Raw genomic sequence first — 72,089 nt, forward strand, 5'->3', positions numbered from 1 at the left:
TGATTAAAACCTGAAATGACAAAATAAAAATGAATAGACAAACTAAAAGGGCAAAATGAATAAAACTAAAATAAAATAACAACTAAAAATGCAAAACACTCAACAATGAACTAAATGCAAGCGGTCTAAAATAAAAATCATGAAGTAGAAGCCACATACAAATTATTCACAATTTGGTGTCTACAGTTTGCCCCTTTTTGTCTGAGTTTTGAAAAAACTTGAGACAAAGAAGTGGACACCAAATACTTACCTGTGTTATTGGGCTGCAAAAGATTCCAATGAACAAGAATTCTAATACGGGACTGACCCGAACATGAAAAATAAGACGGGACTGACCCGAACAGGAGTTTAAACGGGACTGACCCGAACAGGAATTTAAACGGGGCTGACCCGAACAGAAATTTAAACGGGACTGACCCGAACAGAATTTAAAAGGGACTGACCCGAACAGAAATTTAAACGGGACTGACCCGAACAGAATTTTAAACGGGACTGACCCGAACAGGAATTTAAACGGGACTGACCCGAACAAGAGTTTAAACGGGACTGACCCGAACAGAAATTTAAACGGGACTGACCCGAACAGAATTTTAAACGGGACTGACCCGAACAGGAATTTAAACGGGACTGACCCGAACAAGAGTTTAAACGGGATTGGCCCGAACAGAATTTAAACGGGACTGACCCGAACAAGAGCTTAAACGGGACTGACCCGAACAGGAATTTAAACGGGACTGACCCGAACAGGAATTTAAACGGGACTGACCCGAACAAGAGTTTAAACGGGACTGACCCGAACAGGAATTTAAACGGGACTGACCCGAACAGGAATTTAAACGGGACTGACCCGATCAGGAATTTAAACGGGACTGACCCGAACAGAATTTAAACAGGACTGACCCGAACAAGAGTTTAAACGGGACTGACCCGAACAGAATTTAAACAGGACTGACCCGAACAAGAGTTTAAACGGGACTGACCCGAACAGGAATTTAAACGGGACTGACCCGAACAGAATTTAAACGGGACTGACCCGAACAAAAATTTAAACGGGACTGACCCGAACAGAATTTTAACGGGACTGACCCGAACAGGAATTTAAACGGGATTCACTGGGGAAGTTTGAGACAATGAATTGAATTTTACCTGAGAGTAGTTCAAATTTTTGTACCTAGAGAGAGATTGGATCTCTGTAGTTGAAGCGATGGCTGATGTTGGTCCTTAAAACCCAACTTTGCAAATAACATTGCTTTAGGTTTGAAAAAGAGAATGATCGCTGTCATTTGTGAACGCATTGTTCCTGCAAGAAAAGAATAAATAATAATGGATTTGCCACCATTATTTGATCCGGTTTGCCTTGAGAATCGTGTAAACATGAGTCTTGTACTATTTTTGCCTCTGTTCCGCGGCATCCGTCTTGGTCGAACTTGTGACTTTGCAAATTCTAAGACTGATAAAATACGGATTGACCACGTCACCCAATCCAGGTGGTAGCTTTGTTGCATGTTACTCCCTGTATCTGATGATTGAATCCCCTATTTTTGCTCAAACCTTTGGGTTTATCACTCATTTGAATTCAATGGTAAAAGAATGATGCGTGAAAATTTGTCATATAACGATCAATGTATATGCAAGATTATTTCCTATGTCGGGCAAAGATGAGCATGCGAAAGAATGTAGACAATCATAAGCAGTCATACACAAATAATTGAAAACAACCAAAAGATTCATAAAGATACATTTTGCAAAAGAATATTTGTAAAGAACAATACAAATTTAGCCAACGAATATCATATTCGAGACTTCGGATATTTTCTCCTCGGAATCCGATATTGGCAGAAGTATCACAAATATGAGGAAGCCCCTAAATGAACCAGGTCACCAGCTGTTCCTTCTCGCGCTCGTCCGTTGCGAAAAACCCTCCTTGGCGCCCTTTCGGGTTTTCACCAAGGTTGCCCCTACCCTTTTTGTTTTTGCTTTTCCTTTTCCTTTTTGTCTTTTCTTTTTGTTTTTGTTTTTCTTTTTGGCTTTTTTTTTTTTTTTTTTGACAAGGCGCCCTTTCGGGTTTTCACCTAAAGAATAAAGACACATCTCGACCATGATCGACTCAGAAATATGAGTTAAAGGTTTCAGGCATCAGTAAAATGCACTTCCCTTGTAGATTAGGCGAAGGCATTGCGGACATCACTTGCCAGTTGATTATCAAATTTTGCTAATAGAAATGCAACACATGACAGAAGCCAGGACTTTGGGCTTTGTAATGAGGTCAGGTGGGGTATTTTTCCAGAAAGGTTAAGGCTTGAAAGCAAATTCGATGCCAGGGGTAAAATAAACTGAGATTGCTCTATTCTGAAATCATTTCCGATTTTGAACGAAACCGGGGAAAATTTTGCCCCAGTTTGATCGGATTTTCACTCTTTGCATTTTCTTCATTGCATTTCCCTCACTTTTGCATTTTTCTTTGAAAACTAAATTTGCCCCAGTGTAAGGGTTCTTTCTTCTCTTTTTTTTTCCGAAATAAATTTGCCCCAGTGTGGGGTTTGCAATTCTCAAGGGTTATCAAACGAAAATTTTGTCAATTCTGATGGCTCAAAGGGGACAAGTAGGGATAAAATATTTTAAGTGTAAAAGAAGATGGCCTGACTTGCATTTCGCCATTTGCATGAATTTCTGAAGAAAATTTGCATTATCAAATGAAAAACTTTTTGCACATATCTGAGTTGATGGGTTGAGGGAATGCTCGTCCGTCCATTTCTGCTAAAATAAGGGCTCCGCCAGGTAATACCTTTTGGACAATGAACGGCCCTTGCCAATTCGGAGCAAATTTGCCTTTAGCTTCATCTTGCATCGACAAAATTCGCTTTAGCACTTTGTCACCTTCTTCAAATGCACGCCGATGGACCTTTTTGTTGTAAGCTCGGGCCACCCGTTTCTGATAGCACTGACCATGACAGATAGCGTTGAATCGCCTTTCATCGATCAACGTCAATTGCTCATGGCGCTGCTTTATCCAGTCAGCCTCCTCCAATTTAGCCTCCATAAGGATTCGCAACGAAGGAATTTCAACTTCGGCTGGTAATACAGCTTCCATTCCATACATCAGTAAATATGGCGTTGCCCCAGTCGATGTCCGGATAGAAGTCCGATACGCCATTAGTGCATAAGGCAACTTGTCATGCCAATCGCGATGCCTTTCAGTCATTTTGCGGATAATCTTCTTCAAATTCTTATTCGCGGCTTCTACAGCTCCGTTCATCTGAGGCCTATAAATGGCGGAGTTGCGGTGTCTGATCTTGAACTGCTCGCATAGTCCATCCACCATGTCATTGTTCAGATTCTTGGCATTGTCAGTGATAAGCGTTTCAGGCACTCCAAAGCGACAGATGATGTGATCTCTCAAGAAATTGGCAACTACTTTCTTCGTCACATGTTTAAACGACTCTGCTTCAACCCACTTGGTAAAGTACTCAATTGCCACCAATATAAATCGATGTCCATTTGAAGCAGGAGGATCGATTGTACCAATCACGTCCATACCCCACATTGAACAGGGCCACGGGGCGGTCATGCTATGCAACTCAGTGGGTGGAGCGCGTATAATGTCACCGTGCATTTGGCATTTTATACATCTCCGGACAAAGTCTATGCAATCATGCTCCATAGTAAGCCAGAAGTATCCGGTTCTCATGATTTTCTTCGCTAGCAAATGGCCATTCATGTGAGGTCCACAAACGCCACTATGCACTTCTTTCATCATATATTGAGCTTCATCTTCATCAACACACCTTAAAAGGTTCAAATCCGAGATTCTTTTGTACAACACTTCTCCATTTAAGAAAAATTTTGAACCCATTCTACGTAGAAAACTCTTGTCTTTTGTACCAGCATGCTGAGGGTAGGACCCAGTTTTGAGAAACTCTTTAAGATCATTAAACCAAGGAGTAGTATTCGAGGACTCGTCTGCAGCCCAGCAGTGGGCTGGCTTGTTTTGAAGTTGAATTTGGATTGGTTCGATCTTCAATTCATCTGGATATTGGATCATGGAAGCCAAGGTGGCCAAAGCATCAGCAAATGCGTTTCGGGCTCTCGGGAGATGCCTAAACTCCAAATTTTGAAACTGCTTGGCCAAAGTGAGCAGACTACAATGGTAGGGTAGAATTTTCGAATCTTTGGTTATCCATTGCTTCAAAGTTTGGTGTACGAGCAAATCTGAATCACTAAAAGCTATCAACTCCTTGATTTCCATCTCCAAAGCCATTTTGAGACCAAAAATGCAGGCTTCATATTCAGCCATGTTATTCGTGCAAGCGAATTGCAATTTGGCAGCGGCAGGGTAGTGCTTCCCTTCGGGTGACACCAAAACAACTCCAATTCCAGCTCCGAGAGAATTCGAAGCTCCATCGAAGAAAAGCCTCCATTCAGGACTTTGTTCACTTATATCATCTGCAGCGCCTACAAATAGGACCCTCTCGTCAGGGAAATAAGTACGAAGTGGTTGATAATCATCATCCCTTGGATTTTCCGCCAAATGATCAGCTATAGCTTGCCCCTTGACCGCCTTTTGTGAGGTAAAAACAATATCGAATTCTGAGAGAATTATCTGCCATTTCGCCAAACGCCCAGTCAGCATCGGCTTCTCCAAAAGATACTTCAAAGGATCAGACCGGGAAATAAGATACGTGGTATGACTCAACAGATAGTGTCTCAACTTCTGGGCTGCCCAGGCCAATGCACAGCAGCTTTTCTCAATGAATGAATAATTAGCCTCGTACTGCGTGAACTTTTTGCTTAGATAGTAAATGGCTTGTTCTTTCCTTCCAGAGTCATCGTGCTGACCTAGAACACACCCTACTGCTCCTTCAAGCACGGATAAATACATAATCAAAGGTCGGCCCGGTTTGGGCGGCACTAAGACTGGTGGATGCAACAAATAATCTTTAATCTTGTCAAAAGCCTGTTGGCACTCCTCATTCCAATACAACGGCACATTCTTTCTCAATAATTTGAACAACGGCTCGCATGTGGCAGTTAGTTGGCCAATGAACCTCCCGATAAAATTGATCTTTTCTAAGAAACCCCTCACGTCCTTCTGAGTTTTTGGCACCGGCATATCTCGAATTGCTTTGATTTTTGCTGGATCTATCTCTATGCCTCTCTTACTGACTATAAATCCCAACAGCTTACCCGCAGGTGCTCCGAAGGCGCATTTTGCAGGATTTAACTTCAAATTGTACCTCCGTAGTCTCTCGAACAATTTCTTCAGATCAACCAAGTGGTCTTCTGCCCTTTTAGACTTGATTATAATATCATCCACGTAGACCTCCATCTCCCGGTGGATCATATCATGAAATAGGGTTGTCATGGTCCTCTGATATGTTGCCCCTGCATTCTTTAAACCGAAAGGCATCACTCGGTAGCAAAATGTGCCCCAAGGGGTAATGAAAGCAGTCTTCTCCCTATCCTCCTCTGCCATCAAAATTTGGTGGTAGCCAGCAAAACAATCGCAAAAGGTTTCAATCTCATGTCCGGCAGTATTGTCTAAGAGAATGTGAATATTTGGTAGAGGGAAATCATCCTTAGGACTGGCTTTATTAAGGTCTCTATAGTCAACACAAACTCTCACCTCTCCACTCTTTTTTGGAACAGGGACTGGATTTGAAAGCCAAATTGGGTAATGGGAAACAATGATGATATTGGTTTTGAGTTGTTTTTCAATTTGCTCTTTTATTTTGAGGCTCATATCTGGTTTGAATTTTCGGGGTTTTTGTTTTACGGGTGGAAAAGAAGGGTCTGTGGGCAATCTATGCACTACCACATCAGTTGAAATGCCAGTCATATCATCATAGGACCACGCAAATACATCCTGGAACATGGTCAAGAATTCAAGCATCTCCTTTTTCTGCCCTTCATTCAAATGAATACTTATCTGCACCTCCTTAACTTCATCCTCAGTGCCAATGTTAACCTTTTCTGTTTCTTCCAGGTTCGGTTTTGGTTTTTCCTCATATTGTTCAAGGTCCTTTGCAAAAGAATCGAATACCTCCTCATTATCACTCTCACTTTGGATTTCGGATTCACAGACCTCCAAGTTGTGAGTGATATAGAGATTGCCATTATCGAATTCCAGAATAGTAATATCCAAAGGGTCAAACAGTTTTATTTTTGGCCATCTGAAAGAATTAACGAATGTGGGATAATAAGCAAATAAGCATACAACAAACAAATGAACAAACCATATGAATATAGACAACACAACATGACAAGAACAACTTGTGCATTTTCATAAAGACCTTTGATTGAAAGCAAGTGAAAATGAAAATTTAACAATATTTACATGCGCAAAAGGAAAATTGTTTTCATTGGCTATTTACAGATGCAAAAGTATTTTTCATGAATTCATATGAATGATAAACCCCTTTCAGTTTACCGAAACTCCTTCCGAATAGGCAGAAATTCAGCTGTCCAATTGGAAATCGACCCTTCAGGGATGTCAGGAAATTCGGCCTCGTTCGGGAAATTGTCTTCAAATATTGCCCCAATGAACAGTTGGGACAAACTATCCTCGATTTCTTCAGTTGAATTACCCTCTGATGTGATTATTTCAGCTGGCCGGGGAAAAGTATACCGTAGCGGTGGAATATCGAAAACCCTTTGCCGGCCCTCTTTTTCTGCTCTTTTACGCTCCTTCATCTCCTTGAAATCCTTGGCGGTTGGTCTGAAACCCAAACCGAAGGTATCCCTCTTTTCTACTATCTTCACTGGCTTCAGGATCCCTTGCAGTTCACGCCCCAACCCCTTGTCGAATTTGTATCCTCCACGAATCATTTCTCTGGCCATCATTACACTGGCCTTTGAGAGAGTTTGTTCCTCCGTGGTTATCCAACTTACGGAGACTATATCGGATGTGCTGTGAGGGGACATGGTAACACTTTGACTACCCTCCTCTTTAACTCCAGAATCGGTGATCACCAGGCAGTCCTCTTCAGCAAAGATAGTGATTAGTTTGTCATTTACCACGAACTTGAGTAATTGATGCAACGAAGACGGCACGGCCCCAGACTTGTGAATCCATGGCCTTCCAAGTAAAATATTATAAATGCTCGGGAAGTTCATGACTTGGCAAGTTATTTGAAATTGGGCGGGCCCCATCTCGATTACTAAATCTGCCTCTCCTATTGGCTCCCTCTGCGCTCCATCAAACCCTCTAACGATAGTCCCTGAAGGCCTCAGCTTGATGTCTTGCAACCCTAGTTTCTCTAAGGTACTCCAAGGACAGATATTCAGTGCGGATCCATTATCGATTAACACCTTAGGCAGCATTTTTCCATTGCACCTCACTGTTATGTACAACGCCCTATTATGTCCGATGCCCTCCGTCGGCAATTCATCGTCAGAAAAAACAATTTGCTTGTTGAATAATACGCTCCCCACCACGTTTGAAAAATTATCAACAGAAATGTCCCTCGGAATTTGAGCTCTTGTTAATACGTCGATCAATGCATCCCTATGCACGTCCGAAGAGAAAAGTAGGTCCAACATGGTTATCTGGGCAGGTGATTTGCTTAGCTTTTCCACTATGTTGTATTCACTTCTCTGGAGTCGTTTAAGGAAATCCACGGCTTCTTTCTCGGTGATTGTTGGTTTGATGGGTGGCTCAGAACTATTGGCTTGAATTGGAGTAGTAGTCTCAAATGGATTTACAGTCTTCCCCGATCTGGTAACTACTGACACTTCCTTCTTTGCGGTTGAATTCTCCCCGATCTGTATGCTAGGCTCATCGTAATTCCACGGCACTTGTTGCAGACTTAATACGGGCTCCTGCTTCGGGAATTCGATGACTACCGGTTTCAAAGCTTCATTCTCTGCTGGCGTGAGGTCCAAGACAAAAGGCTTGTTATCTTTTTCGAATGGCAACTCTATGACAAACGGTTGGTCCGTGACCCCAAACACTTCAGCTTCTATTGCCAATTTCTTGATTTGTTCCTCGTACTCCGCATCGTCCATAATAACCCCAACATGCTCTGGCAAGGGGTTTTGATTTACGTTTGGCCCTTGCGGCTCCCTCTTTCTGATCACGATTTCTCCAGACTCAACCATATCCTGAACTTTATGCTTTAGCGCCTTGCAATCCAAAGTTGCATGCCCAGGGGCCCCCGAATGATATGCACAAACAGCTTGCGGGTTATACCAGGCGGGCATGCCATACGGATAGGTAGGAGGGGGTACTGTGCCAATTTTTCCGGAGGCCCTTAACTGGTCATATAATTGGTCTAAAGGCCTGCCTAAATTGGTAAAAGTACGGCTAGGGGGTCTGTTGTAGGGTTCAGTGGGTTGAGAATAGTTGTAAGCAGGTCTATTTGGAGGAGGAAATCTTGGGTTAAATGGAGGTCGAGGTCGGTTTTGGGGTGGATTTGGTTGAGAAATTTGAAAAGGGGCTGAAGGTGGGTTAGTATAGTTTGGGCGAGGTCGAGGGTGGTGGATGTTGGTAGTATATACAGGGTGTGGGTTTGAGTAGTAATGGTAAGGTTGCTGGTAGGTTGGGTTGTGCTGGTATCGGGGTCGGAGTGAAGGATTGTGGTTCCAAACAAAGGTTGTATCTCCTTCTTTCTTTTTGAATTGTGGTTTCTTTTCACTGCTTCCTCGCCCTTGCAAAGCTTCCACTTGCGATTTCAGGGCGGACACATTAACAATTTTCCCGGCTCGTACAAAGTCGTCGAATTCTTCAAGTTTATTTACAATTGCCGCGAATGAACATCCAGTCATACGGAAAATTTCTTCAAAATATGGAGGATCATGGGCCTTGATGAAAGTACGGATGATTTCTTCCTCGGTCATCGGAGGCTCCACCTTGGCAGCTATTTTCCTCCACCTCTTGGCGTAAGTCTTGTGATCTTCGGAGGGTTTTCTTTTGGTTCCTTCCAAGGTGGTTCTAGTCGGTGCCAACTCACAATTATACTCATATTGCCTTACGAAAGCCTTGGACAAGTCAATCCAGGTTCTTACGTCTTCAGGTTTCAGATTTGAATACCAGTCAAGTGCGTCCCCTTCCAGACTTTCGGGGAACAACCTTAGAGGCAAGTTTTCATCGTCCACAGGCTTTCCCAATTTGTTTGCAAATAGTCGGAGGTGCGTCTTGGGATTACCCGTCCCATCGTATTTGTTAAACTTAGGAGTTTTGAACCCCTCAGGCAGTTGCACATTCGGAAAGAGACACAGCTCATCGTAATCCAAAACTCCTTGCTTGTTCAGCACCTGACTCTTCCTCATGAATTCATCGAAACGGTCCAGGCGCTTTAATAACTTCACATCAATGGGAGCAGAGGATCCTCCCACCTCTGGTTTGGTTTGAATAAAATGGTCCGGCAGATAAGGCTCAGTGGTGGGGTAATAAAAAGCTTGTGTCTCAGGTGGTATATTTGCAGTGACTTGAGGTTGTGGGCCTTGCATATGAGTAGGGAAAAATGAAGGATTAGGAGGGTAAGTGTATGGCAGATGAACGGTGGGGTAGGTGAAAGTCCCTTCGGGTGGACCTTGCATGGGAACAGTAGTTTGAACTGTAGGAATAACAAAGGGTTCAGATTGCAGTTGTATTACGTGCGGAAGCTCCGGCTGTACCCCGCTACTGACAAGCTCGTCTATTATCTTCTTTTGGGCAACCATCTCAGAGGCCATCTCCCCAAACTTAGCAAGTAACTCGGCCAACTGAACTCCAGGACTCGGGACTTCTGGTTGAGAAGCAGCAGCGGTCTTGTCGGACGATTCAGGTTGATTACTCATGTTTACACGATTCCTTTGGGCTCTACTTCCGGATCGCGTAATAATGGGGCTTTTCCGAAAAGCTATTTTGAAAAATTTTACCTGAGAACGCAAAAGACTGCTTTAGATAAACCAATCGTTATTGAATTTCTGCAATTTATTCAAAAGAGAAAAAGAAAAAGAAAAAGACATGAGTTAGTAACTATTTGAACAATTCGGATGCATGTCCTATTTGGGGGGCCCTTTTGTGCCAAGGGTAGGCCTAGCATGATGCAAGCCTTCGGGGTAAAATCCCATTTTCAAACCTGTAAGTGAATATAAAAGCAGGAATTCTCATTAAAATATGGATAAGCTCAGTCCTTCTTTACAACTTCATTGATGGTTCGACTGACCATTCTTACAAAATCTTCATGCCTGGCTAGTCTAGTGTGTTGGGATTCCCTAGAACTCCCGATACTAAGCTTTCGAATTTCATCTTGGATTTTATCAAATGCACTCAATGCCTTTTCCAACTTCTCGGTCTTCCTTGCCTCTTTCCTCAATTGCGCACGGGCTGCTTCCAATGTTTGGTCAGCCACCATGATCTGCAGCTGATGGTCTTCCAATTCTCTCCTCAATTTCTCATTCTGCTCTTCTAAAGTAATAGCGACTGACGGTACCCTTTCTCTTCCTTGTTCTATTATTGATTTGATCCAGTCGTTGTACTCCAAGACGACCCTAGGCTCTTCTTTATTCACTTGGTCCAAATGCAGGTTGTCCAAACTACACAGATTCCCCCAAGCTTCCAACACCATACTTCGGCATTCAGCAACTGTATTAAGCTCGATACTTCCCATTTCTTGTATGATTGGCACTCTCTGCGGGTACCCGAACTGTCTCATAACTCGTTGTGGAATGTACATAATCAACCCACTGGTACTTGCTAACGGAATGAAGTCAAATTGCGTAGTCTTGAAAGCCGGATCCCTTACTTTCGTCCAATCGAGAACCCACTGTATCTTATCCGAAGTCAGAGCATTGAATTCCTGAATAAACAAGCTTGGAGACGCTATTCGATAGTATCTGCTAACCCTTTCTCGGTGCGACTCGACCCAGTTTGCTGTTGGAAGACAGGACCCCAATGGATTTAGCGCTCTTTTTGACAGATGTTCCATGGCCCACATTTGGAGCACCAGGTTGGATGCATAGAAAAACCCCCTCTTCTTTTGGCATTCAGTAACGGCAGTGAAGATATCAGCAATGATGATAGGCACCAAAGTAGGGGTCTTCTCCTTAATTCCTAGAAACACGCTTTGCATCATGTTGATTGTTGAAAAGGTAACCTTCCCATGCTTTTGCGGGAATAAAAGTAGACTAGTCAAGGCTAGTCCAAAGACTTGGACTCGCTTTCCTTCCCACTCCTCTTTGCTAATAAAGAAGTCGTCATGGTGTTGATCATAAGAGTCCCTTCTCCCAAATCGTTCGTACAATAACTCCAGTGGACATGATTTTGCGTCCGGGTGCTGGTTCATACTAGCTCGTCCCAAACCCAGAAACTTGCAAAACTGCTCTCTAGTGCCACTAGTTGGGTACACCATAGGGCTTCCCTTCCCAGGCATCTGCAACAATCCTTCTATCTCTTCTAGAGTGAGTGTTAACTCGCATTCCCCAAATCGAAAAACAGAGCCTTTAGGATCCCAATACTCAAGTAGTGCTTCAATGATTGCCATGTTTGGGGCTATGTTCAAAAGACTCGGTAGATGCCCTATGTACGGGAACAATCGGTTCACCTCATGCGCCATGTTGTTCTTCCAATCTATCAGCTCACGAGGTATATGGTTTAACATTCGGCGTGGAGCCATCTGAGGAAGAATTCACTTTTTAGTACCTTACCTTGGAATTTTACCCCGAAGGTTAAGCAAAATTGTAAACATGCAAGTCTCGTTGGATTAAATATCCGAGACACAAGGTGGCTTATTCCTAAACCCGGAATTCCCTATGTGGCATTCCCTTTCTATGGTTTATGCATGATGCCATTTATTGAAGCGATATAAATATGTGACAAATATTGCCTAAAGGATATAAATAATGCATCGGGGGGAAAAAGGTCTAAAATGAAATGTATTTATTGGAAATCAAGTGCAATAACTGAAATTTAAACATGTGAGCTATCTAGTGGGTGAGTCACTATAAGAGTGCCAAAAAGGCCTCTTATTGCTAAGGCACATGAATGCAATCCAAGAAAACAAAAGAATGGTTAGTGCAATTGATAGTACACATAACACATTGGGAGCAATTAAGAAGAAAAAAAAAAACAATAAAGCAAGTAAAAGGGGTGGAACCCCTTCCCTCGTGCCTATTGTGCTTAAAATAGGGTGAGGCTGACTCTAGCCTAGGAAAATTCTAACATGGATGCATGAGACTGGGGTTCACTAATGCCTAGACTCGATAAGCTTCGGTTCCCAAGCCTTCAGACCTAAAGGCGAAGGGTCATCACTCCCAGGGCCTTTGGTCGGTGGCTCGAGTGATCACTTAGGTAGCGCTATGGGCGCAGAGCACACCATCCGCCTACCCAAGGCAATCGGTCCTAGTCCTACAAGGCGGTGTGGGATGGCGCCCACGAAAATAAAAATAAAATGGGATAAAGCAAGTAAACATGCACGTATGAAGTGTTCCCCTATTTGAGGGAAGGGGTGAGAACCACGCGAGGCTCTAAAGGTGACACACACCCCTCCAAATGCAATGCAAGCGCGAGATAACAAGTAAACATTCATTCAAACATACATTCATGAGTCGAGGAATTGGTTTGATTACGTACATAAGACAAAAGGTCCTAAAAATGAAAAATGCAGTCCTAATATCCAAATCCAATGCATAAAAAGGGTAGAAAAAGGAAACGAATGGCTAAGTCAAATGCTTGGACCCACTTAGGAAGTCCCCAGTGGAGTCGCCAACTGTCGCGCCCCATTTTTTGATAAATAAATAAAATGGTTTGAGAAAGATGTTTTTGATTCAATTTTGATTGGATAATGATTTTTGTGAGTTGAAAAAGATATGGGTCTAATATGGGACTTGAAAAAGCGACGATTTGACCCAAAAAATAGTTTTTAAAAGGGTTTTTGAATGAGAAATTGGAGTCGCCACTTGGTAATGATTAAGGTGTACCAAGTCACCTAAAAAATAAATTTTTAAAGACAAAGTAGTAAAACCCTTTTAAAAACGACTCCTAGTCTACGTAAGCCAAAGAAAAAGGTTCGGGAGTCACGTTTGACAAAGGGGAAGGCAAGGATAGAATCCAAGGCACCCCTTTGACCTAGCCAAGCCTAGTTGCGCGATTTAACCTTACCTTTCCTAATTTTCTACCCAAGGTATGTATTGCATTTTGGATTATGCCTATATGAATGCAAAAACGAAAAAAATGCAATCCTAAATTCTACGATGTCTCTCGTGAGGTTTTTGGTCCCAAACCACATGAATTGTGGCGGCCAATAAAGGGAAACCTCATAGAGGTCGATTGATGCAAATGGTGACTCAAGTGCAAGTGTGCCAGTGTATAAAAAGTTTCATGTATGAAATGGTGTAAAAACAAAGTGTTTGTGTGCGCATGTGTAAAGAAAGTTCACGTGTGAATTTGGAAAAAATCAAAGTTTTAGTGTGTGCAAATGAATGAAGATAGGATTATAAATATATATGTGAAATTTGAATTCTACTTGTGGAGTAAGATGAGTAAAACATAGTGAAAAATATGGATTGAGAAATGTGGAAAAAAAGGTGATTAAAAGAGCATGGAAGTGAGAAAAAATGAAAGTATGTCCCTAAGGGAATGCAACAAATTGGGTATGGGGATGACGCCTAATTTTCGACTTTTATTTTCCCTCGGATTAGAAGGTAAAACTAGCGTGCTAAGGCTATCGAGTAGCCACACTCGCTCGTTTCCCTTATCAAGAGGGGATTTTCACGCAAATGAGCCCTAACTAGCATGAGATGCAAGTCCTAAAGTGAAGGGGAAGGGGTTTGAGGAACATACCAAATGATAAACTAAGGAAAAATGCGTGATATGTGGTGATCATGCACTTAATGAAAAAGGGAAAAAAGAACCTATTGGGTCTAGCATTGGACTAGCCCATTCTATGAATTCCGACTAGCGTTGGACTAGTGGAAACGATAAAAGAAGCCACAACTAGCGTTGGACTAGTGTGGTGACGTACATTCATCCATTCTATTCATCTATACTACAAAAAGCGAGTAGACATGCAAATCACCTAAATCATGTAGCACTTATCACGCTCGACTAGATGCAAGATCCTAATAAAGCATTTAACATATAACACATAGGCATGCAACCATTACATTTGCTAACTAAAACAAAAGGGAAAGGGAAAATGGACCAAATTACTTGCTACGCCCTATCTATTACAAGCCAAGAGGTGTACACATACCCCATTAATAAAAATCAAAAGTAAATGAAATAAATGAAAGGAAATGTAAAGAAAGCAAAGTAGGCATGCAATTCACTTAGCACATTGGATCACATAGGAGAGACAAAAAATAAAAGAAATTATACCTCCCCCTTTTGTGGTGCTAATAAAGTGGACAAGGCCTAAAATGGGCTAAAGTCACCAAGGAACTGGACAATTTGGCTAAAACCATCCAAAGCAACGGATTAATGCACCAATGTAATGATAAAATGTAAATAAAGCAAATTGAATCCATCAAAACATTGAATCATTCTTCAATTGCAACGTAAAAGATCAAAAGAATGCATAATTTCCAAGCAAAAGTGAGGCTTAATTGAAAGGAAAAAAGGAAGTTTGAGGGGTCAATTTGTGGTTGATTTTTCAATTACTTGGGCCACAGTGGAACAAATGGAGACTTGGGGGGTGAGGATGCAATTTTCTGGAATTATTTTCATGCAAAATGCATGCAAACGTACGAAAGCATTCTCTGCATCAAACAAACCAAGTGATTATCATGCCAATTCATTCAACAGCTTCCATGATTTCTCAACAAAATTCGGCAAGCAAGATCCATACAAAGCTTTCAACCAACTTCAATTAACAAACATGGCTAAACACCTCTGAAAAATATAATTCATGGCAGCACTTCATGCTAATGACAACTAGAAACAGTGGCTGCGACAACAAATCGGAACCTGCTGCATTTTCACTGTTCTCAGGTTTCGGACCTGAGTATGCAGCTTGACTCGAAGGTTTTTAGACCAAAATCATAGTTTGAAGCTGAACAACAAGACAAATCACTCCAACATCCCAAACAAGCAGCAAAAGACAATCTTTTTATGAAGTTTTCATGCAAATGTTTCAATCAAAGTTTCTGTAACTGAAGATATGCGCCTACCACGGAATTTCTGAAATCAGGATTCAATTAGCTTCTTATGGGTTAGAAACTGCAGAAATATTCTATTATTCACCCCAAGAAACTCCAGAAACGTTCTAACACACAGCAAACAGACCCAAAAGAACAAAAAAAAACCAAACTAGAACCTCCGCTAACCCAAAAACCAGCTTCGTTAACATCGCTGCAATAGATTGGCCTTGTTGCAGCTGATACTACATCGCAAATTGCTACTTTAAGATGCAGGCAGGCATAGACATGGCATTATCATCACACAGCAAGCAAAAGCAAAAGAAGTCCCAAAGGAGCAAACAATCCACACCAGAAATTTAGTTACCAAGGAAAATGCAGTTTTTGTCTAATCGTTGTAACAAACCAGAAGCTTCAAGCTTGTTGCTTGTTTCATCAGATTTTCGTGCACAAATCCCAGCCAAAACAGAGCTTGAAACCAAACAACCAGCTTACCAAATACCCTTCTCACTCTTCAACAAAAAGTCTTTGGGTTTAGGCACCAAGAAAAATCAGAATAAAACAAACAAAGCTGGAAATTTCCTGCGGCTTCACAAATCAACCAAAACAGATTCATACGAAGTAATTTAAACCACCCCCTTTTATTCATCAACCATACTCAAAACAACTACTGCTAGCTCTACCCCAGAACCGAACTACCTACTTCCAACAGATCCAACGATGCAACTAGATAGGAAGGAAAAAAAAAACGCAGCACAGCTACAAAGAAAGAAACTTGCGACAATTTTCTAGCCATGGTTCTCTACCCTTGCTGTGTTCATCAGATGTATCTCCCATCTGAACACAGCCCGACACCCCAATCCATCAACATCCGAACATAAAAACCAACAAAAGAAAGAAGATCAACCAACAACGAAGCATTAACACAAACAAGCTCGAATCTTTTTCCATTTCCAGAAATTTTATGCATCAGATTCGGATGACATGCATTTTCTTAACTGAGTTATGTCAAGATTCAAGTTCAAAACATACAAAATCTAAACAAACCAACCCATGAAATCGATATATACTGATGTAAAAAGCCAAGAACGAATCCACGATAAACCAAGCAATCAACAAGCAGCCCACGGAAAGAAAAAAAAAAAACGCAGTAGCAATGATTTCCAAAATTTTTTGATCCAAATGCCACACTTATTTGACTAGAAAGGGCTGAGAACATCACCTTACTCACGGACAAAACGTGAGACCACCCAGGAAGATAACTCAAATGGAGCCGCCGGATTGCTGAAATTGCGTCAATAGCTTTGAGTTTGCGGTGAGGATAGTGATGATCAGATTTCAACTTCCTTTTCTTCTCGTTGTTTTCCCTTTGGCCAGACAAAATCCTTACTTCAAATCCTCCTCATCTGTCGTTTTTCTCGTCTTCACTGCCACCCGAGACTCACTCTCTAATTCCTCTTCCCTCAGTTTCAGTTTTTCTTTCTTTTGCCGTCAATTTCACCCTCTCCCTTGTTTTGTTTTCTCAGCTGACAGATGATTCCCCAGCTTTTTTGTTTTCCCTCGTCGAAATCCTCTCTTGCTCCCCCGACTCCCTCTTGCGGCTGATGTCTTCTTTTTCTATTTATCCTACCTCCCAAACTCCTAAACCCTTGCTTGTAAGGTGAGGATGAGGGGCAAGGACAGGCCCTCTTATCCAGCCCTCCAAAGGGCAAGCCTGGCCATCCTTTGCACGCTGCAAAAAATTGCAGCGTGCATGCTGCGACAATTTTTTTTTTTTTTTTTTTTTTTTTTTTTACAAAAACAACTAATTAACAAATGCAGAAAAACATAAATGTTATTTAAATGCAGAAAAACAAAAGTGCAGAAATGCTAATTAAGATAAAACGAAATGTTATTTTTCTTTCTTTCTTTTTCTTTTTTTTTCCTTTTTAAAGTAGCCTAACAAAACGATAATAAAATTAAGTAAAAACAATCTAACAATCTAATAAAATAAACTAGAAAATAAACAGCAAAAATGGCAATTTTGATTTTTCTTTTTATTCATTTTTTTATTTTTTCATTTTTCCAATCCAACTAAAGCCTATTTTTGAATTTTTCCTCTTTTTCCTTTTTTTTTTTCTCTTTTCTCATTTTTATGATTTTTCATTTTCATTTTCTTTCAAGAAAACATTGAATAAAAACAAAATGACTAAAATGATTTTTCTTTTCTTTCTAAAACTCTATAAACTTAAAAACTAAAAAACTAAAAACTAAAATCTAAAACTTAAAAGTGATTAAAACCTGAAATGACAAAATAAAAATGAATAGACAAACTAAAAGGGCAAAATGAATAAAACTAAAATAAAATAACAACTAAAAATGCAAAACACGCAACAATGAACTAAATGCAAGCGGTCTAAAATAAAAATCATGAAGTAGAAGCCACATACAAATTATTCACAATTTGGTGTCTACAACTGCCCTGCCAACTCTGCCTCCGGTAATTCAAGCCGAAGCCCCACAACCCAGTCCTTCAAACCCATCTCCCTTTTCTCAAAATCTGATCTTGAATGCCCCACAGCCCCAAGCTCAGCCCTCTACTGACCTCCCAGAGGGGTCCCAGTGGCGGTACAGTGAATTCTTGAATGCTGTCAAGAAGGGTAAAGTGGAGAGGGTAAGGTTCGGCAAAGACGGTAGTGCCCTTCAGCTCACTGCCGTGGATGGCCGCAGAGCTACTGTAATTGTGCCTAATGACCCCGACTTGATTGACATTTTGGCAATGAACGGAGTTGACATTTCAGTTACTGAGGGTGATTCTGGCAATGGTCTGTTTAATTTTATTGGGAATTTGCTTTTCCCATTTCTCGCTTTTGCTGGCTTGTTCTTCCTTTTCCGGCTGGCTCAGGGAGGACCCGGTGGGCCTGGTGGTCTCGGCGGGCCTATGGATTTCGGCAAGTCCAAGTCAAAGTTTCAGGAGGTTCCTGAGACGGGTGTTGACGATTTCCACTCCCATTTCCCCAACCACCGCCTCCTCCATTTCCACCACCGCCTCCTCCCCCACCCCAAAACAATAGATGGGATTATCTGAGGATGGGTGGAGAGATTGTGAAATATGGATATGATATTGTGCTTAGCCTGCACGCTTAGATTCTGGAAACGCGTTTTTCTGCCAATTGGGAATTCAGGGATCTAACCAGGATTGGGATAGCCCCAGATGCCGTGACTGCTAGCTTATTAGCGGAGCAAAAAGAAAGAACCAAGAGGGTTGCTGCTGCAAGGTCAATCAATGACTTTTTTTGGCATTGAATGATCTCCAACAATACTGGTATGGCACCAGAATTTGCAATTCAGATCTTGTTTCTGCAAAATCACAGCAAAATTAGATGGGGAACAATTCTACAGCCAATGCCTTCGGATGCAACTTCAAAAACTGCAAATTTTAACTGATGCAAACAATACATTTCACTGTGAAAAGCTAGACAAAGCAGAGCAGAGTGCCACTTCAGTGGCTTCATAATCTTGCTTACGAAGCATCGTAACGAGCCGAGAAATGATCCTCTTTCTGCTAACTTCTGTCTTAGTTTGGTTGCAAGTTTACCAAGTTCTCTGGCAGCTTAAATCTGAGCCTCCCGTTCATTAGATAGAAGGGCTTCCACCATCACGTCTTCCATGGTTGGAAGCCCTCTATCCCCCTCAGTCATTTCTCAACTCTCTTTATGTGAATTTAAAAAAAAAAAAAGAAATTTAGTATTTGATTGCTTCAAGGTGGTGTAAGGTTTGGCTTTTGGAAAAAAAATTTTGGGGTTGCGAAAAGGCAGAGGGAAGAAGGAGAAGAATGTTGGTTTTCATCCGTTGCAATAATTTTTGTTCCGTTAAAAAAAGGCTCCATTCGGTTTAACCCATTTTTTGTTGGGTTTTCAGTTGGGTCTAACGCCAATTTCTCTATTTCCCGTCATTTGTCCTTAATTGGCCAAAATTACATAACTTTGAGGATGAAATGTGTTTTGGTGAAACTTTGAGGATGAAATTGGTCAACAGTCCAAACTTTGAGGATGAAAAGTGCATTTTTCCCTAAATATAAATGGCCACCAACTTCTATAAGTATAGAACTAGGTAACGCATTATATAGACATAAAACTTTCTGAATCTAGTTTGCAATGCAATAAACATTACTCAAATATGGATTTTCTACGTCAAGATACAACCAAAAATTTGAAGTGTCATGGTACTGTGAATCGGATTTGGCCTAGCAATTGCGAGAGATCTAGCAACGGATGTAGGAGCAAATCCAAGATAGAATCAATTTTCAAGTTTGGGTCTCAAGTTCCAATTCCACCTTAAATGATCTCCAACCCTCCATAAGCATCAGAAACCATTATTTTCATCTCCTCCAATAATAGTATTACATAAACAAACTCGCAACCAAGGTATTAAATCGAAATCAAATGATTGCTATCAAGATTATCTATCTTCATTTCGAGACAAACACTAAACCCAAACACAAGTAGAGACAAAAACCAACTCTAAGCACCACAATCAAGAAATCTAAACTAAGGATTTGAGCTAAATATTACTTTGTCACTGTAATAAAAAAGAACCAAACTTAAGGTCAAAATTACAAGAAATTGCCTTGGGCAGTCGACAAAGTAGAATCTCCTAACTGACCATTTGCTGTTTGATCTTGATTTCCCAAATCCTCCTAGAATACGAGAAAAAAAATAGGAGAGATAAGAGAGAGTTTTTGGTGGAGAAAGGAGGAAATGAGAAGAAGAAGAAGTGACTTGGTAAAGATGAATAATAAATTGATTGCTAAAATTTACCTACTTAAACACTAGCCACTTAACTTTTTGAATATTCTATTTTTTCCCATAAAGTTTTATTTCTTCACAAAAGCCCCTCTTCAAGATACTTCTGTATCATTTTCTCCCCCTCTAATGTCTGGCAAACCAACTGGTTTGGATAGATTTACTAAATGATTGAACTATAAAATGAGTAATCTATTACATCATCTTCTTATACCTTTGGATCAAATTATGATATACTAGCATTCACTCAATAAAGTGAGGAACAATTGTTCACTTATTATACCAAAATAAAAATATTGCATTCATTTTGGCAACAAAAGACTGGCAATTATTCACTTGTATACATTCTATGGAGTGATTATATACCTTTGGACAATATAACAACTCCTTCATGACTAGAGAAATACCTTTGGGCACATTATAAGTATATAATTAGGATTTCACAAAATGTAAGTAATTAGTTAATAAACTACATAATAATTAGGTTCAAATTATCTCAATACACATTTGATATGTGCTCAACAAAATCCTAGTCTTTCATTAATGGATTATAATTCAAAATATTTGGAAACATCATTCATCTAAAAGTGCACCCCATACGAGATTGACTAAAAATAAATATATTGCAAAAAACAATACCATATGGTTACAATCCAGGTTTTCCTCTTTATAGAAAATCGAGATATTCATATACTAACTTAATAAACTTGGATAGCCATTAAAAATATATCAAGAAATTGTGCAAAGATCAAGTGCTAAGAAGAAGGACCATTCTATACGTTCAAGTTCAATGGTCCAATTAGAATATTTGTGAAGCCACTTGGGAACTTGAAGAAGAAGGGGAGAGTGCAAACTAAGTATTTGCAATTGTTTGATCAACAACATACATTAAATTTTGAGGCTGAAACTTTTTCTTACAGGGGGAGAATATGATATGCAAGTATGCTGAAGAGGGGAATTGAAAATTAAAACAATCATGTTTTTGAAAATAAAAACTAGAATCAAGAAGTAGTGGGTATGGTGAGATAAATAGAAGTAGGATATCTAAAGTTGTAGTAAAAGTAGAAGTAAACAGGAGAGACAATGTAGAGTTGGAATATGGGAAAGACTCTTCATTAAAGATACATGTCTACTAGTACAGACTTGGTGAATAACAAGATCCAAGCATTTATAGTCTTTATATTAAGATCATTATCAAGAAAATACACTTTTAGTAATAAGGAGCAAGTTTATGTGTAGATTTATGGGAGAGATGTGGATAGAAATCGCACTCAAAAGAACTCAAAAAGACATAGTCTAGTTTCTTGTGAAAAACACATTCAAATAGGGTTAAACTAGCAAGAACTAGAGTAGCTAAATGGTTTATTAAAAATATAGTAGTGAAGAGAGTTTCAGCCTAAAGAGAAGGTGGAAAATGAGCTTGAATAAGGAAACTATGAATAGTTTTAGTAAGACGACAATGTTTACATTTAGCAATTGTATTTTGTTAAGGTATTTTGTGTTAGGGCGGTAATTTATATTAACCTTTGGTGAAAGCCATCATCTATTAAACCTAAAATCTATATGGCGATTATTAAGAAATAAATTAATAGAAAAAATTGTGGAAGCGTACCTGAAGTCATGTTGACAAACTGGCACTTGAATCCTTAAAGATTTTGGAGTGGCCTTCCAGGTCAACACGTATTTACCGATCCTTGAGAGAGCCCTTTAGTTTCTCTCTGGTATCTTTCCTGACGATGGGATATCAGGAAAGAGCTATATTTTGTGGTACTAGAAAATACGACAAAAATAGAATGATACCTATGACCTAGGAACCAACCATAACCCTATTTATATGTAACATTTTTGTTACCTTTTGGAACCCTATTTCAACCCATCATAGAAATAGGAGCCCTTAAGTTTCTACACATTAAAGGCTCACATCCTATTAGATACATTAAGTCCAAACTATATTTGATCATTTTAGTTGGACTTAATTTTATTTCATAGTTTGCAACCCATAATTATTCACATATAAGTCCAATGTTGGATTAAGGATCCAACAATCTTCCACTTGGACTATATATGTAACCTTATAATTATGTTTCGCAATTAACCATATGAGCTCAATTTTACTGTCATTACTAAAATGTATCTGTAGTCAATTCGGTCCATCAATCACACCAATATAGGATCAAAGCGACTTTTGTCACAATTTCGTAACTCGACCCATCAATGGTCACATATATCGATGCAATTTAATGACATGAATCATGATATGAATGTGTAGCATGAAAATTTCATGTAATGTGATCAAAACATGCTTATTTCCAATTGGTCCACCTTATATTTTTTATGAGATCAAACCATACCAAAGTCAGAGTGTAAATAAATCCAAACTTTATTTATACATAAAATATCCTTAAATCATTAATAACCGAAAAGTATCGTAAGAGCATTTAAAATATCAAACTCCCACTAAAACTGTACATCATTTATCAACATGACACTCATACGAGCAGTATGCTCATGAAACATTTTGGATGGCAATCCCTTAGTAAGCGGATCTGTAACCATGGAATTTGTCCCGATATGCTCTATCGATAACTGTCCACTCTGTATTCTTTCTTTAACAGCCAGAAACTTGATATCTATATGTTTAGATTTCGTCGAGTTCCTGTTATTATTGAAATATAGAATTGCTGACTATTGTCACAAAATAATTTGAGTGATCTTTCAATACTATTCACTACACGTAATCCTATGATAAAATTTTGCAACCAAATTTTTTGATTGGATACCTCATAACAAGTTATAAACTCTGCAATCATAGTAGAAGATGCTATGAGGGACTGTTTAGCACTCTTCCAAGATATGACACCTCCAACCAACAAGTAAATATAGTCTGACGTTGACTTCATAGTATCTTGGCATCTATCATAATCGGAATTAGTATACCCAATGATCTCTAACTCATCTGACTTTCGATACGTGAGTATGTAATCTTTTGTTTTCTGTAAATACCGTAAGATCCGTTTGGTTACTTTCTAATGACTAATCCAGGATTGCTTAAATATCTATCCAATATTCCAGTAATATACGGAATATCCGGACGTGTAAATACTTGAGCATACATTAGATTCCCTACTGCTGACGCATGAGAAATCTTTTGTATCTCTTTTTGCTCAAAAGCATTCTTAAGACACTGTACAAGACTAAATTTGTTTCTTTTAGCCACGAGGGTGTCACATGGTTTACAATTTTGCATGCTATACCTTTTGACAACTTTTTCAATATAAACCTTTTGTGATAGTTTTAAAATACCCCGAAATTGATTTCGGTGTATTTATATGCCTAATACAAAAGATGCATCACCAAGATTTTTCATCTCAAAATTCTTAGTTAGAAATTTATTGATTTCATGCAATAGACCAATATCGTTGCTGGCAAGCAAAATATCATCAACATATAATACCAGAAAAATATACTTGCTCCCACAGAACTTATGGTATATGCAATCATCTACTAAATTCATCTCAAAATCAAATGAGATGATCACTTGATGAAATTTGAAATACCATTGTCGAGACGTTTGTTTGAGCCCATAGATGGATTTTTTAAGTTTGTAAACTATATTTTTTGGATCTCCTGATATAAAGTTTTCTGATTGCACCATATAAATTGTCTCATCAATGTTACCATTGAGAAATGCTGTCTTCACATCTATTTGATGTAACTCAAGATCGAAATGCACCACTAATACCATGATAATTCTAAAAGAGTCATTTGAAGAGACCGGAGAGAAGGTTTCTTTATAGTCGATAGCTTCTTTTTGTGTAAATCCCTTAGCGACAAGACGAGTTTTGTATCTTTCCACATTGCCTTTCGAATCTCTCTTGATTTTAAATATCCATTTACAATCAATGGATTTTGCACCTTCTGGCAATGGGACAAGATTCCAAACACCATTGTCTTTCATGGATTTAATCTCCTCATTTATGACATCGATCCACTTTTGAGAATTTGAACTTTCCATGGCTTGATGGAAGTTGATTGGATCATCTTCTATCAATCCAGTGTCATCCTCTTGTTCTTGGAAAAAAACAATATAATCATCTGGCACTGCACTTCTTCTTTCTCTAGTGGATCTTCTTAATGGTACTGGTTCTTGGAGAGGAAGAGTTTGTTCTTCTATAACAGTTTGTTCTTTGACATTGTCTTGATTTATCATGTCATGATCTTGTTCAGGAATAGGATCCTGAATAAGATCAACGACACCTGTGGGAATATCAATATATTTCTCTTTAAAGACAATGTCCCTTACTATATTTTCTCCCCCAAACTCGACATCCTCAAAGAACCGGGCATTTTTTGTCTCAAAAATTGATTTAGTTGTGAGATCATAAAACTTGTAACCTCTGGATCTTTCAGAGTATCCAATAAAATAACAACTAACTGTTTTTGAGTCCAGTTTCTTTTCATTTGGCCTATAAGATTTTGCCTTAACTGGACATTCCCAAATATGTAAATGCTTTAAATTGGACTTTTTCTCTGTCCAAACCTCATAAGGGGTTTTGATAGTTGCTTTAGTTGGAACTTTATTAAGGATATATGTTGTAGTCTTAAGTGCTTCTCCCTAGAGTGACTCTGGTAAGGTAGAATGACATATCATACTCCTTACTAGGGCTGCAAACGAGCCGAGCCGAGTCGAGTTTTGAGCTAATCGAGCTGAGCCTTAGCTAAATTTTATCAAGCTCGAGCTCGAGCTCGAGCTCGACGAGCTGGCAATTTTCGAGCTCGAGCTCGAGCTCGAGCTCGAAAAAAATAAAAAAAAATTATTTTATTTTTTAAAAAAATAAATAAAATAATATTTTTTCTGAATAAATAATAAAATATTAAGGATATATCCGTAATTTCACTATGAAAATAAAAAATAAAATATATATATATATAATATACGTAATTTTATTATTAAATAAAAATAAAAATAAAAAAAATATATATATATATTCAAGCTTGCGAGCCGGCTCGCGAGCTAACGAGATTAATATTTTGAACTCGAGTTCGAGCTCGAGTTTGACTCGAGCTGGCTCGAGCTCGACTCGAGCTCGATTAATGTCGAGCTCGACTCGAGCTTGACTCGAGCCGCTCGCGAGCGGCTCGCGAGCGGCTCGATTCGTTTGCAGCCCTACTCCTTACCATGTCTTTAAGCGTTCTATTTCATCTTTCAGCTACACCATTCATAGTGGGTGAATCCGACATAGTGTACTGTGGGACAATACCACATTCCTTTAGGTATTTAGTAAATGGTTCTTGACGTTGTTCACTTGAACCATCATATCTACCATAGTACTCACCACCATGATTAAATCTGACGCTTTTAATTCTTTTATTCAGTTGATTCTCAACTTCAGCCTTAAAATTTTTTAACATGTCCAGTGACTGTGACTTTTCAGAAATGAGATATATGTAGTCATATTTTGAAAAATCGTCTATGAACGTTATAAAATATTGTTGACCATTTCAAGCAGATGTGAAAAATGGTCCACAAATATCTGTATGTATAAGTTCTAAGACGTCTAAGGACCTATTGGCTTCAAATCTCTTTTTATTGATTTGTTTCCCCTTTATACAGTTAATACAATCATTAAAATATGTAAAATTCAAGGGGTCGAGAATTTCATTTGACACAAGCCTTTCCATTCTCCCAATCTCTTGTGCCAAAATGCAGCTGAATTTTCATTGGTTATATTATTAAAGACAAAAATACAGGTGAAGCAATGACAACAAAAGTCGTCACAAAATGGTTTTAGTTAGTGACGAGTTTTTCTTTGTCATAGAATAATATGATTCTGTGACGACTTATCTAAAGTTGTCACATGGACTCATTTGTGACATAGAATCTGTGACAACCACGTGACAACAGAAAAAGTCGTCACTGACTCTTTATAATAACAACTTTTTGATTTTTAATGATGACATTTGGTTGTCACAAAAGCTTGATTTTCTTGTAGTGGATCTATTTTCTATTGCTAAATTAGGACCAAAGTATTCTTACTATATATCTAGACAATATTGAGAAATAAATGCAGAATTGATAAAAAAAAAAAACATTATAGGCTTCATTGTGGTAACCATTACTTCATTTTAAATATAATCAAACAATATGTAGAAGCTAGATTGCACGAGCATGGGCTAATTGGATGTATTCACTTGTAATCTAGAATCTTTATATCCAAGTTTAATTTAGAAAAAATTAGAAATGCGATGCAAGAAAAATCTCCTTGACCTTCTTTCAGCAAGATGATGTTTCTAAAAGTTTGATCCCCTAAAATTGATCTTGTTAAAGAGATGCTTAATCCTATTCCAATATGGAATAAGCTTCTCAATCTAAAATTGTACTATTACTATGCTTAAACTCTTAGAAAACTTGCTAGTTTCGGTAATACACTTTCATTCTATGCTCAAGTATGTGTGGGATAAATGCATATTATTCTTTATTGGGTAAAAATTCTTATGTAAATAAGCATGGAGCTAAGAAATTGTAAGAAATAATATATGAATGGTTTCCTCCAAAATGTAATTTCTGCTCTAAATTTAGACATTCTACTTATAATTGTGTATACAAGTCTTGAATGGAAAATAGATGGATTCCTAAACAACAATTAACTAGGAATAATGCTGAATGCTCTAGGGTAAAAAAGGTGAAAGTGATCAATCAGCTAATTATTTAGAGTTAGCAAGTTCAGCAACATGAGACGCATAGTTATTAAAGTTAACCCAGTTAGCTACTTGGCAAAAGGACCAAGTGGAGGTCACTAGTAAAGCCAATAGGTTGGTGGTTGAACTACTGTGTCACTAAAATAATATTTTTAAATAAATGTAATGCATTAGTTATCTTAATATGCATAAAATCTATAATACAATACTTTAAAATATCAATTATTATATTTAGAAATATATGTTATGAATATGTAAATATTTTAAAAGATTTAATTTTTCATATGTCATACTTTATAAATAATGAAATGTATTCAACAATAAAACAACATTATTTTATTTATAAAAATAACAATTATTAAAGAAAAAGAATTATTTTTTGTTAATATTTTGGCTAGAAATTATTTGTTTAAATATCAACTGTTGTAACATGATAATAATAGTTTTAGTTTGAAAGTTGAACAATTATATAATAAAAATGTTAACAAATATATTTGAAGGGGCATTGGTCAACAAGTGAAAGTTTAACTTAATGATAAAGTCTCTTGTATAATAAAGAAGATATCCAAGGTTCAAAATTTACCAAAAGTAGGTTGCATTGGGTTTTAATAGGTTGACTTCTCATTCAATTAGATTACCAACCTACCGGCCAGTTCATAAGGTCGAGGGTTCAATTACCCCATTGGATGACATTTAATAAATAATGATGTCTTCAATTACTCTAGATTTAAGGATGTACTTTCTACACCAGACAAGGGAGTATAACCTACTAGGGTCTTTAAAGATGATAGTGAATTCTACAAACATCTTTGAGATATTAAACAAGATAGGTGAATAAAAGATTTTTCAACCTAATTTATAGTTGGAGGTCTTCCAAAATGGAGTTATAGTCCACGTTTAATAACTATAATGTGTCTTCAATTACTCTAGATTTAAGGTTGTACTTTCTACATACAAGGGAGTATAACCTACTAGGGTCTTTAAGGATGATAGTGAATTCTACAAATATCTTTGAGATATTAAACAAGATAGGTGAAGAAAAGATTTTTTAACCTAATTTATAGTTGGAGATCTTCCTAAATGGAGTTATGGTCGATACTGATTCTATTAGTAATAAGTAGGTGGATTATAACTTACCTATTCAGTAAATAGGAGAGGTGCTCATAAGAGTAAATTTAAAATGAATCTCAAGTCTTAGAATATTAAAGGGTTTAAGACCCTCTTAGCAAGTAATTGTACATAAAGATATAGTAAATTATTAGCCTTGTTTACTTGATTTATTAGAGGCAAAAGTTGATATGAAAATAATGGCTTAGTTTGTAGTAGGAGTTTATGATCACGGTATTACACTCATAATGCTTTGCATAGTGCAATTAGTTATAATTGTTGCAACTAGGATCTTAAGGTACTGAAGGTAGAATTGGTGGATAAGTATGAGTAGATGATGTTTTGTTTTGTAAAGTGACATCTTTCTATCTATCTTTTTTGTACGATCAAAATGAGCATGTGATGGAAGAATACTTTGAAGTTGGCTGCTAAAATGAAGAAGCTAGTTTCATGAGAGCCATAGATACCACTAGGACTTTAATATTCTTTGTCTGAAAAGTTAGGAGGAGATGATGGACATAGAGTGGCCATAACAAAATTTGAAGATATTGTTCTGGCCATAGATAGATGTTGAAGATATGATTTAGAAAGGCTATTTATTTACTAGGTATATTTGAAGGGAAGGAAGAGCTCATCTTGTATCACTTGTGACCTTTGGAAGGGATCAATTTGGGGTTCACAATTCACGCACTAATACCAATTAGATTTGAAAGGATATTTTGTCCTCTCCAATATCACCCTAGATTTAGATTTGCATCCATGTTGTAGCATCCAAATGCAATAGGTTTAATGTTCATTTTATGAAAATTAGACTAAATCTCGCAACTAACTTTGGCTATGGGTGAAAGAGTGCCTAAGGTTCGACTAATTAGATCCTAACCAATCCTTTCCTCAACTATGATTTTTGAATTTTTTTTCTTTTATTTTTAAAGACCAGGAGTCATTTAAAAAGGATTTTTTTTTCTTCTTTTACCTTTTTCAAACTAATTTTATGGTGATTTGGTTTACCTAAAACCAAAATCAAGTAGTGACTCTTTTTTCCTTAAGAATTTTAGACAATTTGCCCAAACTGTGATTTTTTTGAAGTCCCTTTTTTGCCTCTTTTGTTTTTCAAAACCATTTTTTTTAGAAATAAATTTCAACTTCTCTGTCGATCGAAAATGGGGCGTGACATGGGCATATATAGGATCAGTACTTGCCTCACCATTATTGCTTAAAAGGTGTTAATTGATAAAATTCAAATAAGAGTTATTGGTGTAGACAAAAATTTATTTTAATTTATTTAGTCAAGATTTATTTAAATTAAATTAACTTTGATTAAATTAAATTAAATTATAGAAATTGATTGTGTTTTGGGCTAACAAATTAGGCCAATATTATATGGGTTATTAAATCAAATTATATTTGTGTCCATTTAAACTGAAGTGGATTAATTAATTTATTAATTCACAATAGGCTATTTGGGTCGGTCTACTATTATTAATGCCTAAGTTAAATAGGTTTCTAGAACTACAAGTCACCTAAAATGCAGGAAGGTTTTGGAGGGTTCTCTTGAAGACATAGCCTATATATTTTGGTTATAAATAGAGGTCTTCCCTCAAGTCAAAAGACATTGAAATCCCTAAATTTTGGAGAAATTCTATCAAATTTTCTTAAAATATTTTTCCCTCAAATCTAAATCCAAATCAAGTTGATCAAATCCTCCTTCTGTTCGTGTTGAAAATTAAAGATTCAAGTATTCAATATCATCAAAACATCCATTTTCTATACTAAATTGTAGGAAACTCCCTCTTGATCGGAGAACAAGTCTCTTCAACCCTTCGATTGAAGTCTTTTGAAGAGAAGAATTAGGGGATTTATTTCTTTGATTCAAGAATTTTCAGAAATTGTAACCCTCTTATTATTTGATTTAATACATTTGATATTTGTACAAGTTTTCTTGTCTTTTAGTTTAGGGAACGGAATTTGTATTTACAAATTTTTGGCACGCTCGGTGGGACTATCTCTGCCTCTCATCTCTTCCCTTCTAAAGAATTACCTATTTCAAGAATTAATGGAATCCAAGAAGGTGAGTTTTGTTCTTGAAGACTTAGTTACTGGTGTCTCGGCAGCTTAGGAGATGTAGTACACAACATCCATGATGAGAAGCAAGACTAAGAAATTAGCAAAAAGGGCTAAGGCGAGTGTTGTGGCCGAAGGGAAAAATCTTGAAGTTTTTCCCAACAAGAAAGAAATCCATGATGAATCTATCGATAACTGAAGTGATTCGGCCACTTCTATGGTCATGCCCGTCATGATGACTAATACCACAACCGTGGAAGACCAAATTCCAAATTTAGCCAAAATTGTTGAAGAGCTAGCAGTTCACGTGCAAAGTCAACATGCTAGGATAGCCAAACTCATGGCTATGGTGGAATATATGGGCGAAAATAATCCTAATATGTTTAAGAAAAAATCAAAATGCAAGATGAAAGCAACTCATCATCAAGGGAGAAGTAGAAAGAATATACAAAGTTGCATACAATGAAGGAGTTTTCAATCTCTCTTGATGACACTATTCATGTTGATAATCTGAAGGAGTTTATCGAAGGAACAATCAAAGACAAGATTGGTGGAAACACCAAATCATATAGTGGTTATACCAAACACTACACTGCAAGAGTAAAAAGTTTGAGTATGCCTATCGGATATTAATTGCAAAATTTCAACAATTTCATGGCAAAGTCAATCCTGAACAACATATTGAATACTTTGTGGAAACATGTAACAATGCCAGCACTGATGGTGACTTGCTTGTTAAGCAATTTGTTCGCTCACTAAAGGGTAACGTTTTTGATTGGTACACAAATCTAGAACCTGGCACCATTGATAGTTGGGAGCAGTTAGAGCAAGAGTTCCTTAACCTCTTCTATAGTACAAAGAGGATTGTTAGCATGATTGAACTTTCAAACACATGCAACTGGAAGAATGAACCTATTATTGATTTCATCGATCATTGGAGGGCTTTGACCCTAAATTGCAAAGATCGAATTTCTGAGTCTTTCACTATTGAGATCTGTATCCAAGGCATGCATTGGGGATTCAAATATATCTTGCAAGGTGTACAACAAAATATATTTGATAAATTATCCATAAAAACCCACAAGGTAGCTATCAATCTTGACAGACAAGAACAACTAATTCCTAATCCAAGCAAGACTAAGAAGATGCAAGAAGTGAGGAATAGGGCAAGCCTCTAGTCAAAAGTGAGAAGAAGAAGGCCATGGCAGCAAGTATAGCACTTTTCAAGATTGTTCCCAAAGCTGTTAAGAAAGAAGGTAAGAAGTCCAATATGCATCAAGAGCAAGGAAAGAGAAAACCAAGTCTCAAAAAAGTCCAATATGCATTAAGAGCAAGGAAAAAGAAAACCAACTCTCAGAGAGATGCAAGACAAGGAATACACTTTTCTTGATTTTGATGTTCTTGGCATGTTTGATGATTTGTTATGCATGAACTTGATCACACTTCCCGAGATGAAATGATCTTACAAGGTTAGGAGTGCTGATGACTGAAATTATTGCAAGTATCACCGTTTGGTTAGGTATCCCATTCAAAAATATTTTGTTATTAAAGACAAAGTAATAGAGTTAATGAGACAAGGAAAGTTTCTTCTTGAAAAAGACAAGGCAAGTGTGAATCAAATTAATAGGATTTTTTCACTCATTACAAATTTTAAAACCTTATTACCCTATTGAGTATAGGAATAATAGATGTCAATTCCACAGGAATTTAGAATGTGGCAATCACTTGAGTTCCATTACTTACTTTATTATCTAGACAATTATAGTTAAGGAAGTAAAAACAAAAGAAGTTAACTAAATTATAAAATCAGCCATAAAAGATGTTAACTTAGGCTATAACCGGTCATAGGACATAAGTAATAAATATAAAACCAACCATTCGATGGTAAACCCAACCATATCGGCTATACGTTACAAGAAAATAAATAACAATAAAGGCAAGTTAGATAAGAATTACTTAATGATTAAGTGAGAGGATCCTAGAGATTATTATGTCAAGATTAGAAATTAGTTAAGATAATTATGCTTATGCCTCTATGCATTGTCAAGGAATAACTTCCAAATCTATGTCCTTGATTTCACCAACGGACATTTTTAAGAGAAATCGCCTTGGCTAATTCCTCTAGAAATTACTTGTGCCAAATTTTTTTTTTATTTTTTGAATCATCCTTCACCCATGTTCATAGAGAAAAAGTAAGAAACAAGTAGAATAAGTTCAATGAAGTTATTGTATGAATCCAACTAACCATTATTCATTACTTTCGTGAGAATAATGCTAATGTTTAAGAACTTAGATCTATTTGAAGGCAACTTTCATTGCTCAACAATTATCAAATTATTCATAGTTGATGGGTAACCAATTATAAAGTATAAGCACAAGTTTTCAAACTAACAAATCATGAAAAACATAACTATTCCCTAACTATTTCAAGTCAAAACTATAACAAATTCATCATCACCCTAAGAAATGAAAAAGTTTAGCTAGACATCATATTAAGAATATCTAAACATGAAACAAATTTGTAACAAAACATGACAAATAGGAACAAGAGATAAAGTTTAGGAAGAAGAATTCTTATTCAATATCTTAAAATTTGAATTCTTGAATTCCTTCACAAGTTGATCTCTCAAATAAGATTGATACAAGAGTGTTTTCACTTTCTCTCAAAACTCTTAAACTAAGAAAGAAACTCACAATATGAAATTAGAGCTAAAACTACTTCTATCTCTACTTCTACTTTATTCTATAAGGTGCTACAAGATGCTAAAAGATAATACAAGATGATACAAGATACTCAAATCAATGAGATACAAGGGGTATTTATAGATGTTTTGGAAGAAAAATTGTGCTCATCATGTGGTCATAAAGTTGTTTTTCACTTTTCCAACTCAAGTTTAGCTGGATCCAATTGGATTTTGTGAGGACTTGAAAAATCGTTTATATTTTCTTATAAGTCTATTTTGTTTTGAATATGTTAATTTATAATTTCTCTAATACGAATTAATTCCCTTAATAGTTGTAAAAAATGACAGAGTCAAGAGTTTTGCTTTTACTTTTTAAGTTAGTGTAAGTTAGGGTTTTGGTGCATTGTAGTAGTGTGATCAATTGGTGAGGTGTGTGTACTAAATTTGGTGGATAAGAGCAGGTATTAATTAGGAGGAGGTATGTGAATAAAAGTGCTAAGAGTAGATTAGTGAATTATAAGTTAAAAATAAAATACAAGCGAGTTAAGGAAATAGACTTGAACCAATTCGTGCCGTTTGTTACCGGTTGAGGATAACATTTGACTAGTACTTTCTTACCCTAATTTCCTTATTTTCCTATCATTTATCCTACCGTAATTTAACCCTAAGCCTAGCCGAAATTCTTGACCAAAAATAAGAGGAAAAGAAACAAAAACAAGACGAAAATTGGTGGCTTGCCAAGTGTTGGTCATCCATGCAACCTTTGACTAAGAAACTTTCTTCCTTCTTATCTTTCTTCTAGCCACAATTTTTCTTCATTTCTTTAGCTTCTTGGCCATGAGTTTGGAGAGGAAAAGAGAGAAGAAAAACCACCAAGTTCATCTTGAATCTTGCCTTGTTTGAGTTGGAATCACAAAACTGAATCGAACAAAGTTTCTCCAAGGAAATAAGGAAGCTTGTAGTGGAGAGTTTTGGAGAGGAAAGCTTGGTTATTCACTTTTTTAAGGGGTTTTGAAGGTACTAAGTTGGACAACTTCCTTTCTCTTTCTTATTTTGCAATTTATGGTGAAGATGAGAAGATAACCTAGATTTGGTGAAGATTGGTGAAATTTCAGCCTAGGGTTTCATTTTTCCAGCCTTGTTTCTTATTTTCAATTATGGTATGATGGTGTCTAGCTTTGTTATTGTTAGGCTCAAAGACAACTTAAGAGGGGGGAATTGAATTAGGTTGATTAAAAAAACTAATCAGATTATGGGCACTTTTTGTTCAATACAAAATTTACATTCTTTTCTAAATGATCATACAATAAATCAATCAATGAAAGAGCAATATCACTTGAGAGAAATAAAAGAGATATGCAATTTAAGAATCACAAGATAATAGATAAATAAAAAGATAAGAAATGCAAACCAATTGACTAGCAAGCTCCTCTTAAACTCGAAGATCAATTTACAAAATAATTTTCTTCAAATTGATGAAATACAACCAATCTTGTGTACAAAGGAAGGCTTACTTCTTTCTTGCCCCAAGTTTCACTCAATCAAGTTAGAAAATTTTACAATCCCTCAGAGAACTCTCACAAAGCTACACTATTAAAGTATTTTCTCACAAATGAAAAGCTTACAAAGAATCTTACACCATATATAAAGAGTACAAATGTTTCTTAGAGAGTATTTTTCCACTAAAACTACTCTTGATCTTTTGTATTTTTAGTGTGCAAAAATTCTTTTGAAGTTTCCGACCATGCACTATTTGTATGAGACCAAGAAAGTGCTTCATTAAGACTTCTAATGGATAGAAAGTAGCTAAAGAGTCAACTAGTCGTTGGGAGTATCGGACGTCTGATACTTCTGATGCTTGCGTTCGAAAGCGGGCAGAGAGTTTGAGAAGTCATTTCAATTCTTTCGGACGTCTGGTGATGATGTTCTTCGTCCGATATGATCGTCTGGTATCTGCCCTATCTATCGAACGTCCGGTATTGCCATTGTGAGCGTCCGATTGCTTTCGACTTCCTTTTTCTTCTTTCAATTGCTTTTTTGAATCAAATTTCTTCAGAGCTAAAAAGGTTTCTCATTGAAAAATATTAGTATTATCCAATTATTTTGTAAGCATAAAAAAAATTGGGATCAAAATCATTATTCTCCTTCTTTTTGATGATGACAAAACAATGGATGATGTTTTGAAAAATTTGAGTAAAAAACTCTCCCTTACACATAGCATCCATAACCAATTCAAAGTCATTCAATACCAACATGAGTAAAGCCATGAGCAAATTAATTTTTATCATAATGTCATTAAAAATTCCCTTTTACACATAGCATCCATAACCAATTCAAAATCATTCAATAATTTCTCCCCCTTTTTGTCATAAAAAAAATCAGAAAGTATCCAATATCAACAAAAAATAATAACAACGGATATTAATAAACATCATTCATCTCAGTCAATATCCATTAATGGTAACATTCAAAAATGTCAAAGGAAACACAGTACAAAAATCAGAAACATCAAAAACATGACAAAAGAAAACGAAAAATGCAACCTAATATGAAGTGCAAGTGACTCTAGAGTGCCTAAAGTGTGATCTTAGATGATCTGAGCCTTCTCCTTGTAAGACAAAACGGAGAGTGATCCAATTCGTTTTTAGTCTCTTCTTCATCTGCTTCACTTCCTTCAGGGGCTGGAGCCTTAACTTTTTCTTAAGTTGGGGGATCATGAGGAGTAGGTTGAGAGCTCGAGGCATCTACTTCAGCACTGGGAGGAATGGACTCAGTTCGTGGCTCCTTTCCATGTGTAGGTTCTTCCTCTTGTGGGGCAGGAGGCACAAGCAAATTTCTTTTATCCGCGAATATGGTTTGGTGCTCAGGTGACATAGTCATCATTAGACCATCTTCAAGAAGAACATGATTTTTGAGATCTTCAAATAGCCTAATGACTTTGTTAGTGGATGAAGTGGGTTGAGAAGAGAACTTGCGAGGATAAATGGAAAAGGATGAAGTAAGACGAGGCTGTTTGGAAGGTCTAAGAGTAACAGAGGTGTCATGACAACTTTTGGTTCGAGACTCCAAGATAGCTTCCTCATAACACCAGTGGCCATAAAAAAATCTGATATTTTTTTTCTATCAAAATATGCTTTGTTGAAAACAGAAGAGCAAAAATTGGAGTTAAAAACTTCCCATAAGAAAGTTTCCTACGGTTGTCAGTACTAAGTTTGAGCAAAAATTTACACATGATGAAACCAAAGTCAATTCGCATTTTCTCAACAAAGCAATAAAACAAGTAAAGTTTCATTTTGTTTGCATCAGTCCTGTGATCATCAGTTGGAACCAACAGATTGAAAATGATTGTACAAATGATCAGATTTTGATCAGATTGAAAATGATTGTACAAATCATCACATTCATCAAATTGAGGTTGTGCGTTCGGTACTGGAATACCCGCCTCTCAATCACACTATAGTGAAATGCCGAGTGATTTTCTTGCAGAATATGATGAGAATGTGGATGAAATGGATTAATTGTGCTATCTAGACGAAGATGAATGCTCGAATATGTCAAAGTGGGTGAGATTTTAAAAAAACTGGGTTTTCTGATGAAATTTGGGATTGGATGAATGTTTGACAGTAAGAAGAAAGTTTAGATGCTAATCTATTTGCAAAGAGGTTGTAAGATTGTTTGTGGAATCAATTTTTAGAAATTTGTCTTGAGAAAAAACGAATTTGAATTTTTGAAGTCAGAGGGAAAAGAAGGGGTGCGCCCAAGAGAGAGAATATATCTGAACCAAATGAAGAGAAACGCCTTTTAAAATATATGCCCTTTTTGAGTGTGGGCTGGTCGAATGGAGAGAGTCGTTTGACACTACGTTTCGATGTAAAACTTTTCTGGAAAATAACTTAAAAAACTGTCGGACGCCTGTTCATCAACTGTCGGACGCCCAATAAGGCTTGATTGAAAGAATTTTAGATAGTCTTTTCCAAAACACCCAATTTTGTTCTTAAAAATATAAACTATTCCAAAGGTAAAGCTTTTGTAAGAATATCAGCAATTTGGTCTTTCGAACAAACATATTTGACACAAATTTCACCCGTTTGGACAAGATCACGAATGAAATGATGCTTTGTGTTAATATGCTTTGTCCTAGGGTGTTGAATGGAATTTTTTGTCAAATTTATGGTACTCGTGTTATCACAATACATAGGCACACAATCATAGACTAGTCCAAAGTCATTCAAGGTATGCTTCATCTATAACAATTGAGCATAATATGCACCGACGGCTAAATATTCCGCTTCCATCGTAGATAAAGAGATAGCACTTTGTTTCTTACTAAACCATGATACCAACTAATTACCAAGAAAATGATATATTCCACTAGTATTTTTCTATCTATCCTACACCCACCGAAATTAGTATCCGAAAAATCACATAAACCAAATTCATGATATTTAGGATACCAAAGACCATAATTCAAGATTTCCTTTAAATATTTAAAAATTCTTTTAACAGCAATTAAATGAGATTTTTTAGGACAAGATTGGAAACGAGCACATAAGCAAACAGCAAACATAATATCGAGTCTACTTGTGGTTAAATAAAGTAAACTACCAATCATACCTCTATATTTCTTCTTATCAATCTTCGTACCTTCTTCATCTTTGTCAAGTTTGGTGGATGTAGACATAGGCATTCCAATTTGTTTTGAATCCTCCATTCTGAATCTTTTGAGAAATTCATTTGTATACTTTGTTTGATTATTGAATGTATCATCTTGAGTTTGAAGCACTCGGACTCCAAGAAAGAAATTTAACTCTCCCATCATATTCATTTCAAACTCATTTTGGATAATAGTGGAAAAATTCTTGCATAAACACTCATTAGTAGCATCAAAAATAATATCACCTACATATATTTGCACAATTAGAAGATCATTGGAGCTTTGTTTAGTGAAAATGTGGTATCCACAATACCCCTTTCAAAACTATTCTCAACCAAAAAACCATTTAAACGTTCATACCAAACTCTTGGAACTTGATTTAACCCATACAATGCTTTTAAAAGTTTAAATACATGATTTGGATATGTCTCATTTTCAAAATCGGGAGGTTGGTCAACATAAACCTCTTAATCAATAAATCCATTTAAAAAAGCACTTTCAACATCCATTTGGAATAATTTAAAATCTTTGAAACATGCAAATGCGAGAAGCATTCTAATTGATTCGTGTCTAGTTATGAGAGCAAATGTTTCATCAAAATCTATTTTCTTTTCTTGAGTATACCTCTTAGTCACTAGTCTAGCCTTATTTTTAACAATTTCACATTTATCATTCAATTTATTTCTAAAGACCCATTTTGTACCAATAATAGGATGACTTTGAGGCCTTTTGATTAGTGTCCAGACTTTGTTTCTTTCAAATTGATTTAGTTCTTGCATGGTCAAAATTCAGTTTTCATCTTTCAAAACATCACTAACATTCTTAGACTCAAAATGAGAGATTAAAGCAAAATTATCCATTAATTGTTTAGATGAGAATCGAGTTCTTACCTTTTCGGATGGATTATCAATAATGAGTTCTTTGGGATGACTTTGAACAAAATTTTAAACTTTTGAAAGATCTTTAGGTATACTAGCACCCTAGTCATTTTCTTCTAACGCTTGATTTTCTTGAAAATCATCCTCCTTTGAATTCTCTTCTAATGGAATATTTGCTTTATCTTGAACCGTGAGCTTTTTAAATCCTTCTTGAATACCTACATCATCATCTTTCACAACAATTCTTGGAAACATCGTCATTAGTTTCATCAAATGTGATATGTATGGATTCTTTTATAACAAGAGTCCTTCTATTATAGACCCTATATCCTCTTTTGTTTTCACAATAACCTAAGAAAATACCTTTATCGATTTTCTTATCAAATTTTTCAAGATGCTCCTTGATATTTAAAATAAAGCATTTGCAACAAAAAACTTTGAAATATCCAACAATTGACATTTTACCAAAAAAATAACTCATAAGAAGTTTTGTTCAAAATTAGTTTCAAAAGAACTCTATTCAGTACATAGCATGCCATATTTACGATTTCGGTCCAAAAGTATTTTGGCAAGTTGTGTGAGAACCCAGAACGGAAAACAAAAATTTATTATTTAGGGTTTTATTCCTGTGCACCCGTTTTCTTTTATTTTCCTTATTCTATTACTTTTATCAACATTTTATCAGTAAATATAGTTTTTAAATCATTTTTCTAGTATCGGTTAGATTTTGAGAAATTAGGAGTGTATATTGGTCGTGGGACCCGCTAGTGCATTTAGTGAGAGAAATTCGGCCAATTAGGTTAAATTTTGCATAAAGGGATTTAATTACTAGGTGTTAAGAGATGACTAGAGATTACCTAGATGGATTAACCATGGAGGGACAAGAGGATAACTCTAAGCAAAAATAAAGTGACAAGTGTCCAATTATGAGTGGAGTAGACTTGCCTAACTTTGCCTAACTTTCTTTAAACTCTACTAAAAGTCCAATTTTGACCCAAATAGTCTTCATTCTTCATCTCTCATGGCCGAACCTCTCTAGCAAGCAAAGGAAAGAAATCTTCAACCTTCTATCTTCTAATCTTGCACAAATCTTGAAAACCAACTGATTATTTCTTGAATTAGTCCACAAAATCAACTTACAAAGGGTGTTTGAAGGACTTGGTGGAGTTGTTTTGGAAGAAAAACTCCTAAGCTACAACCTTTCTTGAAGAGTTAAGGTAAATTGCTTGGAACTCACTTTTTGTTTCTAATAATGGCCAATTGGTACCTTATGGTAGCTAATTAGTGGATTTTATGGGAGATTTTATGGATTAGAGTGAAGTTAGCTAATTTTCTGATTTTGTGAGAATTTTTCTGTTTTCCTATGATGGATATGGTTGGGCTTGAATTGATGGTTCTAAATGGTGTTAAATAGCTCTCTTGTGCGTTAATTGCGATTATTTGCGGAAAATTTCAGATTTAGGGTTTCGAATTGGGGGTTTTCTATGGTTGGTTGTTGAGCTTCTAATTGGCTATGATTAAGGGGTATTGTGTCCCTAATGAGGTATATTGAATAGCCTATGAATTGTTTGGGTGCTTGTGGTGGTTTTGGATGCATTCTAATGATTGATTGTAGGTTGGAAAAGCTGAAATTTGAAGGGAAATGCTGTCCAAATGTCTAGGGTTTTGGATTCTTGTGAGTTGGGTTGAGATTGGATAGAAATGAATGGTTTTAGGGTTTGTTTCTACTTTTAACCCTAAATGTTATATGTTTTTCATTTCCAAGCTATATTTGGGGTTTTGCCTTAGTAGTTCCTATTACAAGGTATTCGACTCGTGTTTAAGTCTTAATTGTACTTTCTTGATTATTATAGGGTGTGCCGGTGATCCGAGGCTCACGTCGGGCGAAAACTTGTGAAATTTCTTTGTTTGACTTGGTGAGTGTACTACTCACATGGTTGCTATTCCGTGGCTTTCTAGTACATGAATTCTGTGATTGGACGAGTTGTGATTATTGTTTGGGCTAGGTGAGGCGAGGGTGTACTTTACCACTCTCGTACTCTCTGGCCTACTTGACTGTTTAGTATATCACTTGAATACTCTTGACTGTACTTGATTTGGTGTTGTTTGGATACCAACCTTTACTGTTAACTCTGGACCTTTACTGTTCACTCTGAGCTCTACCTCATTGGAAGTCAATTGACTCGAGCCGGTAAGGACTTGATCGAGGACATTTGACAAGCTATGGGGACTGTATTTGGGAATCTTTGGGTACGAGACCCTTGACTCCGGTATACTCGAATATTACCAATTCTGTACTGCTTGGTGTTCGGGCCCGGTAAGGGGAATGTGTGGTGGACGGATAATTAGAGTAAAGAGGAGTCTACGGTCATGATTACCTGGTATACATTGATGGAGAGTCAATGAGATGAGATCAAGTATAGCAAGTAAGGAAAAGGGCTCTTGAGAGCCATCCGTATCATTTTATTCCCTATACTTGGGTGTTGTTGATTTTACTTACTTGACGAATGTATTTGGATTGAATATTCTTGTGTTTATGTGATCCTGGTATATTTACGTTCTGGTACCTCATTGGGCGAAAGCTCACTCCATTAATTTTGTTTTCCTTACAGGGAACTATCTTTTGGACTTTTGATTGTGAAGAATGAGTTGAGTAGAGCTAGTTGAGAGATTTTGTATAGCTCCTCAATAGTTGGAAACCTTAATTGTACTTGGATTTAAATGCTCCCTTTTGGTTTGTAAACGTACGAATGCGGTTTATAACAGTGTGTGTACGCATGTTCAATGTATTATATTTGGCTTGTATATATTCATTTCAAGGATTGTAGGAAGTTACCTGTATTCGATTGGGTCTTGGGCGGATTGTGACGTGGCAGTCACTATTCGCTTTCCGTTTTGATTTTCGTTTTCCATTTCATGATTGTTGGTTTGGTTAAGTGCGCTAATAGATTCTTGAACGATTTGAGTTGGTGTTTTACCGTTTTAACAGTTCTGGCGAGAGTTGGGCAGGCAATCCGCTAACCCCTTTGGTACGCCTTAGGGGAAGGTGAGACTGTCACAGGTGGTATCAGAGCCTAGGTTAGAAATAACCTAGGCGAACCTGAAACCTGATTTTTAGAACCTTTGGGGATTGTGTTTAGACGCTATTAAGTGTGAATATATTGTCTAAGATATAAACCTTTGCTATCTTTGTAGGTTATGGCCGGAACTAGTAGAGCGGGCGGAGGCGAACCACCTCAGAGGCGCCCCCGAGTCATTGATTACCAGGAGAGATCGAGAGGTCCGATTCGGCTGTGGTATACTGCTAGCCGGACCCGCTGCTGTAGGCGTTGCCAGTACTACTCTTATGCGGACCACGTGGTCATAGCGGTACTTGCAGAGCAGAGGAGGCTTAGATGTGTCGCTGCCAGGAAGCATACTGAGACTCTTAGGTTTAGGAGCATCATGAGGATGCAGGCCTATCGGATTGGAGAGCTCCAGAGGGACGTGGCCATGGAGCAGGAGAGGACGAACGCGTTGAGGGAGCAGTTACAGGTAGCCAACGGCTGTCTCACTAGGGTGATCCGGGAGGTTCGAGACCGTTCAGGTGGTATTATTAATGAGTGTAAGGCGCTAATCCAGGGAGTGATTGGCGCCAATGTGCCAGGAGCAGTTCCGGGTGATGGAGCTCCAGGCGAGGGAGGCGCCCCTAGCTCTAGCTCTAGGGGAGAGTCGGTTGGCTCAGTTGAGGATTAGATTAGGGTTCTTTGAGCCTTGTTTTGATCCCGTGTGAGGGATACCTAGGAAAAGTTTTTAGTTAGTTGTTTTGTGCTTTTGGGACCTAGGTTGTACATTGTATTTTGGCAGACCCTCTTTTGGTTTCACGGAAGTACTTTTGTATATATTTGCTTGACTGCTCATGTATGACTGTTTGGCACAGTTATTTGTTCTATGTATAACTGTTCTATGTGTATACATGTTTTATGTGGTGGTTACTTTTGGTTCTTTGTTCATGCTTATATGACTATATTTATATGCACTTTTAATATTATCTTTGTGCCTCGACCTTAGATTGACTTAGAGATATGGAAGGCACTCGTAGTGGACGAGGCCGTGGGCGCGGTACTAGGCAACCCACAACTGACGGGGGTACTAGGGACACCACGTCTGAACCAAACCCTGAACCTAGGGTTGACCCTAGTGTCTAGATAGCTGCTGCTATACAGCAAATGACTGACTTGTTAGCCCACGTAGTGCAACATCAGGGCCAACCTCCTGTTCAGCAATCTGGGAACCCTGGCCTTTTAGTAGAGAGCGAAGATCGGGCCCTAGAGAGATTTCAGAAGTTCTCTCCGCCAAAATTTCTGGGCGGGCCAGATCCGGACGTGGCCGAAAAGTGGTTGGAGAAAATGATAGACATTTTTGCCGCCCTACATTATTCAGAGGAGAGACAGGTTACTTTCGCTGTCTTCCAATTGGAAGGGGCCGCATGTTCTTGGTGGAACGTGATACGAATGAAGTGGGATCGGGAACAAACACCAAGAACATGGGTAAACTTTATGAGGGATTTCAATGCGAAATACTTTCCCCCTCTAGTCCAAGAAAAGAAGGAGGACAAGTTCATTAGGCTCCGTCAGGGGACTCAATCAGTGGCTGAGTACCATAGCCAGTTTGCTCGTTTATCTAAGTTCGCCCCTGAACTTATTCTGACGGAACAAAGGAGAGTTCGGCGTTTTATTCAGGGGCTCAATGTGAAAATTCAAAAGGATCTGGCGGTAGCCCAAATCAGTACCTTTAGTGACGCCGTGGAGAAAGTTTTGCGAGTTGAAAATGCAAGGCTTCAAGTGAGGAATTTTCAGGTGAAAAAACGAGGATTCTCTGTGAGTAGTTCGACTCAAGGGGATAAAGGGCTTCCCAAGTTTGGAAGGGGAGCCGGAGGAGGAAGGCTACCGGGGATGACACGAGGGACTCCGCCGAGGGGTGGTCACAATGGACGGGGCCCGCAGAGAAGTGCGTCACAAGGAAGTTCGGCTTCGGTTTCTCGTGGACCTTGTGAATTTTGTGGGAAACCTAACCACACCGAGGACAACTGTTGGAGGAAGGAAAGAAAATGCTTATGCTGTGGAAGCGCGGAGCATCAAATAACCAACTGCCCGGTGTTACCTCGGGAGGCGAGAGTAACCATCCAGTCGTCGAAGGCCAATGCGGGGCAGTCCAAGATGGACGGGACAAAGCCGAAGGTGCCAGCTCGGGTATACTCCCTTGAGCAATATCAAGTCCCTGATTCCTCTGGAGTCGTAGAAGGTACGATCCATGTTTTCCATCGTTTAGCCAGGATTTTGATAGACTCCGGTGCTACCCATTCCTTTGTTAACCCCGATTTTATGTGCGGCATTGATATAAAACCTGTTAGCTTGCCTTATGATTTAGAAGTTAGTACTCCTACGGGGGACCAACGTTTGATTACTGGTTGTATGTATGCAAATTGTGAAATTTGGGTAGGAGAGAGGAAGCTTTTGGGGAATCTTATAAGTTTAGCTATTAAGGGGTACGATGTTATATTGGGTATGGACTGGCTAACTAAGTATGATGCACAATTTGATTGTAAGAGGAAAGTAGTGAAATTTCGTATACCGGGGGAGGCGACCTTAAGGCTTGATGTAAGGGGTAGTTTAGCCTCATCTGCATTGATTTCGGGTATTCGGGTTAGGAAATTACTACATAGAGGGGCACAAGGGTTCCTAAATTTTCTTATAAACACTCCCACTGATAAGTTGAGGGTTGAAGACGTGCCTGTAGTAGGTGAATATCCGGATGTGTTTCCTGATGAATTAGTAACTTTACCTCCTGAGAGAGAGATAGAGTTTAAGATTGACCTATTTCCAGGAACATCACCTATCTCTAAGACCCCCTATCGAATGGCACCTGCTGAACTCAAGGAGTTGAAATTGCAGTTGCAAGACCTGTTGGAGCGTGGGTTTATTCGTGAGAGTGGATCTCCTTGGGGGGCTCCGATACTATTTGTTAAGAAGGATGGAACTTTAAGATTGTGTGTCGACTATCGGGGATTAAACAATATGATCATTAAGAATAAATACCCACTACCCCATATCGATGAACTATTTGACCAGTTGCAAGGTGCAGTGGTCTTTTCAAAACTAGATCTCCGACAGGGGTACTATCAGCTGCTAATTAGAAAGGAAGATGTATCCAAGACTGTCTTCAATTCTAAATATGGGCATTTTGAGTTTGCGCTCATGCCTTTTGGGTTGACTAATGCCCCTGCCGCTTTTATGGATTTAATGCATCGTGTTTTCAAACCCTACTTGGACCGATTTATTGTAGTATTTATTGATGACATTTTGATCTATTCCAAAACTCGTGAGGAACATGAGCAGCATTTGAAGTTAGTTTTACAAACCCTAAGAGATCACCAGTTGTATGCCAAATTTAGTAAGTGTGAATTCTGGCTGGAGCAGATCTCTTTCTTGGGACATGTGATTTCAAAAGAAGGTATTACGGTAGATCCCGCGAAAGTAGAGGCAGTGGCTGAATGGAAGAGACCAAAAAACCCCACTGAAATTCGTAGTTTCTTAGGGTTGGCTGGGTACTATAGACGCTTTATTAAAGACATTTTCAAACTGGCCAGCCCTTTAACCGACCTGACGAAGAAAAATGGTCTTTTTGTGTGGGATAGCAGATGTGAAACCAGTTTTCAGGAATTGAAGTGAAGGTTAACTATGGTTCCTGTTCTGGCCTTGCCTAATGGGAAGGAGAGTTTCACTGTGTACACAGATACTTCGAGGGAAGGTTTGGGGTGTGTGTTGATGCAAAACAAGAACATGATTACTTTTGCCTCTAGGAAACTAAAAACCCATGAACAAAACTACCCTACCCATGACTTGGAGTTAGCTGCTGTGATCTTTGCTCTGAAAAAGTGGAGACACTATCTCTACGGGGTTACCTTTGAGGTTTATTTAGACCATAAGAGTCTTAAGTACCTCTTATCCCAAAAAGAGTTGAATATGAGGCAACGCAAGTGGATGGAACTCTTAGAAGATTATGACTGCACGATCAACTACCATCCGGGTAAGGCTAATGTAGTAGCGGACGCCCTAAGTCGGAAAGCTCAAGTAGCAGAGTTGATGGTCAAGGAGTGGGAGATGTTAGGAGCAGCTAGTGAATGGAACCCTAGATTGGGATGCAAAAAAATAACCTTTGGGAATATTCGGGTATCATCTACTATTCTTGATCGAATTAAAGAAGCCCAAGAGAGGGATCCGATAGTACAAAAGTGGAAAGAAAAGGTAGAAAATGGAGTATTACCTTATTTCAATTTGGGTCCTGAAGGGGTTTTAAGGTATAGGAACCGAGTAGTGGTGGCCAATGATGAAAACCTGAAAAGAGAAATTTTGGAGGAAACCCATCGATCGAAATACACAATCCATCCTGGTAGTAATAAGATGCACCAAGACTTGCGACGGTTGTACTGGTGGGATAAGATGTAGAGGGAGATTGCTCAATATATCCAAACCTGTCTGATTTGCCAGCAAGTCAAGGCTGAACACCAAAAACCCTCTGGACAGTTACAACCTCTTGAAATACCCGAATGGAAGTGAAAAAATATCACGATGGACTTTGTTTCTGGATTGCCAAAGACTCAAAAGGGACATGATGCCGTTTGGGTGATCGTTGATCGGTTGACCAAATCAGCCCATTTTTTACATGTGAATATGAAGTATTCCATGGATAAACTGGCTCGGTTGTACCTGAATGAAATTGTGAGGTTGCATGGGGTCCCAGTGAGTATAGTTTCAGATCGAGATTCTCGTTTTGTCTTGAGATTTTGGCAAAAGTTTCAGGAGCACTTAGGGACCAAAATCAACCTTAGTACCACTTATCACCCCAGACGGATGGACAGTCGGAGAGAACAATTCAAACCCTCGAGAATATGTTACGGACTTGTATTCTAGATTTTGGGGGTAATTGGGGCCAACATATGACTTTGGTAGAGTTCGTCTACAATAACAGCTACCATTCGTCCATTGAAATGGCACCGTATGAAGCTCTCTACGGACGAAAGTGTCGTTCGCCCATTTATTGGGATGAAGTAAGGGAAAAGAAAGTTCTAGATCCAACAACCATTCCCTGGATGGAGGACGCACAAGAAAAGGTTAAATTGATCCGACAAAGACTCCAAACAGCTCAAAGCCGACAAAAAAGCTATGCAGATAACCGAAGGAAAGATTTGCAGTTCGAAATTGGAGACCGTGTTTTTCTTAAGATCATGCCGCTACGCAGCATTACTATGGGTAGAGGAAAGAAATTTCAACCACGGTTCGTGGGGCCTTACACAATCCTCTAACGAGTTGGGAAAGTAGCGTACTGACTCGAGTTGCCGCCAAGTTTATCTCGAATTTATGACGTCTTCCATGTCTCGATGCTGAAAAAGTACTATCCTGATCCAATCCACATTGTGCGACCAGAGGAGATTGAGATAGATAGGACACTCACCTACGAAGAGAGACCTGTACAATTACTCGATCGAAGGATTAAGGAACTAAGGAATAAACAAATTCCATTAGTGAAGGTTATGTGGAGGAATCATGAAATAGAAGAGGCAACTTGGGAAATGGAGGAGGAGATGCAAAAGAAATACCCTGAGCTGTTTAATAACCCAGGTGAGCAATTTCGAGGGTGAAATTCTTTAAGAGTGAGAGGATGTGAGAACGAGAACCCAGAACGGAAAAAAAAATTTATTATTTAGGGTTTTATTCCTGTGCACCCGTTTTCTTTTATTTTCCTTATTCTATTACTTTTATCAACATTTTATCAGTAAATATAGTTTTTAAATTATTTTTCTAGTATCGGTTAGGTTTTGAGAAATTAGGAGTGTATATTGGTCGTGGGACCCGCTAGTGCATTTAGTGAGAGAAATTCGGTCAATTAGGTTAAATTTTGCATAAAGGGATTTAATTACTAGGTGTTAGGAGATGATTAGAGATTACCTAGATAGATTAACCATGGAGGGACAAGAGGATAACTCTAAGCAAAAATAAAGTGACAAGTGCCCAATTATGAGTGGAGTAGATTTGCCTAACTTTGCCTAACTTTCTTTAAACTCTACTAAAAGTCCAATTTTGACCCAAATAGTCTTCACTCTTCATCTCTCATGGCCGAACCTCTCTAGCAAGCAAAGGAAAGAAATCTTCAACCTTCTATCTTCTAATCTTGCACCAATCTTGAAAATCAACCGATTATTTCTTGAATTAGTCAACAAAATCAACTTACAAAGGGTGTTTGAAGGACTTGGTGGAGTTGTTTTGGAAGAAAAACTCCTAAGCTACAACCTTTCTTGAAGAGTTAAGGTAAATTGCTTGGAACTCACTTTTTGTTTCTAATAATGGCCAATTGGTGCCTTATGGTAGCTAATTAGTGGATTTTATGGGAGATTTTATGGATTAGAGTGAAGTTAGCTAATTTTCTGATTTTGTGAAAAATTTTCTGTTTTCCTATGATGGATATGATTGGGCTTGAATTGATGGTTCTAAATGGTGTTAAATAGCTCTCTTGTGCGTTAATTGCGGTTATTTGCGGAAAATTTCAGATTTAGGGTTTCGAATTGGGGGTTTTCTATGGTTGGTTGTTGAGCTTCTAATTGGCTATGATTAAGGGGTATTGTGTCCCTAATGAGGTATATTGAATAGCCTATGAATTATTTGGGTGCTTGTGGTGGTTTTGGATGCATTCTAATGATTGATTGTAGGTTGGAAAAGCTGAAATTTTAGGGGAAATGCTGTCCAAATGTCTAGAGTTTTGGATTCTTGTGAGTTGGGTTGAGATTGGATAGAAATGAATGGTTTTAGGGTTTGTTTCTACTTTTAACCCTAAATGTTATATGTTTTTCATTTCCAAGCTATATTTGGGGTTTTGCCTTAGTAGTTCCTATTACAAGGTATTCGACTCGTGTTTAAGTCTTAATTGTATTTTCTTGATTATTATAGGGCGTGCTGGTGATCCGAGGCTCACGTCGGACGAAAACTTGTGAAATTTCTTTGTTTGACTTGGTGAGTGTACTACTCACATGGTTGCTATTCCGTGGCTTTCTAGTACATGAATTCTGTGATTGGACTAGTTATGATTATTGTTTGGGTTAGGTGAGGCGAGTGTGTACTTTACCACTCTCGTACTCTCTGGCCTACTTGACTGTTTAGTATATCACTTGAATACTCTTGACTATACTTGATTTGGTGTTGTTTGGATACCAACCTTTACTGTTAACTCTGGACCTTTACTGTTCACTCTGAGCTCTACCTCATTGGAAGTCAATTGACTCGAGCCGGTAAGGACTTGGTCGAGGACATTTGACAAGCCATGGGGACTGTATTTGAGAATCTTTGGGTACGAGACCCTTGACTCCGGTATACTCGAGTATTACAAATTCTGTACTGCTTGGTGTTCGGGCCCGGTAAGGGGAATGTGTGGTGGACGGATAATTGGAGTAAAGAGGAGTCTACGGTCATGATTACCTGGTATACATTGACGGAGAGTCAATGAGATGAGATCAATTATAGCAAGCAAAGAAAAGGGCTCTTGAGAGCCATCCGTATTCTTTTATTCCCTATACTTGGGTGTTGTTGATTTTACTTACTTGACGAATGTATTTGGATTGAATATTCTTGTGTTTATGTGATCCTGGTATATTTACGTGCTGGTACCTCATTGGGCGAGAGCTCACTCCGTTAATTTGTTTTCCTTACAGGGAACTATCTTTTGGATTTTTGATTGTGAAGAATGAGTTGAGTAGAGCTAGTTGAGAGATTTTGTATAGCTCCTCAATAGTTGGAAACCTTAATTGTACTTGGATTTAAATGCTTCCTTTTGGTTTGTAAACGTACGAATGTGGTTTATAACAGTGTGTGTACGCATGTTCAATGTATTATATTTGACTTGTATATATTCATTTCAAGGATTGTAGGAAGTTACCTATATTCGATTGGGTCTTGGGCGGATTGTGACGTGACAGTCACTATTCGCTTTCCTTTTTGATTTTCGTTTTCCATTTCATGATTGTTGGTTTGGTTAAGCGCGCTAATAGATTCCCGAACGACTTGAGTTAGTGTTTTACCGTTTTAGCAGTCCTGGCGAGAGTTGGGCAGGCAGTCCGCTAACCCCTTTGGTACGCCTTAGGGGAAGGTGGGGCTGTCACAAGTTGCATTTACTTAACATGGTTCTTGTGGCTTCTTGAAGGGTCCTATTCTTTCTTTTAACAACACCATTTTGTTGAGGGGTTCTTGTAATTGAAAACTCATGTGTAATTTCATTGTGATCAAAAAATTTCGGAAAGTCATAAAATTTAAATTTCGAACCACTGTCATTTCTAATTTTAACAATATTCAAACCAAACAAATTTTGAACTTTTACAAAGAGAAAAATAAAATTTTTGAAAGTATCATTTTTGTGAGTAAGAAAAATCACCCAAATATGTCTAGAGTAATTGTCAACAATTACTAGGCAATTTCTTTTACCACTCAAACCAGCAATTTATGTAGGACCAAACAAATCAAGATGTAAAAGTTCAAATGGTCTTGAAGTAAAAACACAATTTTTTTGGTTTAAAAGAGACTTTTGTTTGTTTTTCAAATTGACAAACATCACAAATTTTATCTTTTTCAAACTTAATTTTTGACAAATCTCTAACAAGATCCTTTTTGAAAATTTCTTTTAACAAATCCATATTGAAATGACAAAACCTTCTATGCCACAACCAAGGATTTTCATTTGAGACTTTAAGACATTGAAAGTTAGAGGGATTAATATTTTCAAGAACTACAACATAGATGTTCTTGAATTTTTTTCCTTTGAAAATGGTGTTAAATTTTGAATCAAGAGCCAAACACTCATGCTTTTTAAACAAAACAAATAAATTTATATCACATAATTGACTAACACTTAACAAGTTATAATTCAAATTATCAACCAAAAGAACATTATGAACAAAAGTCTCACCATTTTTTCCAACATCTCCTACTCTAATTATTTTAGCTTTCAAAGCATCTCCAAATGTCACTTTGCCACTTGATTTTGGGTTGAACTTGATGAATTGTGATGGATCACCGGTCATTTGTCTTGAACATTCACTATCTATGAACCACTTTGATTTGTTAATGATGTTCACCAAATTTATCTACACAAGAGTTCAAGAAATAATATTTGGTACCCTTTAATTTTTGGGTCCATAAGAGTTAGTATCATGTCTAACTATCTATATATATTTTATACCTTTGCTCATGTTCTATCTCACATAGCAATTATGTGAGAACTCGCAAAAATTTATTTATTTTAAATTCCTATTACTAGTTTATTTAAATATTTAATTGCCCATTTATTCTGAATATTTTATTTCAACCTTTTTAGACCCAATTACATGAGATTATGACTTGCATATGTTTTTAAAATGATTTGTTTCCAAATTTAATTTTTGAAAACTCGTTAAGTGAGAATAGTGAATACGCAATTGGAGTTAATAATCGATTTGAGAATACAATAAACTTGAAAAATTGGAGACTTGTACATTAGTCTTAAAATAGGTATTTTTATGTTTAAGTGCTCAAGTGTTAGTTAGTTATACTATCGTTATAAGAAATTCTTAGAGATTGCACTCTATCGCACATAAATCGGAAGTACGCGTTTTTATGCGCGCGATCAATTGAGGGATTTAAGACCTTTATTTTGGAACTATTAAGAGTGAATAATGATAGTATGAATGGAAGTGCAATAGAGGTTTAGTGCACTAGTGAAACAAACCCGAGAGGAATCAAGCACGAAACGCGCGCGTACGCGCACTATTCCTAGTTGACTTTTGAAACAACTTTTGGCCACAAATTTTAAAGCTTCTCATGGAAGCTTACCATCAGCACCATCTCTTCTTTTCCTTCTCCAAGCAGCCGGCCACACCAAGGGAAGAAAGAGCTAACTTTCTTCATCATTTCACTTCACTTTACTCCATCAAATCACCTCAAATTTACACTAAACTTTGCTAAATACTTGGAGAGCAACTCAAGATGGAAAAAGGACTTCATTTCCACGGTTCTTGTGAGCTTTAAGAGGACCGAAATTTCTGCCTAAGTCATCAACTAAGATAATCAATGATCAACCTTGAAATTCTTAGTTTATGGGAGTAATATAGCACTAATGAGTTCATAGTTGTTTATGGGTAGCTTTATTTATATTGAAAATTGGTGAGTGGGCTCTATGAACTCCCACTATGGATTGATGGACTGATTTGATGAGTATTAATATTATTAATATTGGATTAGTGCTTAATATACCAGAAATGAGGGATATTATGGATGAAAACTCAAAAGGAAGAAGTTGAGCAAAAAGGGACAATTCTGGCCCTGTGAATGTTGTGACCTTTGGAGCATTCTTTTAAAGTTCTATTGACTTGTTTATGATGTATATATGTTGTATGGGTTGTGTAGAAAGTTTCATCAATAAATTTCATGATTTGGTTGGCCAAAGGTTGTGATTTCGGAAGTTCAGCAAAACTGGAAATTTTCCCGTAACTGCTTTGGTAGTGTTTTTGTTTTACCTATAACTTTTTGCTCCGACATAGAAATCGAGTGCCGTTTGCTGCACTGGAAACTAGACATTCCCATCTTTCCAACAGTATCAAATGCATGTCCTGCTTCCAACTAAATAATCCATACAAATTGTTTGAACATGACTGTCCTGTTTCGCTAGTACCCTGGAAGCTCTGTTTTGAGCAGCAAATTGATGCTCAAATGTGAGCTAGTTGTGGACAGATTTTGAAAAAACTTTCTTCTAAGAAATTGTACCTTTGTGAATCTAATTTTCAACGCCATCAACCATGCTCAATTCCAAGTTGATTTGAGTGAGTTGTGGCCATATTCCTAAACTGACTCAATGGTTTGAAACCCTCTTTTGGCTTGTAAATGCCTTAATCTTGATTAGGACTTGTTATTTCGAAATTCGTGGTGTTAATCGCCTACCAAATACATCTTGGCTATTTCTTAGACATTACCTATACAAATGGACCGTGTTTGAGATATTTTTGTTGGCCAAACGTTTTGAAAACGAAAAACTCAAATACAAGGCAGATTTGCCTTGAAATTTTTGAAACTTTAGTGATTTAGTTAACCAACTTCCCGTACGTATTTTTCTATCAAATTTGACAGAGGAGTAGCCCTTATATGGTAGTGTAGTACTACCAAATTTGGTGCTATTCTGAGTCTATTTTGATACTCAACCAAAGTCCCAAAGTTCGTGATTTAAACCTGGAAAATCTTCGTTCAAAGAGGAAATTCAGCAACTTTGAGCCCCCATATATTGGTGCTCAAAACTCCAATTCTTGTTCTGCTTATTGTGTTGAAAACTTTGATTGTAACTCTAATTGAGTTCCAAATTTTAGAGGCTAGTTCGTATTGTGTGAATTTTGCCGAATTTCCAAACTTTGTCGAAAATCAACCCAAATCTGTCTTGATTTTCCAAAACAGTAACTTTGAGTCGATTTTTGAATACCTTCTGTTTGGAATCATGGAAAAGTGTCTTCTAAGAATTTTTACTTTGGAAGAGGTTTCCAACGGTACCAAGTTTTCCAATTTTGGACTTGTAGAGTGTGAGATATGATTTTTCCAAGATCGTGAGACAAACCCGAAATTTCCAAACTTAAAAGAAGTTGAGTTTTTAGAACTCATCTTTTTCCTTCCATATCACTTGATCGTTTTACACTTAATTTCAAGGATGAAAATCAGATTTCTCTTGTATTTTAAAACTCCACTTTTGAGCCTCGATTTACGAGAAATTAAGGCTCATTTTCATGAAATTTTCTTAGATTGTACTCTAGTACAATCTTCTTCGATAATTAGGATTTATAAGTGATTGTCTATTATTAGTTACTCAGGTACGTACGAGGACCTTCAAAAAGATCCCGCGGTAGACGCCTGAACTTTGAGTGACATTCCTTCTTTGATAACTTGGTGAGTGTCAAGTGTATGTTAAATGCTTATGTGATTGACATATTAGTTGTACAAGTGTTATACATGATACGTAAACTTACCGAGGCGAGGGTGTACTTTATTGTCCTTATCCTCTTTCTCGTGTAACTACGTGATACTTATTACATGAATGAATACGATTGGCAATTGTACACGGATGCTCGATTATTATTAGTGCATGAATAGTTGAAATCCTGTGAACTTGATACGTGCTTACTTGATATCAATGACTTGAAATTTTGGAAATGGAGTCGAGTATGTACTTTACCACACTCGTTCTCATTTGAAATAAATGACTCGTGCGTGACCTAAATTGAATCACTTGACCTGACTTGAACTGCTTGACGTGACTTGAATTGCTTGACCTGACATGACTTGACCTGGAAAATATGCTATAGCGGCATAAGTCGATTGGAGTGATGTCTCATCGACCTCTGAACGATAGAAAGTACCACACCGATTCGGGTGGGAGGTACCTCTCGAGTCGTCTCAGTACCCTAAACCTCTGAATGATAGCAAGTACCATACCGATTTGGTGGGAGGTACCTCTCGAATCATCTCAGACCTATTAACTGAACGATTGTAAGTACCACACCGATTCGGGTGGGAGGTACCTCTCGAGTCGTCTTAGTATCCTAAACCTCTGAATGATAGCAAGTACCACACCGATTCGGGTGGGAGGTACCTCTCGAATTGTCTCAGAACCCTAAAGCATTCTAAGTCGATTTGAGCGATGTCTCATCGACCATTAAACGATTGTAAGTACCACACCGATTCGGGTGGGAGGTACCTCTCGAGTCGTCTCAGTACCCTAAACCTCTGAATGATAGCAAGTACCATACCGATTTGGTGGGAGGTACCTCTCGAATCGTCTCAGACCTATTAACTGAACGATTGTAAGTATCACACCGATTCGGGTGGGAGATACCTCTCGAGTCGTCTTAGTATCCTAAACCTCTGAATGATAGCAAGTACCACACCGATTCGGGTGGGAGGTACCTCTCGAATTGTCTTAGAACCCTAAAGCATTCTAAGTACATTTGAGCGATGTCTCATCGACCATTAAACGATTGTAAGTACCACACCGATTTGGTGGGAGGTACCTCTCGAGCCGTTTCAGTATCCTAAATCAAGATAAATCGATTGGAGCGATGTCTCATCGACCACTGAATGATTGTAAGTACCACACCATTTGGTGGGAGGTACCTCTCGAGTCGTCTCAATACCCTATACCTCTAAACGATAGTAAGTACCACACCGATTCAGGTGGGAGGTACCTCTCAAGTCATCGTAGAAACATAAATGGAATGTGTGAAGTGCTACGATTTAATTATATACTGAGGTGATGGGGTGTCGTTACAAGAATGTATTGATTTGAACTTGGGCAAAGTAATTGAAAATTAACTTTTGAGAACTCCTGTCTCCTACTCAAGTGTGTTTATTATAAATCGTGAATTTCTTGAATGTTATAGTTTTCACTATTGTATAAGTGCTATTGCTATTGAATTACTTATCTTGCATGTTTTCTTGGCCTCACGAGTATCCGTTCACCCAGTTAAATTTGTTTTCCTTAACATGAGCTGAAATGGGAGGAATTCTGGAGAAGCTTACTTGATGTTTCACTTGATTAGAATTATGAATGTATTTGTCTAGAATTTGATTTTTGGAAGCTGTATATTTTGGAAACGTAAAGTAATTGGGTAGATTATGATGTAAGACTTGAACGTTTATTGAGGAATGGACCTTCTTTTATCTCTTCGATTTTTAGTATCAATTGGTTATTATTGAGTGTAAATTGAATTAGTACCGAGTCCTGGCAAGAGTTGGGCAGGCGCTCCACCGATACCCTTGGGTTCGCCCTTGGGAGAAGTGGGGGCGTCACAAATTACTTTTCATGTGATCCTTTTGACAACAAAAACTACACATAACCAAAGAGTTATTTACATGAAAATATTCAATGGATATTATTTCCCTTCTCTTATGAATAATAAATTCATTTGCACCAGAATTTAACTTCATTTCATGAGTGCCAAGATGAGACTTTGATTCATTTCCTTGAAAACAGTTTTATTTTTTTTTTGTTGGAGCAACTCATTTAAATTGTCCATTCTTCTTGTCAAATCACCTTGTTCCTTTTTGAACATTTCACAAAACCTTATTTTTGAATCAAACTCATTTTGTAGATCAATTTCACCATTTTTCAAGTAATCATTTTCAGTTTTCAATTTTTTGTTTTTTGAAAAAGACGTGTAGTGTCTTGAAGAAGAAAACTAATTTTATGTTTTAATTCTTTATTTCTAACATAAAATTCTTTCAAACTATCATGCAATTTTTTAATGAAGAATTCAAGATCATCATCAGTTTCATCATCACTTTCAAGTTGAGAGTTACAAGTTGTTATCTCATTATTTTTAATGGCCATAAAAGTCGTGTGAACAGATTTTTCTTGCTCTTCAATTTCACTATCGGAGTTGCACTCATTCCATGTGATTTAGAAGTTGTTAAATCTTGGTTTTCTTCCTTCTTTCGTCTTCTTCATTGGACACTCATTCATGTAGTGTCCAAGTTGGCCACATTCATAGCATTTGTCACCTTACTTTTTGTTGGCCTCTTGCTTTCCTTTGTTTCTTGCATTATTGAATTGATTAGAATTCGAATTGTTAGGTCCTCCTTTTCTAAATTTCATTTTATTGAGGATTCTCTTGAAACTTTTTGTGGTGAGATTTAGGTCATTGTCATCAACATCTATATCTTTTCCATCCAATGAAACTGAGTCATCTTCATCTTGGGATGCTTTTAGAGCAATGCTCATTTTTACTTTTGTATATTTTTCTTCTTGTACCTTGGTCTTAAGTTTCAACTCATAAGAAGTTAGAGAGTTTATAAGAGATTTAATAGGCATTGAATTCAAATCTTTCGCTTCTTCAATAGCAGTCACTTTACTTTTCCAATTTTTAGACAAAGCATTCAAGGTTTTTCTATTTTTCTCTCCTAAGGAGTATTCCTTTTCCAGAACTTCTAAATCCTTAATAATATCATTAAATCTACAATACATTTTATCAATATTTTTATGAGCTTCCATCTTAAACGACTCATATATAGTAATCAAGCTAGACTTCTTTTGTTTTCTAACATTTTCACTACCTTCATGAATTTCTCTCAATTTGTCCCAAATCTCTTTAGCCGACTTATAGTTTTTGACCCTAATAGATTCATTTGAGTCTAAAGCACTATATAACACATTCATAGTTTTTGCATTTAAAGTGAGATAAGCTCTATCCTCTGCAGTCCACTCATTTCTTGTTTTTGGTGTAGGTCTATGAGTATTTTCATCTTCTATTGAGGCATCATATGGACCTTCATTAACAATAAACGACAATTCAATGTCAATCGATTGTAAGAAGATAATCATTCTCACTTTCCAACTCACATAATTTGATCCATTAAACATTGGAGGTTTAGTTATAGATTGTCCTTCAAAAAATATGGCATTGTTGGTTATCATCTTTGCTCTTAAGCCACTTGAACTTAATCTCAAGGAGACCAAACTCTGATACCAATTATTAGACCCGAAGACAACCTAAGAGGGGGATGAATTAGGTTGATTAAAAACATTAATCAGATTATGGGCACTTTTTGCTCAATACGAAATTTACCCTTTTTTCTAAGTGATCACACAATGAATCAATCAATGAAGGAGCAATATCACTTGAGAGAAGTAGAAGAGATATGCAATTTAAGAATCACAAGATAATAGATAAATAAAAAGATAAGAAATGCAAACCAATTAACTACCAAGTTCCTCTTAGACTCGAAGATTAATTCACAAAATAAACTTTTTCAAATTGATAAAATACAACCAATCTTGTGTATAAAGGAAGGTTCACTTCCTTCTTGCCATAAGATTTACTTGGTCAAGTTAGGAAATTTTACAATCCCTCAAGATAATCCTCACAAAACTACACTATTGAAATATTCTCTCATAAATGAAAAGTTTACAAATAATCTTACACTATAAAGAGTACAAATGTTCCTTGGAGAGAATTTTTTTACTAAAACTACTCTTAATCTTTTGTATTCTCAGTGTGCAAAAGTTCTTTTGAAGTTTCTGACTATGCACTATTTATATAAGACCAAGAAAGTGTTTCATTAAGACTTTCAACGGATAGAAGGTAGTTGAAGAGTCAACTAACCGTTGGGAGTATCAGATGTTCGATACTTCCGATGCTTGCATCCGAAAGCGGATAGAGAGTTTGAGAAGTCATCAATTCTTTCGGATGTCCGGTGATGATATTTTTCGTCCGATATGATCGTCTAGTAATTGCCCTATCTATCAGGCGTCCGGTATTGCCATTGTGAGTGTTCGACAACTTTCGACTTCCTTTTTCTTCTTTCAATTGCTTTTTTGAATCAAATTTCTTCAAAGCTGAAAAGCTTTCTTATTGAAAAATATTAGTATTATCCAATTAATTTGTAAACATTAAAAAAATTGGGATCAAGATCATCAGTTATGGATTTGTATGAAGATTTGTAATTTTATTGTGACCTTTTAGTTTTCAAATAAGAATTTTCAGCCTTAGTTGTAAAATTTCAGCTTTGATAGAAAATTTTTCAACTTAGGTATATGTTGATTATAGCTAATTTTGTGGCTAAATTAAGTACTCTATGTACCCTATATCTTGGGAACTTAATTTGGGGCTATTTTGTGGTGAGAATATAGCCTTGAAAATGCTGAAAATTAGGAAAAATAAGGGGAAGTGCTGCTGAAAATTTTTCCCGCATGAGACTTTGAGTAGTTTTGAAAAATTTGTTATATCTCGGTGCAGAAAAATTCAAATTGAGTTTCGTTTGTTGCATTTGAAACTAAACTCATAGCTCTTTTAACCATGTAAAAATCAAAGATTGGTTCAACTCCTATAAATACCAGTAAATTTACAAAATTTCTTGAAAAATCATGACTGTTCTGTTTTGCACATGAGACAGCAGTGATTTTGAACTAAACATTTGACTAATCTATGAGTTGAATTTCATGAAAATGTCTTCTAAAGTCTATTAATACTTTGAGTCTATTTTCTAATGGTGTAAGTTTTGTGAATTTTCAACCTATGGAACTCAAGTTATATTTTTTCAAAGAATGTCGCCAAAGCTGGAAAATTTTGTCAAATGAATTGAGTGGAACTTAGAAAACTTTGAGAAAACTTTTCTAGATCTTAAAATTTAATTGGTGTGATTTTGGATGATTTTGTAGCCTTAAATAAGTGTACTTCATAATCCTAGAATGCACTTGGATATTCTTCGATTGGCTTTCAAGTTTGTCTTTGAATTTTGTGTTTTGAGGGGTTGATTTTAGATAGGCATATGGCTCATGATTAAGGCTAAAGTGAGCACCTTATTAATCTAAGTTTTGAATGATCGGACCATGATATCCTGTCTTGGTTACTTTTAGGGTTTAACGGTGGAAACGAGCACGACTCGAAATCGAACGTTTAGCTTTGGTCTACTTTAAAAGGTGAGTGTTCCTTGCATGTGTATGCTTTAAATGACTATATGAAATTTTGTGAATGTTGCCGGAATGTTAAATGCTTTTTAATAATTGTTAAATGGATTTTTGATGGGCGAGTGTATACTTGATCGCACTTGACCTAAGCAAAAGTGAATTTTCAATGATTGAATGCTACTTATGCATGAATGTAAGCTTTTTGGCTGAATTGGGCCCTTGCCCTTCGTTGCTAGTTGACTTGAGCCAGAAGCGGATTCGGTCGGGTGGCTAGTGACCCTGGGACAATGTTTGGTATACTCGAGTATTACCACGAAATCTGGTGGAGAACTAGCTAGTGAATTCAATGCAATGAAATCAATGAATGAATGACATGAACACTGAAGAAGTTTTCACTCGCAAATGTTTTCTAATGTTGGAGGGATAAGGAAAATGGTTAGCGAATGAATGAATGAATAACTTGAATGAAGGACTCCAAGTAAGCATGTATCCTTTCAATAAATAAATGATTGATTCTTGAATGACTGCTTATTATTGTGCCAAGTGTGCAAAGTGCTAAGTGTAAATGTTCCCGTGTTTACCTGCTTGTTTGCTTGTTTGGGAAGCTCATTAAGCTTTTAACTCATCCTATTAGTTTGTTTTCCTTACAGGGGTGGAGGTTGGAGCAAATAGCCGTGAACTAGTTTATATAATCTCTCGTACTTGTACTTTTGTACATGAGATGTATTTAAAATCTTTAGAAATGTAATTCTATGTGTTACTCTTGGATTGTAAATGAAGTTTGAATTGTTGGTTGGAAATGAAACTTTTATGTTAACTTCGAGGTTTGAACGGCTATTTCAAGAATGTTAGTGAGTGAGTTTTGGCGAGAGTTGGGCAGACGGTCCGCAAAACTCTTAGGTACGCCCTAGGGGGAGGTAAGGTCGTCACAGATTTTATGAGGAAAATTTGCCCACAAAGTAGTGTGAAATAAGTACAAATTATAGAATCAACTAACAGCAGCCACTCAGGGATCCATGAGGTATGCCTCGTGGATCACCTCATGGATCTTCATGTTGTACGATTTTGCACTTTCTATTCAAATATCAATTTTGCTCTATTTTTGGACCAAATTCAATTACAATTTTTTGATGATGGAAGCTGAAGTAGCTCTTGCGAAAAATATGAGCATTGTAACTCTTTGAATTAACTTTCCAATGCATCAAGAATCATCTCATTTGGATCTCTATTATGAGGACCCGTAAAGTTCCCTTATTTTATATTATTTTATTTTATTTTCTCTCATACATTTTCTTCACTATACTCTATGGGATTTATTTTCTAAGAGATTTTATAAGTGAATAGAGTTTTTAAATCATTTTTCTGATATAAGTTAGTTCATGTTAAGTTTGGAATGCATTATGGACGTGGGACCCGCTAATGCGTTAAGTGAGAGAAATTCGGCCAATTAGGTTAAGTTTTGCACAAAGGGATTAAATTACTAGGTGTTAGGAGATGATTAGAGGTTACCTAGATGGATTAACCATGGAGAGACAAGAAGATAATTTTAAGCATAAAAAGTGCCACGTGTCGCGTTCCTATTCAAAGTTGGACTTACCTAACTTTCTTTACCTTTACTAAAACATCAATTTTGACCAAGCTTTCTTCATTTTATTTCCTCCCTTGGCTGAACCCTTTGAGAGAAGAAAGGAAAGAAGACTTCATCTTGTAAATTCAAATTCTTGTCCAAATCTTGAGTTTCAACTGATTAATTTGCAAATTCCTCCATAAAAGTAACTTGCAAAGGAAGCTTGAAGGTATTGGTGGAGTTATTCTGGAGGAGGAAACCCTAAGCTACTACCTTTCTTGAGGTGTCAAGGTATTTTGCTTGGAAACTCATTCTTTGTTCCTAATAATGGTAAATTAGTGACTTGTGGTGGCTAAATATGTTGTTTTATGGAAGATTTCATGGATTAAAGTGGAGTTAGATAAATTTCTGATTTTGGAAATTTTTCTATTTTCATATGATGGTTATGGTTGGCCTTGGATTGATAGCTCTAATTTGTGTTAAATGGAGCCTTTATGCGTTAATTGCGATTGTTTGCGGAAAATTTCAGTTTTGTGCGGAAATTTCAGTTTTACGGTTTCAATTTGTCCTGTTTTTGCACTGCATGTTCGTCTAGGATAGAGATCGAATCAGCCCTTTTTCAAAACATAAAAGTTGTAGGTAATTGAGTTAGCTATCTGCCTGAAAAATTTCAGCTCAATCGGAGTGTGACAGCCCCTCGCCCGGACTCAGTCGTTCACTCAAACGAATCAGAAATAAAACCTCAAGAAGAGTAAAACAAGGATCCAGTTCATTACAATCCTTAATCAAAACCCGAATTCAACCACAGGAATAAATAGTACGAGAAGTCAAAACTTAAAGCGGAACTTATATACATTGCTATCTCAAGAGGAAGTACAACTGTCAAATATACCGAGATTCTCAATTCACCATACAACCAGCCCGTGCCAAGCACTAGGGCGAGAACCATTACAACAGAAAACCAAGAGCTAGACCAAGCTAGTCTATACAGGCTCTCGTCCTTGCTCGCCTTCCCCTGTTAAGGAAAACAAAACTAAAGGAATGAGCTGGAAATCTCAGTGAGGTTCCGATCACATAGGCAAACAAGAAGTTCAATGCATTGATTACACGTAGCCAATAATCCAAGATACAAAGATAAGATAAAGCGATAAACACATTCATTAAAAGGATACGTGCTCACAAGGAGCCATTCGTTCATTCATTCTCCCTTCGTTCCCTTATACCTTCAATCATTTGAAAATGCATTTGTATATAAGTAAAACCCTCATTCATTCATTCGTTCATTCATTTATTCATTCATTCACCAGGCTCCACCAACCTCCACCAACCTACAAGGTAATACTCGAGTATACCAAAACGTTCACCCAGGTCCCAAATCGCCCGACCGAGTCCGCTTCTGGCTCGAGACGACCGGTAACAAGGGGCAATGGCCAGTTCAGCCAAAAGACTTACATTCATGCACAAATAACATTTCAATCATTCAATCATTGAAAATTTCACAATCATTTAGGCCGAGTGCGATAAAGTACACACTTGCCTAGAAGACTCGTTTTAACAATCATTGAAAGCATATAACATGTTATCAATCATTCATACCAGCCAAATAATCATGAAACATATCAAACAGGGAACACTCACCTATACACGCAAAATAACGTCCACTTCTCAATCACCAATGAAACCTAAAAGTAAACAAAGAACACATTACAATCCATCTAGCATGATTTGGATGAAATCAAGGATTACCCGACTACTCGCGAGTAAACGTATAAAATGACTTTTAAAGTGTCAATAGAGCATATGGATCCGTGAACGGAAATTACTAGGGTTCATAAACCAACCGCGAAACCAAACTCAAAAAGGTGATGAAATTTCCGGCATAAAACACTTTAACCAACGACAAATCAAAATCCAATAAGGTAAGCTAAGAAGTATTGTTTCCGGAATCGTAAGCTCAAAATCAATAGACTAGATGCCTTGATGAAAATCATGAAAAGGTGGCAAAACTATCTCACTTTTACTCTTAAAACTTCACTTAAAAGTTATTCACTTGTGGTCGAGAGAACCCTAGGTCAACCTCTATATTTTGGTAAACAGTAAGTAAACGTTTGGAATTTCAACCCAAAGAGGTATTAGGTTTTTGAATGGTAAAATGATCATTTTATTTGCCAAGCGAAAATATACAGGTTCAAATAGAAATTTAACCCTCGGCCACCTTTTGAAAGAGCTGGTAACATGTTCAGTAAATACGTCCAATTCGTCACAAAATACATTCGCAAAATCACGTTAACTTGCTCACATTACAAGAAGATAAACGGACGGCATGTCCTTTGTGTTTACCTATTTTCCAGCCATTAATGGCTTCATTATTTTCCTCAAAACAGTCCCAACATCTCATATAGAATAATCTCATGTCCAAAAGCCATTCACTAGGCTTAAAGTCGTATAAAATACAAAAATAAATACAAAAATCAAGCTAGAAACATTTCCGGATAAAAACAGTTTTTGACACCATTTTGCGGTTTTGGCACCATTGGCGCTACGATTATCGGATAAAGGTGGAAGACACACCGTTTCGAAGCTAAAAAATAGGGTTAAAATGTTGAAGAAGGCCACTCAGTCCAGTTTGTAGTGCAACTAGGTCAAAATTGACATATATGAAACCAGAAACTCACAAACAGGTTGGCTAATCGCACAATTGTTAAACAGCAATAATTTAGGCTACCGAAGTCCAATTGAAGTGTATCTTATGGTGTTTCGAAGCTAAGACACAACCCTACATTTATTATGAAGACCTCCATGGCCAAATCCTGCATTTTCATGATCAAAAATTGAAAACTACACAAAAACAGAATTCTAGGCGCGAAACAGGTTTCATGGATAGTCAATGGTATTTCGGTCATTTCACATGCTACAGTGGTCAGATCAAGCTGAAATTTTGCAGGCTACTATTTTATACCATTGGCTACAACTTTCATGTTTTGGCCAAAATCTAATTCGGAACGGATCATGGTGAAAAGTCACGGTCCGATTGGGTGAAAAGACAACTCTGTTCACTGAATTCCTACTCAGACCAGTCTGGGTATTTCCTTCTTATCTCAGGCTACCGAACTCGGATTGGGCTACAAATTTACAGGAAACTAGAAAAAATAATTCTCTACAACTTTTATGTTTTGTGCTAAGGCCAATTCATCCTCTAACATGCCTGAAATAAATTCGGACAGAACAGGCTTGTGTGAAACCCTAACCTGGAAATTTTGGCCCAAACCAGAATTTTTGCACAATCAATCACATCCAACATATATCAACTTCATTTTGCACTATAACAACCCTTCATCCATGGTTAACCAACACTAATCATATGGAATCAGAAAAAATTATGAACAAAAGAAAAATCCATCAATCTCAACCATAGGTCATGAAATCATCCATAAAATTACTTATTCAACCACTACAAATCACTAAATGAACATTATCAAGATTAAAGGAAAGATTCCTTAGCCACTTACCTTGCAAACCCAAGAAAAGACCCAACTTAGCACCTTGCCTTCTCAAACCACTTCACCAATCACCTTAATCCTACCAAGAGAAAGGTTTTTATGGAACAAATCCAAGTTTTAACGGTTGGTTTGTGAGATTCAAGCAAGAAATTGAATGAAGAAATTGGAAGCTTTTCTTTCTTTTGCTTGCTAGAGGAATTCGGCCAAGAGAGGTAGAAGATGAAGACTATTTGGGTCAAATTTGGACTTTTAGTAAAGATAAAGAAAGTTAGGCAAACTTAGGTAAGTTTACTCCAATAAGGAATGGACACTTGTCACTTTAATTAATGCATATCTATCCTTTTGTCTTTCTATCATTAACCATCTAAGCAACCTCTAATTATCTCATAACATCTAGCAAATTAATCCCAGTACACAAAATTTAACCTAATTGGCCTAATTTTACCGAACTTTCCGCACTAGCGGGTCCCACATCCGATGTACGCTCTTAATTTCTCGAAAACTAACCGATACTATAAAAATCATTTAAAAACTATATTTACTCATAAAATTGACCTAGAAAAATTTTCTAATAAAGAAAATGCAGAAAACGTGCAAATAAAAAAAAATACGGGTCCTCACACTCTCTCCCCCTTAAAGAAATTTCGTCCTCGAAATTTTTACCTTCATTTGCCTCAGACGAGTCCGGAACTGTTTGAGTGTCTAACGCATAAGCTTTTGCTGGCCCATTAGTTCGGTTCCCTCTTTCATTTGCTTGTTTTGTTTTAGCTCCCTCCAGTTGCTGAATACTACCTCCGCGTGACTGTTTTCTCGGACAGTTGCTAACTTGGTGCTCACCACTCCCACAAATCAAGCACTTTCGCCCTTTCCGCCAACAATCGTTCTCGGTATGATTGGCCTTTCCGCAATAGCCACAAGTCAGGTGAGAAGCCATCTTTTGGCTTTCTTGAGAAATTTCCTCAGGTCCGATTTGGATCCCTTTAGTAGACCTTTTATCTACCGCCCCTATTGTCCATGGTGGGTAGGACAAAAAATTTGTTTTCTACGTTTTGGAAGGGACTATCGATTCACTTGGTTTCTCACTCATACTACCAGTTACACCTCTTTTACCTGTTTGGGAGGCTTTTACTTGTGCCTTTGCGTTCTCGATTCGTTGAGCCTTCTCAAGGGCCTCCGTAAATGTATTCACTTGCGCTGCTGCCAACGCCTCTTGGATGTCCAAATTTAGTCCCTGTATAAACCGTCTCACTCTTCTCGATTCCGTGGCTACTAATTCTGAAGCAAACTTGGATAGTTTGGTAAATTTCGTTTCGTATTCAGCCACACTTAAGGTCCCCTGGCGTAGTCCAATAAATTCGTCCTCCCTCCTTTCTTGAACTAAGGGTGGGAGGTATTTCTCGTTAAATTCTCTTACAAAATTCGCCCATGTCCAGACAGTCTGTTCTCTTTCCCACTTTGTTCTAATTACGTTCCACCATGCCCGGGCCGATCCCTCAAATTGAAACACTGCGAAATTCACCTGCCTCTGTTCAGTGTAATTCAAAGTTGTGAATATATTCACCATGGCCTCTAGCCATTGTTCAGCGATGTCCGGATCAAGCCCTCCAGCGAATTTTGGAGGTGTAAACTTCTGAAACCACTCCAGAGCCTTATCCTCACCTGTCTCAGGGTTCCGGGGTTGATTTACGGGTATTTGACCTTGTTGATCTACTAATCTTGCCAAGATATCCGTCATTTGTTGCATTGCCGTCGCCATTTGGTCTCCGGTTGCAACTCTCGATCCTTGTTCTTGTTCGGCGGACGTTTCCCTTTCTGCTCTAGGTTCTGGGGTCCGTTTAGTTCCACGGCCTCGACCACGTCCCTGACTACGTCTCCCGTCCATATTTTTTTCCTTCCCTCTCTTTTTTTTTTCCAAAAGTGATTTAATGAATAAATGCAATAAGGTGACTCAAAAGTAACCAAAATTGAGGGCACCAAATACACAAGTAAACATATATACACATAACACTCCACGTAGCAAGGAAATAGCTGATCAATTATGCAAGTACGGATCAAGTCAGGCACAAATGCATATACACACATATACAAATTGACGTCATGTAGTAAGAGTGTACGAGCAAATCGAAAGAAAAGGTTATGTGTCGGTCCAGTCTTAGCTAAGGTAACCCCGTCCGGTCCCTCGCATCACTTACTATTCACACCAGATATCCCTTAACCTCTTGTACTCATTCCAGTCGAACAAAGCCTGTTCACGTTCCCACAATACAAGTCTCAAATACTTAGCACTACCTCAACTCTGGAGTACTCGGGTACAAGAATTCGAAATAAGATAATTCACCTCTCGAGCTGGCCAGTCCCAAGAGTAAACCATCTACAATCGAAATTCCTCCCAGACGTACCTATCTATGGTCCTCAGATTCCACAAGAAAATTTAAGGCCTATAACGTTCACAACTCATAGCTTATGCTCGAACGAGCACTTAATCCTTCATACCCATTCACTACTCAGTCCAGGCTCACTCCGCGCAGAGACCACGCAAAGCAGGCTCTGATACCAACTGTGACAGCCCCAACTCCCCCTAAGGCGAACCAAAGGGTTCAGCGGACCGCCTGCCCAGCTCTCGCCGGGACTCAGTCGTTCACTCAAACGAATCAGAAATAAAACCTCAAGAAGAGTAAAACAAGGATCCAGTTCATTACAATCCTTAATCAAAACCCGAATTCAACCACAGGAATAAATAGTACGAGAAGTCAAAACTTAAAGCGGAACTTATATACATTGCTATCTCAAGAGGAAGTACAACCGTCAAATATACCGAGGTTCTCAATTCACCATACAACCAGCCCGTGCCAAGCACTAGGGCGAGAACCATTACAACAGAAAACCAAGAGCTAGACCAAGCTAGTCTATACAGGCTCTCGTCCTTGCTCGCCTTCCCCTGTAAAGGAAAACAAAATTAAAGGGATGAGCTGGAAAGCTCAGTGAGGTTCCGATCACATAGGCAAACAAGAAGTTCAATGCATTCATTACACGTAGCCAATAATCCAAAATACAAAGATAAGATAAAGCGATAAACACATTCATTAAAAGGATACGTGCTCACAAGGAACCATTCGTTCATTCATTCGTTCATTCATTCTCCCTTCGTTCCCTTATACCTTCAATCATTTGAAAATGCATTTGTATATAAGTAAAACTCTCATTCATTCATTCGTTCATTCATTTATTCATTCATTCACCAGGCTCCACCAACCTCCACCAACCTACAAGGTAATACTCGAGTATACCAAAACGTTCACCCAGGTCCCAAATCGCCCGACCGAGTCCGCTTCTGGCTCGAGACGACCGGTAACAAGGGGCAGTGGCCAGTTCAGCCAAAAGGCTTACATTCATGCACAAATAACATTTCAATCATTCAATCATTGAAAATTTCACAATCATTTAGACCGAGTGCGATAAAGTACATACTTGCCTAGAAGACTCGTTTTAACAATCATTGAAAGCATATAACATGTTATCAATCATTCATACCAGCCAAATAATCATGAAACATATCAAACAAGGAACACTCACCTATACACGCAAAATAACGTCCACTTCTCAATCACCAATGAAACCTAAAAGTAAACAAAGAACACATTACAATCCATCTAGCATGATTTGGATGAAATCAAGGATTACCCGACTACTCGCGAGTAAACGTATAAAATGACTTTTAAAGTGTCAATAGAGCATATGGATCCGTGAACGGAAATTACTAGGGTTCATAAACCAACCGCGAAACCAAACTCAAAAAGGTGATGAAATTTCCGGCATAAAACACTTTAACCAATGACAAATCAAAATCCAATAAGGTAAGCTAAGAAGTATTGTTTCCGGAATCGTAAGCTCAAAATCAATAGACTAGATGCCTTGATGAAAATCATGAAAAGGTGGCAAAACTATCTCACTTTCACTCTTAAAACTTCACTTAAAAGTTATTCACTTGTGGCCTAGAGAACCCTAGGTCAACCTCTATATTTTGGTAAACAGTAAGTAAATGTTTGGAATTTTAACCCAAAGAGGTATTAGGTTTTTGAATGGTAAAATGATCATTTTATTTGCCAAGCGAAAATATACAAGTTCAAATAGAAATTTAACCCTCGGCCACCTTTTGAAAGAGCTGGTAACATGTTCAGTAAATACGTCCAATTCGTCACAAAATACATTCGCAAAATCACGTTAACTTGCTCACATTATAAGAAGATAAACAGACATGCCCAATTATGCCCTTTTTACAAAATGTCTGTAATGCAACCAAGGATCAAAAAAATGAACAGTGTGAAATTTTAATCTTACCTAATTATTGCCCTCTAAAGATAAATTTTCTATGGAAAAAAATATTATTGCAATTGAAAAAGATTTTAAAAAATAAAAAGTTGCATTTACAATTTGTCTAACAGTGTAAACTTTGACACTTGTTCACAGTCAAGGAATTCATAATAAATAGATAAAACACTAAAATTAGTATTGTAGAATCTCGAAACATGAACTTGAACTTCCATGATTCCGATAAATACATATTTTAACTTAACCAAAAATAACAACTTTCTGTCATTTGTACTCGTCCCAGAATTGAATGAGCAACTTTTGAAAGAAACTACTGAGAACTTGCCATGTATTATAACAAAATTAGTTTACTGCTATAAAACCAAGTTCAAAGTAAATCAAGAGCCTTGAATGATGCCAATAATGACAGGACAAATTCAACAAACATCTGCACTTTTGGTTACTAATAGTCTCATACAAAATTCGTTACCCCGTCTATTTATCAACCCATTTCACAAGCAAGAAACTTTTTTTTTTTTGGGTATAGTAGTTGTCAAAGTCCAGAAATGAAAAGATTCTTATAGGTAAGCTAAAGTGTCTTGCTTGGTAACCTGAGTTCTTACCAAAGTGAAAGTATTAGATGTGCTAGATCCCTGGAGATGGTATGCAAGTAAACTTTTCTACAACTTGATCATGAAGCTGCGCAATTTACACAAAATGCCAATGGAAGATGAGGTGAAAAAGGAAATAAAATGATCATGCAATCAAATAGGCTAGGAAGATCCTAAAACGTAAAAATGAAGCAGAAACTTCACCAGAGAGGATGTCTTTATATTCTAATGACATACTCCAACCCAAAAGCCAAAATACATGGAACTCTAAATAAGGTCATGTAATTCAGCTTTTATTTCCATTAAAGTTCATATTACTCTAGCATCAAGAATCTATAAAATTTTCAGGTGTAAAGAAAAATAGTGAAGGCAATATTCACAAGTGTAAAGAAAAACAGTAAAGGCAATATTCATCTAAAAAATTGGTCTTCAATTAATTTCAACATTGCTCCTATTCAATATTCACAGGGTTTACATGGATTGTTGAGGCTTTTGCAACAACTTGTTTAATCAAACTTTTGATATATGTTCTATTCCCATAGAAAGAAAACACAAGTACATGTGACCATTAAAAACCCCTGAAATGGAACGCAAAACTCTAAATATATAGGGAAGGCAAATAATAAATAAGTTTCTATGAGTTGCTGTCCATTTTATCTTTTTTTGTAAAATCTCAAAATTAGTCCAATGTTGGTTATAAGGTTTTGCTAATCTCAATATTATTAAGAACACCGGTTTCAAAGCAGATTCATCAAGTACACTATTCCCTAATTGTCACAGTCAGTATTAGTTTGTTAATCATGGTTAATTGGGATATACTTCACACACTTCATGTAGACACCAAATTTTGAATAATTTGTATGTGGCTTCTACTTCATGATTTTTATTTTAGACCGCTTGCATTTAGTTCATTGTTGAGTGTTTTGCATTTTTAGTTGTTATTTTATTTTAGTTTTATTCATTTTTGCCCTTTTAGTCTGTCTATTTATTTTTATTTTGTCATTTCAGGTTTTAATTACTTTTAAGTTTTAGATTTTAGTTTTTAGTTTTTTAGTTTTTTAGTTTTTAAGTTTATAGAGTTTTAGAAAGAAAAGGAAAACCATTTTAGTCATTTTGTTTTTATTCAATGCTTTCTTGAAAGAAAAATGAAAATGAAAAATCATAAAAAATGAGAAAAGAGAAAAAGGAAAAAAAGGGAAAATTTGTTCATAAAAATATGTTTATTCAATCTTTGGACACATTAGTTATTTTTATTAAGTTATTTTGAGAAAAAGAAAATGATGAAAAATGAGAATTTGGAAATTTTAAAAATGGCCATTTTTGTTTAGTTTCTTTTGTTTACAATTATTTTTGTTTTGTTATTCTTATTATTACCTGGTTTGTGTAATTTTGTTATTATTGTTATTGTTATTTTATTATTTATATTTTCTGTAATCTTCAAGTTGTTTCCTAAAAAAAAAGGAAAAAAAAAAAAAAAAAAAAAAAAGAGAAAACGTTTGCGGCAGGCAGACTGCATTTGTTTTTGCAGCTTGCCAAGGACATTTCATGCGTGCCATGGAGGGGCAGGATGAAGGCAGAGGCTGGCCTTCATCCTGACCATTCAGTGGAGGGTTTAAGGAACTTGGAGTTCCATATAAAAGAGCAAAGAAAAGCATCAGCCACAAGAAGGAAACGGCAAGAGAGGATCGGCGGCTAAAAGAGAAAATCAGGAAACAAGAGAAAACTCTGAGGGAAGGTTTAAGTGATGATGGCTTGAGAGATTTTTGGACAAAAAAGAGGAAATCAAAAGAGATAGAGTTTCTGGGCAGCAGCAAAGGGGGGGATTACGGGAGAAAGACGGGATAGACAGAATCAGAAAAAGAAGATACGGCAGAAGGGAAAAAACCAGAACAAAGGTTGCGGCTGGGAAAAGCTGAGGGATAAGGAGGAGAAACCAGAAAAATAGAAAGAAGGTGGGGCTAGAGAGAAAAAGGGCTGGTAGTGGAGCTTGTGAGGAGGAGAGTTTAAAGGGAAAAGCTTCGGTGAGCAAGGAAAAAGACAAAGACTTTCCTCAGTAAAACCAGTAAAAAGGCTGATCTTTCAGCCTGCTTTCACGAGTATTGTCTTCCCCGACCCAGCCTTACTGGTGAAGCCATCAATTTCTGCTCCATCTACGAAGGGAAAGGAGTAGTTTTTATTCAGATACCTTGAAGAAAGGACAACTGCAAGATTGCTGAATCTGTTCGTGAAAGAGCTGCCTTGCCTTCACCACTCCAATTTCGATTCCGTACGAAAGCGTAGCAGAAGATCTTGTTTCGGCCCCAGCAATTTAGGTAATCAGTTTTGCCATTTCCCTTGCGTTTGTTTTGTTTTCTGTTTCCCTTTGTCCTTTGTGTTTTGGGCATGAGTTACGAAATAAAAATGAGAGGGAGAGAAGAGTTTGTGGTTTGAATCCAGCATATGGTTAGATTTCAGCTTTCACCTGTGTTACGGCAATGATTTATAGGATTATGTGTTTGGGCAATGATTGATAGTTTGTGCTGGGTATTTTTTTGAAGAAAACACAAAAAATCACAGCACCAGAAATCAGCAAGTAATCGAATAAGTTCCTTGAGAACTACATAGCTTGTTACGAATCTCATTGTGCAAAAAGCTGTCAAGATTTTCTGGTCATATTCTTTGTTCTTTCTCACTTTCTTTGCCTAGATTAGTCTAGTTGATTAAGGAATAAGGATTACGTGAGTTTGAAGGTGGTGAGAGTGTAAGTCTGATTAGATTCCTACATGGATACAATTGCATGTATGATCTGCAAAAATTGCGGCAAGAATTTGGGATTGTAACTTCTTATCTGTTTTGATTTTTTTTTTTTTTGATTGAGCATGAGTAACCGCTGTATGACATGTCTGTCCGATGGATGCTAATCAATTTTGAGCTGGGATTTTTGTTGTGGCTGTTTGGGTAATTGATGGGAGGTTTTGGGCAGAAATCTAGCAACCAGAAATGGAGAAGGTTTCATTGGTTCATTGCTGATTGGAACATGTGTGTTTCGGCCAATTTCTTTGCTGCATTTTGCTGTCTTAGTCTTTTTGATTTCTTGGTTTAATTTCTTGCTATATGCTTGTTTGAACATCTAATTCATGTGTCTTAATGCTTAGTTCAAAAATTTGGAGGTTTGGTTTAGAAGTTGTGATCAAACTTTGATGTCAAAACTGAAATTGAAACAGATTTTCCTAGTTGAAGAAAGCTTCTTTGATCAAATTTTTGCGTGAAGGTTTTGTTATTTTGCATAATTTCCTCCTATGATTTGGTTTGATTCGGATGGCAAGTCCATGTTATGTGTTGTTTAATTTGAAATTGGATATTGGATCAAGAATGCTTTGGGTTAAAGTATGTGATCAAATCTAATTTGATGTTGGAAAGTGGAATAAAAGTGCGGCAGTTCACTTATTTCTTTTGTTGCAGAAGGTTGAACCGTAACTTTGCATGAATTTGCATGAAATAATCTTTGCCAAATTTCACTTTAACCCCCAAGTCCCCCCTTATGTCACTATGGCCCAAGTAATTGGAAAAGCTAATCAATTTGATCCTTTTGATTTCGAAGCAATGCTACAAAGGCCCAATAATGTTCTAAATTTTTGCAATTGGGTCATGAAGGAGCTGCCTTTTAGCCATTACTTGCCCTTTTCTTTGCCTTTGGACCCTTG

The sequence above is a fragment of the Coffea arabica genome, chromosome 3c (assembly GCF_036785885.1).
Source record: "Coffea arabica cultivar ET-39 chromosome 3c, Coffea Arabica ET-39 HiFi, whole genome shotgun sequence".
Lineage (NCBI taxonomy): Eukaryota > Viridiplantae > Streptophyta > Magnoliopsida > Gentianales > Rubiaceae > Coffea > Coffea arabica.